The 72,089-nt window shown below is 42.0% G+C and overlaps 1 protein-coding gene across 7 annotated transcripts; it reads right to left on the bottom strand.

Moving 5' to 3' along the window:
- Positions 1 to 18,264: 18,264 nt before the first annotated feature.
- On the bottom strand, positions 18,265 to 46,509 carry LOC129369515 (transducin-like enhancer protein 3-B). Of its 7 annotated transcripts, none has more exons than XM_055044986.1 (21): positions 46,061 to 46,509; positions 45,365 to 45,619; positions 44,857 to 44,957; positions 44,548 to 44,611; positions 42,931 to 42,975; positions 36,281 to 36,343; positions 35,343 to 35,447; positions 30,660 to 30,864; positions 29,797 to 29,813; positions 27,498 to 27,620; positions 26,805 to 26,855; positions 26,238 to 26,393; positions 25,351 to 25,486; positions 24,933 to 25,108; positions 24,284 to 24,360; positions 23,945 to 24,194; positions 22,963 to 23,210; positions 22,063 to 22,210; positions 21,062 to 21,212; positions 19,962 to 20,038; positions 18,265 to 19,609 (listed from the first exon to the last, which is right to left on the bottom strand). In XM_055044986.1, exons 2-21 carry the CDS (start codon positions 45,386 to 45,388, stop codon positions 19,502 to 19,504), a joined length of 2,325 nt encoding a protein of 774 aa, XP_054900961.1. In that variant the 5' UTR covers positions 45,389 to 45,619; positions 46,061 to 46,509; the 3' UTR covers positions 18,265 to 19,501. The 7 variants fall into 7 exon arrangements, with proteins under 7 accessions (XP_054900961.1, XP_054900956.1, XP_054900958.1 ...); XM_055044981.1 differs by having other exon boundaries at positions 29,797 to 29,856; positions 30,661 to 30,864; XM_055044983.1 differs by having other exon boundaries at positions 29,797 to 29,856; positions 30,661 to 30,861.
- Positions 46,510 to 72,089: the final 25,580 nt, after the last annotated feature.

The following is a 72,089-nucleotide window of genomic DNA, read 5'->3' as shown; positions in this document are numbered from 1 at the left end:
ATTTTAATATATTTTTCAAAGATATCAAGCAAAACAGCACTAATAGTAGTTGCCCTGCGTTCTGAATGAGCCCAGGAAGAATTTAAATGTATTTCTAATGAGAATCTAATATTATAAATTTAAAAATGTATGATTTTAGAGATCATATGACAAACAGGCTTTAGTTGTTAAATTTCCCAACAGTTACACAAAGAAACAGCAAAATTATACAGTAAATTATAAAATAAAAGAAAGCACATCACAGTTAAAACAAACATATTATCATTTTAAATGAAGTCTTGTTTTCTGTCAAAGGACTCAAGCGTTTCTGGAATAACTTAGTCATACCATGTCAGCGGTGTAAGGAACGCAATTTGTTAGTTAGAGATCAACAACAAATGTATTTTAAAGGTATTTTAATCAATCAAGAAATTCACTTTTTTATTCTAATATGTCAACCATCTTCCTTCTTTGACTTGGTCCGGCGCTGGCTGTTAAAATAAGTGTGTGCAACAAGAAGATACTGTCGTATTGCAGGTTATCTCATCATCACACTGCTCTTCCTATTATTATATTCATCCCACACATCGACTGCCACCTCAGTGTACCACCTACTCGCAGATTCTTCATCATCCTCAGTTGATGTTCTTCGTTTGATACGTCAGCGCCTCTGCGCTTCTTAAAACTATCTTTACCCGACATTCAAGCCGAATTTGGTGAATCTGTAGAGAGCGTCTTTATAACCCTGCGGTCGGGTAGGAATTCAGTGCTTCTTCCAGCTGTGCGTAATAAAGGGTGTGTCCGTAACGGCGACCCCTCATAAGCGGTGCAGGCATCTGCTGAACATGGCGTTATCTGAGTTCTGCAAATATCGTTTGCGTCCTCCGCTTTTAGTCTGGCAGTTGCAACGGGTTTAACAGTCACTGTCGTATAAACACACACGCACAATTTTACATCTGCACGCGCTTATCCTACTCCACTGATGTGTGCGTGTCTGACTCGAGGCCGGTGGCGGCCCGCGGACCCCTCAGGTACGTCGTGCTCGGTTATGACAGCGCGCCTGTTTGATCACCGACAACCTAAATGCAAACAAAGTCCTTTGAATGCAAGAAACAGAAAAAAAAAAAGAAGAAGAAGAAAAAAGAAGGTGTTGCTGGCTTGCTATTTGCATAGATAGCAGATGACAGACTGGCTTGCTATTTGCTATAAATCACATAAACGGCTACTAAATACAGCGGGATACAGCTGACACTGTTACAGGAACAGAAGGGGAGTATTGCAAATAAACGTTTCACAGCTACATGCCCACACATGAACACAGAAGACACAGCGGGAAGAGCGCAGTCTGAAATTACACTGAAAAGTGCAGAGCATCACTGAGCATGCAGACCACTTAGACCCAAGACTAACATTCATTCATGGCTGCCATTTTTGTCATTGGTTCAGGGTTTGTAACGAAGCGCCGTGAAGGAAGGCGTTCGCATCTTGACCTGTTTGCGTCATTGTAGCACGCTGGTAAAACACGAAAGTCGCACACGCAAATGTTTGCGAAGGTCAATGCTTGGATTTCATTGTCCAATAGTTTGGATGCTCTTGCTGGAGAAATGCTCTGTCACCAAATTGGCTACCTTTGAATAATCAGCTACACACTGGGACACGTGAAAGATTTCTGTTTCGGAAAGGTTCAATTATTGGTCCGAATCGGGGTTCAACAAAAGGAGATTTTAAAACATTTCATATAACAGCTAAAGCAGAAATAGACAGCAATCCATAGTGTTTAGATTCAGATTTGACAGATTTTAGCACCAAATCTATGCATGTAATTTGTTGCTTTTAGACGCCGTGCAGGAACATTTGTTTGTCCGGTGCATCTCTTGGTTGTGTTGTGATGAAAGGAAAGCAGTAAAATAATAGGATAAAATGTTTTTTTTTTGTTCTTTTTTTTTTTTTTTTTTTTTTACTCAAATAACTTCCTCCTGCCTTGTTCATGATCACCTTTCAGAAGTGTTTCTATTTTTGTACTTTGTCAGGACGATGAGCCATTAATCAATATATAGAGGGAATGGCAGGTGAGATGCAGAAAAGCAAAGCCTGTTATTTCAGGAGCTTTCAGTAATAATTCAGAGATTGGCGCTGATTAGTGAGGACTGCTTCTGCTCCACTTCCTGTTTACTGTTTTTTAACATTAGCGTAAGAAAAAAAAACATTAGTTAATTAGTAAATAAAAAGGAAGTGTCTTCTGGTGCTAATCAGAGGTTTTATTCATGATAGGCTTCACTGTTCTGCTTTCAATTGGGCAAATTGAAAACACCTTTAAGGTCTTTGACTGAACAAATAAGTTCAACAGTTTCTTTTTTTTCATTTTTTTTAAAGTGTCTCATGATTCATATCATGCTCTTAGATAATAATTGTATCTATGAATCTAAACCACAGTGCAGCTGTGATTACATTATCCCATTTCAAGAGTAAAAGTTCGCTCTGTATTTCCTCCGCGAGAGACATTTTGCTTGCATGACATCAATTCACGCAAAGCATCATGGGTCACAGTAATCACGATGCAAAGTTCAACGCGGTGCGTCTGTGAACCTGCAGGGGGCTCTGAACTCAAAACTGACGTAGCAGACCTTTATACTTCCAGTTATTTGTTTGTTTAATCTGCCGTTTGAAGCGGAGTCTGATCCGATGGCTACACCCCACCGGTGGCTCTAACCAGTACTTTGTGTGGTGACCCTGCCTTGGCCTCTGGTGTCACTTAGTTTAATCACGGTGCCTGCCTGCGCTGTGTAATTACCAGGACCAGCGTGGTGTCCGCAAGGTGAAAGCCACATGGAGCAGTGGCCGACAGCCAGGCCTGGGATTTGGCCATGGCGCTCTCTCTGTTTCATCCCAAAGTCTTTGTTTATGTAAAAACAGTAGTGAGCCTTTTACCCCCAGATTACTCCACGCTGGGAGGATAAAGATATACACACACAGCCTGGGAACGGGCCTCAGGCCAGGGCCAGCTCAGTCCAGGGATAAAGAGATTGAGGCACAGAGAAGAGGCTCTGCTGCAAAGCATCCACACTTTGTCGCAAGGTCTGCTCTTGTTTGTTTTTAGTTTGAAAACTGCGACAGGGACGTGCAGACGCCGCGAAGCGTTCAGAACCACAAGACGAGTGTCAGAGTGTCACAAAAAAACAAAAGAACATTAGCACATGCAAAATATTGTGAGAATCGTGTCCTTATTAAGAAAACGAATAATTTGCACACTTAGAGTAAAGCCTAAAATTACATTTCTAATCGCAGCTCAGAGGACAGCGCTCGTGTTGACATGTTATCACCATCCACAACAACTTGCTCAAGTTTGTTGAAATGGTCTGAGTTATGGCAGCGTTTCATTTCCCTGTGAAAAAAAACTGTCATTTTTGTATACAGTTTATTTGAATTGACTGTGTGAAACGACATGGATCCTACTCCCACACCATGCGAGTAGAGTGCACATAGATTTAAAACGGTCCACTAAATATCCCAAACGTTAAACAGCTGACTTTCATTTTATTGTATTTTTTCACTGCAGATATCCTGAATTCTTCATATACTTTACTAGCTTCATTAAAAAGAAACATTGTTTTGTAATTTCCGTTTATAGATTGTCCTTATATAATAATTACTGCCCTCCTCTCCCTTTGTCTTCTGCCGCACCACACCCATCTTTAGATGGGGCCGCCTGTTAATTCCCTCCTCTCCTTCTCCTAGCAATCAATTGTTTAATACCTGAGCTGGAGCAGTGAGACTTGACCTGCCCTTACGTCTCTAAGATGACAAAGCAAGTGCATTTGGCCTCCACTTTACCCCTTAATCCACCTCTGTAATTACAAATGCCCCTCTTCTCAGACAGCCTCCAAGAAAACACACTGAAGGTTGTTTATGGGTGGTGGCACACATTAGGATTCCTCTCAGATCATCATTTTTCTCTGTAGGAGACTAAATAGACTGAAAGAATAAATTAAGAGCGCACACACACACACACACACACACACACACAGCAGATAGATTTTGCTTCTCACAGATGCACAGACAAAGAAACAACTAGACACCGATTGAGGAAGTTAAACCAAATGAATGATTCGACACAACGGCACACTGACAGTTTGATAGTTTGATGATGATTGTCAGCGGGGCTGATTGACCGATAAATGAATGCAAATCAAACCCTTTTTCTTTTCTCTTTTTTTTCTCTTCTTCCCGAGTACAATTCAAATCGCTGTTTATCTCTCCCACTGGGACGGAGCGATAGAAGGAGGGCTCCCAGTCAGTCCCCCACCCATCCCCGCTGGCAGCGTCTGCAGGGCGGAGGGAAGGAGAAGGGGAGACTAAAGTAAACAGGGGAGAACAAATGAGCTCTGTGATGGCTCAGCAAGCACTGCTTCCCTCCTTGCCTGTCTGAATGACCATTCTTTGTTGATGGCTGAATAGAGGGCTAAATATCTTTTGATATCAGAGCCAGAACCATCTCTCTCTGGATGCTATATACCCAGGCAAAATCCTTTCATATGCAAATCAAATCTGGGTTATGATTGGTTCTACCCCTGTGGTCGAAGTGCTATAATGGACATCCCATTTGGGATCAGAGGATGAGTAATGGGGGCCGTATTTGGGTTTCTCATCTTCCGTTAGCTTTTGGAGTCTGATTGTTCGTTGGGGTTTTTAGCATTGTGTGCTCATTCATGCTTGTTGACAAGAGCTCTTTTTTTTTTCCTTCGTTTTTTTTTTTTTTTGAGGGAAGAAGACCAGATGGTGTCCCGTGAACTGGTGTTTAGCGTGGCACGCAGAAGGATTTGTGGCGAGGCTAATGCTTAGTTACAATTCACTGATGGATTAGTGTGTGTTTATGGGGACACATCCGAGCGGGTATGCCGTGGCAACCCATTCATCAGGACCTGAATCACAAACTAATGCCCTCTATGTTTCGCTAAAGAGGTTAGGCCCCCGCCGCCCCCCAAAAAAACAAAAAACAAAACAAAGGCACACGATGTAGGTTGATGTTAAAAGCCAGTGAGCACTTAGAGACACCAAGGACATCCACAGGCTCACATGCATCTGCTGGAAAGTGCCGTTACAGAAAGTTAGCTTCCAACACCGTGGTGCAAATACGATGCTTTACAGCTACGGTATCTAAAGCCAGTATTGGCATGACAACGTGGCCTCAGCCGACAATGCGCTTCTAGTTTTGGGTTCGTAAATTGCTCAGAGTGAGAAACTTGAATCGCTGTGAGGTGCAGTCATTTTCATCGTGTCCAACGCATCGATTCTGATGTGAACAATTCCACAAAATGAAAGAAAAATATGTTCTGTCATTAAATAGAAGCAGCCTGTCAATAGTTTTCTCTCTCTCCTCAAAATACGGAAACTCATAATATCCTCAGATTGGTGGTTGTCATGGGAAAAGGAGAGACATACAATTGTCTGCAGCCTTGAAAACTACTTGAGTGACACTTAACAGTTTACATAAGAGCAGTCAGAACATTGGCCTTTGTCTGCTGCAGAAATGAGGGCAATTACCTCTGCCTCTTATAATCCTCTGTCTTCTGTAATCTTGCTGTGGAGAGGCTGAAAAGGGAAATATAAAGGCCGACTCGAGAGCATCGAACGCCCGATCGAGACTTCTCTTGTTTGGGAGGGAGATCTTAGAGGTCAGTCTGGTCTTTCACTGAGGATTTAGGTCTGGTTTCACTCTTTCAGTGATGGTCTGTGAACAGAAACTCACTGCTGGCTGGCCAAGATGTAGATGCACAGATCTGTTGAGTCGAGCAAACTGCAAACCCTGTGTATATACAGATTTACTTGGAGTGTTGGCCTCAAATAATTTTGCTGGAGTAATATTCTTGAAGTGCAGCCAAAGGAAAAACACAAGTTAATGGTGTTTGTAGATTGCGCTCAGTGCTGGCGAAGCAGGACTGTTTAACAAATAACTTAAGTTTGAGTAGCCTGACAACACCAGCGAAGAAGAACAAATGTAAAGTAGTCTGGAATATTATATGTGTGAGATGAGAAAGAAAGAGAATAAGGAGATATTCATACTCCATTGCAAATGTAAAAAAAGTTTGATTGAACCAAGACAATTGCTCTGATAGCATTAAAACTACAATAACGTGAAAGAAGTGTCAACTTTTTAAAATGTATTAATCAATTAACTTTTAATCAATGACTAGACTTTTTTTAATTTCCTTAGCCCCATTCACTTAAGCCCTTGCAAAGAAAATAAATCTCATTCAATTCATGCACACATACTTTCCAGTTAGTCCTACTAATCAATCAATACAACAAGCTGTTAATTTATCAAGCCAGGTTAAAAAGTCGTCTATCTAAGGAAACCCAGGTGGTTGTATAAAGTCATTGACTTGTGGCATTCGCTCTGTAAACCGGAGAGCAGTAGATCAGGTGTGTCAAACTCATTTTCCTTTTGGGCCAAATCAAGATCATGAAGGCTCTTAAAGGGCTGGTGGTGCCAGAATGTGTTGATAAAACCTGTTCACAAACTGTTAATATGTCAATGAATTCTTAAAATTACATAATATCATTGAACATCTTTTCAGTCCCTTCAGGAACTAATAATAAATGTGACTATTTATTTACTCGCTGTATAAATTAAAACTAATCAACTAAATTCTCAAGAAACTGGAGGGATTGATTGATATAAATTGGCAGTAAACAGATGAAAACTGCATTGATATAATTGATAATATAATATTTAATCACACTTAGTGTTTAGTCTACACTGTGGAGGGCCACAAAAAAAGCTACAGCGGGCCGGATTTGGCCCCCGGGCCTTGAGTTTGACACATGTGCAGTAGAGGAAAAACAGCGAGGAGAAGTGGTCAGTTAGTCCTGCAGCAGCAGAGCTACAGAGAAAGCTAATCCCTCAGAATGATGCATGAGAGCGGCAGAGGCGGGGAGAAAACGTGGCCCGATGGATCCGGCCACGTTCGCTAACTGGTGTTTCCGTCTGGAATGACCTCCACATTAATGAGCTTGGAAGGCCTCCTTGTCATCACCCTAATCTTTGGCTCCTGCCTCAGATCCTCCATCAGATTCAGGTTAGAAGAAACATGTCCATGGTCAGATGTAAAAAAAAAAAAGCAGAGCCAATTATTTTGCAGTATTCCTTGGGCTATCGTTGTAAACAACCATGAGCCGGACTCTGTGTCCTCACGCCGAGTCCTTTCCCTTGTTCATGTGATTTTCTACATGGATTGCTGCAACCTGTTCAGATAGTCGTCCTTACAATTGATGAATTTCTGATTAAATATCGTTTTGTATGAATCACATCTGTAGATGCCTTGCAGGAGTTTCAGGGTTTAAGAGGTTTGTCCAGTGATTATTTTTTTTTGCTTCAGTGTGTGCTGAGGGGAAAACGCACACACATGGGCGAACACGCACACACACACACATGCCTCCTATCATCTGACGCACACATAAAACCTCTCTCTAACACTTTGCTTTTCAGTGACACACAGACAAAACCTTTTTTTTTTTTTCCCCCGTCTCTCCACCTGAGGACAATAGCTGTGCAGTGAGGTGAGACCACAAGAGGAAAAGCATTTATCCCAGCGGAGCAGTGCTGATTACCCTCCCTGCTGGCTCCTCTCTTGCCCTCTTTCTCCCTCTGGGCCGACAGAGGATGCTTTTGTGTCGGCTGGATGGAGTCAGGGAGGTGGGCGGCGTTGGAGGCTGGGGGGGGGGTGCAGGGCTAGCGGCGGGCGGACCGCTGTCACACCACACACAGCTTTTTCAAGACACAGGCTGTACTTTTGACATGTGTCTACTGACATTACCCGTGATGCTGCTCCTGCTCCTCCTCCCCGCTGGCTCGGGGTTGTCTGCTCGCCTCACACGGGTAATGGTGTGTGAGACAGGTCGAGAGAGGGAATACGCTGTGACTGTGTTGGTGTCTGTTCGTCTGTGCGTACGTGACGGGGGGGGGGGGCGGAGGAGGACTCAGCCTGAGAAACAGGGCGAACGGAGAGGAAGTCATTTTGCCTGTGTGGTTCTAGAAATTGCCCATTTGTCTGTTTTTCCTGGGGCACTTTTTCCCACTAACAGGGCCAAATATAAAATGCGTTAGAGTTTACAAGTGTCCTGACAAATGCTCTAAAAGCCCTGATGCTTCCAGGAGTCAGGGTGGCTATGGCTGAAGCTGTTTACTTATTGAGTTTTTCATTTATCACTGCAACGTCTTTGTTTGGTGAAACTTTAACGGTCAGACCTTCGAGAAGGAATGACCTGCTCAATGAGTTAAAGTTAAGCCTTTACTTTCTGAACTATGCTGAACTTTCCTGACAAGGTCGGTGTTTTTCTGCCTGTAGTTCTGTTTCATTGATTGCCGAAGTCACTCTGGTCGGTCAGGTTGAGGGACTGCTGTGAAGCAGTTTCAGCAGATTTGAGCCAACCTGAAATTACTGTAAATGGTCTCAGTATTCGTTTGAGAACAATCACACGACCTGACCTGCAGTGCCTTGACGAGGTCAAGCACGACAACTGGTTCTTACACCAGTTGCCTGGTGAAAGAAGAGTTTAATAAAGATGAAAAAAAAAGTGTATCTTGAGATCATTTCTGTTGTGTGTTGGCACTGTAGAAATTACTCGAACATAATTGAGTTCAGAATGGCATTTCAAATTGCAGGTGTTTATAATCAAAATTCATTTCAGGGTGCAAACGAGAAACAGGTGAAATGCAAACAAATTTAACCTTAAAGGAGTCCATCAATCACCATTAGCCCCAATCACTGAAGCCCGTGCAAAGAAAATAAATCTCATTCAATTCATGCACACATTCAAACCAAGGCCCAAACCTTAAGTTTTAAAACCAGTTACGTTCAATTCAATGAAAACCTTCAGATTTAAATCGCTTTTCTTTGAAAACATGTTGCAAAAACTTGTAGCCATGTTGCTTGAACCTAAATGTGTTTGCGTACTTACGGTGTGTCCATGAATGTGACGTTCAAGCGTCATCTGCAAACAGCAGTGATGAATGACGAAGCTGCTTCTCTTGGCCCACTGGGGGTTGATTTGCCTCCAGAAATGATCTAACGGGACGCTTGAAAAGACTTTTGTTTTGCTGAAGTCGTGCTAAAAGGGGTTGGACCATCATGGAATCTATTCAAACCTGGAAAAAGCTTCTCAGTGCAAAACATGTAGCGGCAGCACAAACATCCCCAATGCTAATGCTAACACGATATGATCTCATACGTCTATTAATTAGCAGCAAATGGGATTTTTGAATTGAGAATATTGCTTATTTTCTCAATAAATGGTTTTTGATTTTAAAAAACGAGTCCAACCATGTATTTAGATTTCTCTTCTTATATTCTCTATTTAACCACATAAAGAAAAATATATTTAGTTTGAGAATCGCTATATTAACTCTAGTGGGATTTTAGCATTTTAGTAACAGTCCAATCCAACCAAACAATCATAAATCTAGCAATTAAGAGAAATTAGGAATGAAGACTTTCTTCATTATATTGTCCTGGAAGTTTATTTCAGCTGAATATAAAGCGACTCAATCTCAGATGAGCGGGAGACGGATGCCTGCCAAAGCCGTTTTCCGAGTGCGTTTTGTTTTGTTTTCATAAAAAGCTGCGCTGGCACATGATAGCTGTTTTAACTACACCCGGCATCTGGAGAATTTGTGCTCTGTGTTCGGATCATTAACCAAATCAGCCTCCATAAGAACAATAAACCGACAAATGAGACATAGTCACACCACTTGACATTCATCCATCTTTATCCTCAGAGCTTCAGTGTGTGTCTGATGATTTTCTTTCCTCTGGTTCGGTTTTTACTCCCAGCTAAACCATCTGGAGTTTTGCAGCATTTGGGGGGTTGTGTGTAATCGAAGCAATTTGTCGACGGATGTTTTTTTCCGAATGTTCCAGGAGAGCTCTTTAAAAAAACAGTGAAACACGCAACACGTTCCGGCCTCGTCCTCTTTGCAAACCGTGGTGTCGATTTTTGCTACCATTTGTTAATTTGCTACTCAGCACTGACACCCTCTACCTCTACACTCTGCTGCCACATTGAGATCCTACGCTGAATTAGCAGTTTCCCCTTTTGCTGCTCACTTTGCATAAAGCCTGTCAAAATTTCAGGAACAAGCTCGCACTCATTTGCCTGTCACATTAACTCGTTTCCCTCGGGGCTTTTTACCACACTGACCCACCCAAACAAATGACCTGTTCATGGAGCACAAAGCCCGTCTCCTTCCCTGTCAGGCTTCCGGCCTCACTTCACCTCTTCTCTAACCTCCCATGACCTTTCCTTCCTCCCCTTCTCCCTTTGCTTTTATATATATATATATATATATATATATATATATATATATATATATATATATATATATATATATCTTTCAAACAACTTATTAGTGTGATAAAATATTGGACAGTCTTTTTACCAGTAACAAATATTTAACATAGCATCATTTTTTTAAATATGTAGTTATGTAGAAACATTTCTGCAAAAAATGTAAATGATTTTATTACTTTACATCATTAGCCATATGTGTGTTTTGGTTTTACTTCCAAGCTCAATGCAAGCAAAAGCTGCAAAGTCGTTAACGTGGAAGAGTGGTTGACTGTCTTAGACTGTGTTTAAAAAAAACCCAGACTTTTCTAACAATATATTTTGGAAGTTTGCGCGGAAGACTATTTGGTATATGTTGTACATTACTAACCAGTACAATCCTGTCTGTTTGGTATGCGTGTTTACCAAAGAAATACAGCGATGATTCATAGCTGAACACGTGCAAAGTGTGTATTTGTAGTTACACTAAAGCAAAATAGAGGAATCCCAGCAGATAAACTCTGGTATTTGGGAACATTAAGGCAGCCAGATTATGTGTGTTACTTTGTGGGAATGTGAAAAGATTATGCGAGAAATATAATTTTTTATTTGCTTATTTTGCAAATAAAAAATATTATATTGAGCAAACATGGAAAAGTTTTGTTACAATGTGACATGGCGTGGAGAGCTATTTCCATAATTTTCTGAAGACACGCCATTCTGTATTGATTGTGGTTCTGAATCCCCCGGTGGAGCCGTCGACTCCTCAGATTATGAAAAATTACGACTTGTGATCAAATTCCAAATAACTCATCTGAGCAGGATTTTCTAAACCACATAACCACGTTCGTTCACAGAGGGCCACGACGAGCAAATAATCTAAAATGACTTTGAATAATTAGTATGAGATGTTTACTGGAAACCTTGGGATGAAACAAAACTGCAAAAGCACAAAATGATAACATGTTTATAAAAAAAGAAGAGCGTCATTAGTGTCTGTGATTGATTGCTGTAAGTAAAGTTATTCCCCTTACAGGCCCAATCTGTTTAGTCGGACCAGGAAATATGGAATCAATCAATGGAGGATATTCAGCCAGTTGTTGTTTTTTTTTTTTTTTTTTTTGCAAATAAAAAACACAATCAAACAGAAACTCAGATTTGACAAATTATGTCATTAAGGGAAAAACGTGATTAGTTTACTGACAGTCCAGATGGAGATGTGAGATTTTGCAGCTGTCTAGACCTTATGTTCACACATTGATAAAAAAAAAATGTCAACAACAATAAATATAAATATACATGAACACGTTTTGTAAACAAAAGCCTGAACATTGTCAAAGAGTTAGCCGACGTTAGCAGCAAAAACGCCACTGAATGTCTTTGCTCCTCAAGGGAAACAATATTTAGCTGTTATGTAATAATTCTATTCAAAATACACAGACTGGTCACGAGCGATCACACAGAGCTCACATACGCACGAGGCAACGACATCGACACACAATAAATTCACGTCTAAAATAAGGTTTTAGCATGTCAGGGTTGTTTACAGCTTGCTGTGTCTGTTTGGTTTCGCAGACAGAAGGAACTGACACCTCCGTCATTCTTTAGGTCATTTTATTGCTAGCACAGGAGCACTGTTTACAAAGACACATCAAATTTAACCAGGCACTTCGTACAAGTTATGGCGCTTAGGAACGGTGGGTTAATAGACTCAACAACTGAGCAAACATTCGACATTTTGACACTAGCAATCTTGGGCTCCCTGAACTTGGACGACAAATTGACTGTGAGAAATAAAAAAATGGTGGATTCGCAAAACTGGTCATGAACTGATGCAAATACTGTGACATTATTTTTCAGGAAACATGATGAGGCTCAGAATAAACCAAACTGACTGAACGATACGACTCAAACAGAACATAAAGACATGTACGCAGCACTGGGAAAGACTAAATTCAACTTCTTTTGAAGCTGCTCGAGATTCCAACAAAATGTATTTAAGGGCTAAAAAAGTGAATCTTGCACGATATGTCTCCTTTACCGGGCATGAACTGGTTTGCTTTAGTTATAACGACCTAAAGCAAGTAATGAACACAGACTGATGAAAGTTCATTAGCAGTCACAATGCACCCAGGTACAGTCAGTATTTTATTTATTTATTTATTTTTGGACATCAGAAGATATTCTGAGCTTCTCATGCACACGGCGTCCTGCTAAAGACCTACGATTCAATTATCAGGGGAGTTCTCTGCAGCTTTTCCACCTGACCCGGTGTAACGCCATCGAGGGTTAATTAAAAGGCGCAGACTGAGAAACTGTGCAGACGATCAACTCTTGTTGTTGGAGCATTTACGCCGCCTGACTGCAGAGAGCGGAGAACCCTGGGGGTCCCTCCCTGGAGCCACTTTTTGCCCCGTGATCCTAATTATCGGCGAGGCCCTCGTCGTTGCGGCTTCAGCTGGCGGAGGTGGAAGGAAGGAAGTTTATAATCATGTTCAATTAGTTCTCCTTCACATTTTATCGGAGGCTTTCCACTGTGCTAATGACTTATTTGTACCAATTATTTGCCTTGCTGAGCTCGTTAACCCACGTGTTCACCCCAGCAGTGCTGGTAGAAGTGTTTCACACTTCCTCTTTTGCTTGTAACACAAAATGGAGATCTGATTTTCTGTTGTTGGTGTCTGACTGCGAGACGCGATTCTGCTGCGCGTCGCCAAGTACTCGTGTCGAGACGACATCCGCGTTTACTTCCCGTTTGTTTTCCTGTTTGTTCAGTTATTTGTTGTGTATAAATATACATGCATCTGCAGATTTGCTCAGTCACTGTTGTGTGAGGCTGAAGAAACACAAGAGTTTAGATACAAGAAAATCTTCATGTGATTGGACATCCCTTGCACCTCTGTCCTTATCACCTCACTTCTCCTTTCATTTTCTCTTCTCTCCTGACTTCTCCTTTTCTCTGATCTTCTCCTTTCTTATTGAGCAGTCTGGATGTCCTAAAACAGGGATCTGTTTTATTGTCCAACATTACTGAAACAACATTTGAAGTTGATAGGTTATAATGCAGGTTCATTATTTGAACTGTTGTGCTGCAGTTTATTCTGTGTTTTTGTTTTTGATGACTTTATGGATTAAAAACATTGAGAAGATCATACATTTGTACGATCTGAATGTCTTTTTTGGGGGTACATTTTACCTTCTCTGAATAAGTAATGGTTATTAACTGATTTTAATTAACTTTGATTTGTAATTATCAGGTATTACCTACTAGCAACAAGACATAGTTTTACCTAATTTAACTAAGTAGCTGTTGAATATATACATAAATATGAGGTAAATTTTACCCAATTTCTTTAAGTATTTCATATATATTTTTTGTTCAGTTATTTTATACTCAATATATGGAATTGAATTTACCCCAAAGGACTCAATACAAATTGTTACCTCAGATGTATTAGGTAAATTCTATAGATTAGTTTTTACAGTGTACGTGGACAACTCCAGTTCGAGTATCGCTCTCGATGGTCTGCGCGACCGGAGATCAAGGCAGCGGCTTTTATGGGAGTAAAAGTATTGAATTATACATAACAATATGAAACGCGCACACGGAGACCTCCTCCAATTTGTGACGCCGGTCCTGAGTGGGCTCTTGTGTCCCGCGGCGTCTGATGAAAGCTTCTCATCTCGAGGACAGGTCAGATGCAGCGAGGCCTGAATGCTTTCAAAGACGCCCAAATGACCTCTGGGAGCTAAAGCGCCAGAGCTCTCTGCCTCCACACAACCTCCCTTTAATCTTCTCCTGCTCTCTGTGAGCACTTGGTTATTCCGCGGCTGAAGGAGGAGAGGCGGAGGTGGAGCAGGCAGCCTCGTGCCTTATGTTTTCTTCATGCTTTCTCGGCTCTCGTTCATAGGAAGCTCCTATCTCAGACGCACAAATGCGAAAGAAGCTGGAAGTGCTGAGAGGATGACATGAGGAAGAGAAGCAAATGAAATACAAAAACATTCAAGTCCTGCCTCTGTGAGGAGGAGGAGTGGTGGGGGTAAAAAACAAAACAACCCTTCGTTTTGTTCTCCATGGCTTCTCGCGGTTTCTTTAAAAGAGAGATGAAATCCCACGGCTGTCAGTTAAGGGGAGTAAAACTTTGGCCTCCTGCTGCAGCGGCGCGAGGAGAGAAAGGAGAGTGACCTGCATCGCTTCTCCTCCACACGAAAAAAGCTCTGCTCAGTCAGGGAGATGAAAGCAAGTTTCTCCACAGGCGCGGCCTTTCAGAGCGGCTGCGTTTCCTTACGGGAGCGTCGGAAGCGTTCAGGAAGAAACTCGTGGATAGACGCAGAAGCTGCTTCCGGGAATCTGTACAACCAGTGCAATAGATTACCGGTTTAAAATAAACCTGGGGAAACTGCTTTTAAAACAACTAATATTTTAAGAGAAGCGTGTTCCTGATCTCTGTCAGCTCTTATGTTTCCAGTTCAGTCTTCTGGAAGTTGTGGTGAACACAAATCCTCACTCGCTCGTCTTCCGGTCAAGTCGAAATCACCTGTGACCAATCCGCCGTTCGTGTTGGAGATTTTTAGACGCGTTCTTCCAGCTTTACATCAGAATATCTAGTAACTGACCTCTCACTGTACATATCAATATGTGGTTCATGCCTCGTGAACTGCTGGACAATTGTGGTGCAGTTTTCAATCTGGTGGAAAGCTGAAAGCTGAAAACATTTCCATCTGACAAGTTTGATTCAGTTGGCTTACTTTCTTCTCCTTTTTTTTCTTTTTTTTCTCCTGCTAGTGAATGTGCTGAAGGTACTTGAGCAAAATATGTCCCTGTCTGCATTGGTAGCTCAGCCATATGTGCAGCGCCTCCATCCCACACGCTCGGCTAAAATCACCCCACATTACACTCTAACCCCACCCTGAACCTCCTCCACACCATCACCCTCCACCCCCCTTCTCTCACAGGCACAGTCAGAAATCACAGCCTTGCAGCCAGCACCCCCACAAAAGTGAAAATGAATGTACTCACCTCCTGCAGTGGCAGCAGAGCGAGAGTGTGGGAGAAGGAAAGACATGGCAACCGTTCAGGGCGCTGAGTGGGTTCGGCACGACTCGCAGACGATCATCAGCAGACGCCGCCATCGCTCGATGCAATGGATCCCCCGAGAAGTAGTGACCTCCCAGTCGCGGGAGTCGGTTGCCATTTGCGTGTTTCTGATTTAGGGAGACTTTTTTTTATTGTTGTTTGAACCCGTACATCACGTCGCAGGATCGCCTCTGAAATCAGCGCGTGGCCGCACATTCCCAAAGCGGCGCGTCCTCTCCTGAGGTGCGTGGGAGCGCGTGAAGCGGGAGCGTGACCGAATGCGTTTCTGCCTCTCGTGTGATTCGAGCGAGGCAAAGAGTGATCGGTCACCGAGTCTCTTTGTGATTGTGGTTTGGCCGACCACACTGAAACTGTATCAGAAGTGCATCAACAGTTCAGGCCTTGTTGATATTGGGAATATGTTCTCGATACTGGCTCTCACCCAGCCTTCCTGAGTCTTTGTCAACCACATCCATCCATCGGGGATCCGGTTTTGGCCGATGTTTTCATCTGTGTGATGCATGAGGTCATGAAGCTCAGAGGTCATGACCTCAACGTACCCAATATCCATATCGTCTTGAATGTGACTCCGTTGGCCGGTTCGCTTGCACTCCAGCTGGTGAGCTGCATCCTGGGAGTTTCAGTGGACAAATCTGCTGTAAATGTGATTCTGTTTGGACCAAAATCAGAGACGAATGTTCCTGAATGTTCTGTGATTGACGTGAAGAATTGAAACAGGTCAAAATGTGGTCCAGCAGCCGATGGTGCTGGTACTCTCCAAGAGCTTGAAACGTTTGCCTAATAAAGTGGTCGGTGAGTTTAGCGGTTCTTGTAAAGTTCTGTGTGAAGTATTTCCTGCATTTTGATTTCTCCTCTGGTGCTCGATTTGACGGTGACATTTTTGATTTCGGTTTTTTAAATGTCGGGTAAAAAGGTAGAAGTCTGGGTTTTAGGTGATGTAACATCGCCTGCTGTTTTCCGCTGTCAGCTGAGAAACAAATCAACATGCGTGATCAGAGTTCTGCTAGACGGAATATCTACACGTATATCCACAAAGATAACCGGGATTTTCTTCTTTTGAAATTCTGAACTAAAAGCAATGTTTGTATGACCGTTTTAAATCAGCTCCTGTTGTTTAAATGTTTTCATTTGCTGTTGTCTGCTGTGTGCTCACAATAATATTGGGCCCAAAAACTACTTTCCAGTATGTATGTCTTCAGTAATAACTTGAAATAATTACCATACCATTGTGATAATCAATGAAACGTCTAGAAATGAAAATATTTATATTTCCATTTTAATTAAATATCTGAATGTCTTCTCATATTGAAATAGTCCAGCCAGTCGCTATTCCATGTTGGGGTTGATAATAAAAAATGGGAGAAAGTTTTTAAAATGTAATGCCAGCTGTTTCATGGTGTTTCCTGATCTTTTTACTGCAAAAGCCTTTTGTTCCCATTGTCATTGAGTCTTGGTTTGTCATATTTACAGTTCGCACGTTTAGCAAAACCGTCTATGGTGATTTCGCATTGAGCTTTTGTGTTTAGAAAAAAACAAAAGCTGAAAAAATGAAAGTGTAGAAACAGGTGAAGATGTTTATCTGTGACCAGTTCAGGTGGCAGAACTGAAACTCGTGTTTCAAATCCGTCTGTGTTCTTGACCAATGAACTAACGTTCTCAATCTTTTTTTTTTTTTTTAATCAAAGCTGCACAGAGCCAAACAAAGCCCATGTTGTGGGCTCCATGGAAACGGTGCGCTGGGTCTGCAGGAGTTGGGTCGTCACAGTGAGGCGAGCCAAAACAATCGCGCTTTACTTTCCTTCTGCTGAACTTCGCCTTGGCCCACCAGGCACCATGTCAGCGACGTTCAAACTGAGAACTGATTCCTGCCAGGACAGCTGTGTGCTAAAGAATAACGTCTCAAACCAGACCCATCCGGTTTTGGCAGAAATTACGTGGCGAATAATTTCCTAATAGTTGTAGGTAGTTAATCAAAACCCATCAGTCGTGACATGCACACTGCTGATTCTGTGCAGCTGGAATTATAAATTGGAGTCAAACATTCGGGCCTTATTGACAGACAAGGCAGCACATGCTGTACATGATGCGCTCCACCCTGAAAATCTGGGTAGAACAGGTTGTTCAGAACAGGGTGCCTTGATAATTAGAGAACGGGAAATGTATAAACAGGCTTAGAAAGTGCTCAACTAAAATAATTTGAAGTGCAGGAAGAAGTATTTGGAGGAAAAGTTAAGGCTCATCTTTGGGAAAGCTGAATAGCCAATGATTAAGTCCAGGTCTTGCGCCAACAGTGATTCCTGCACCAATTAGGAAATGGTGACGTAAAGCCAAGCTCTCACCAAAACACTACTGAAGTTCTGTCTGTGAGAAAATGACCTGATGGTGAATATTTTTGCCAAAGCTATGAATTCAAGCCACAGTTACGAAAAAGCAGATCGCCTGCTGTGGATCTTTCTCTCTATATATATCTATATCTATCTATAGAGATCCGTATATATATATATATATATATATATATATATATATATATATATATATATATATATATATATATATATAATGTGCGTTAGTTTAAATAATTGAATAAGTGATGATGGTAACAAACATGACAGTAACCGAGCAGCATTGCGCTCCGCTCAGTGAATGCTAGGAAATGTAAATCTGTTCATGTTTTGATTTTGGATAGATATCTTTCAACCACTAGTTTGAGCAGAACTGTAGAAAAAAAAAAAAAACAAGGCGAGTTTTAATCAGAACTTCATCTCTTGGTCTGAGCCTCGAAACCTGTTGAGTCGGACACAGTCGGCTCAAAGCAAGTTACCTTCTTCGGTAATCCCGTCTCTAAGCCACAAAGAGGCAAGCCCTTCTAGAAAAAACAGTTTTATTGAGTCATTAACAACTGTACATTTATTTTCAGTGCCGACAGCAGTTGCTACATACTTTGGTGTGAATCAGAGGTGCAGTTCGCCCCTTTAGTTGTAAATGCCAGCAGGATGAGAAGCACAGTAAAACAAACTAGAAGTATTTACCCTCAGCTTCGTTTGCTAACTACCGCATATGTTTACATGTAAGTGTGCTTCCCTCTGTCCTTGACAGCATTTACAGGCACTGAACATGTCTGTGAAGACAGACCGACTCTGCCTTCCTCTCCATCACAGCCAAACACACATATTCCAGGAATATCGGTGGGATGCAAAGGGCACCGGAATCCCAGCAGCACGGACTGGACTGCTGGAGTTTAGTTTGAATAGAAATCAGTGGAGCAGCGAGAGATCAGTATCATGTCAAGTTAGAGAGAGAAAGAAAAAAAAAAAAAGAGTGCACAGTCATTCAGTTTGTGGCTTCTGCTGCCAACTGAGGTCCAAGGGTTAGACTGAGCTTTAACGTCCCCCATCTGCCACAGGCGAGCAACAAAAACAGGGAAAGCACACAGACCAGCACATTAGGACACGTGTAGTTCTTTATACAGGAAGGAAATTTACATCCATCTCTTCTCCTGAATCAACGTCCCACTTGTTCCTGTGGAGGGTCCGCCTGAATCCGACCACGCTTTGTCCTTCAAGAGCGTTGTGACGTAAGGCCGGTTTGAAAAAAAAAATACAATAAATCTCCATGAAATGTTCAACATTGCGAGATTCGGGCTCCTCTGTTTGATTCCTGGGAAGATCAGTCTGCAGAATGTGCTTTAGAAAACGATCAGGGTGAAATAGCTGAAAAAGTTTCAGTCCGTGTTCTGGTTTCTCTCAGACGAAAGTGACCAAAACAATGTTCACAAGTACACCCAGGACATGAAAATATATATATATATATATATATATATATATGTATATATATACTTTAATATATAAAATGTCATTTAATCCAGTATGTACACAATGTACATGTTTAGAGGAATTCATTTCTCAGAGATGAAGCTCCGCTTCATCCCATCACATCCAAAAAAAAAAAGATGCACAACCCTAAAACAAGGGATCTCAAAAAAAAAATCCTTCCAGTATGAGTTTCCACAGGCCAACAGCACAGCTGATTTCCAAAATAAGTCACAGAAAAATGTAGTTTGCTTCAATCTGTTGCAGCCCATGTCAAACCAGGACAATGATCTCAGTAGATGACCTCATAGACTGTCGCCTTCTTGTCACCAGATCCTGTCACGATGTATTTGTCATCTGCAGAAATGTCACAGCTCAGGACGGACGACGACTCCTTCGACTGGAAGTAAACACAAACAGTCAAAACGTTTAGTTTGCCCATCGTGGTCGTGACGTATCGTCAAGGTTGAACTGGTTTGCCAAGCAAACGCTAAACTCCAGTGCAAGTGACTCCTGTTCACAGTTGGCTCCACACATTTTTACTGACTTCATTTTCAGTCGTCACTAAAACGTCACAAACAGACCGTCCTGAACCGAGAAACCTTTGACCCCATTGATCTCTGTCTGAAATAGCTGCGGTACTGTTTTCTTTATTTGGGGATAACAACATGCAACTGAGCCACTAACGTTTTCCACGTGATCGTATTGATTTAGCAGCGTTTGGTCAAATATTACAGAGCTGTGATAATCACCTGGAAAATGCTGGCACCGTAAGGAGTCCTCCACGCGTTCAGCAGGTTGTCCTTCCCCGTGCTCACAAACCATTTACCTGCAGGCACAGATGAGACACCTTTAACACACTGCAGGTGAGGGTCCTCGCAGACATAACAGAGCAAGTGGAACCGTTTTAAATATGCTACTTTAATTACCTCATCAACAATCATAAAACACATAATGAAGGAGACTTGCAGCTCTAACCCAGTTAATTATTCAAATGACCCTCTGATTAATTAACCAACTCGCTAGCTGGCTGCTGATTTAATCAGTGACACTAAGAGCTCTGGTCTCATTTGAATGAATCAGTTCGCTAGTGGAGGAGAGGAGGCTCTGCTCATTGATTTTTGAGAATAAATTAATGTGAACGAACATTTTCGAAGCGCTTGATTTGCTGTTAAATGATCGTTGTTTGAAATTTTTAACCACTCGCCCTACACACATCAGGGAAGTGACACTTAAACCACCATCAGCCCACTGGTGTCTGAAAACCGGTGTAATTTACAGCTCATTAAAAGTAAAATTGTGCAGAATCATCTCCTTTTGTCATTAGAGGTTTTGAAGTCTTCCGTGTGCTGCCAAATAATTTAGAGACTATTAAAACTCTGCTCACATAAAATTATCTTCAAATTCAGGTATTCAGTGTTCTCCCCCCCCAATCTTCCACCCAGCTACAGTCTGCTGCAGGCATGGGAAAATAAAATGTGTTGTTGCTGTAACCTGATAAATTCAGTCTAAGAATTTGTCTGACTTGACAGTGACACTAAGAGCTCCAGTCTCAGAAATTGAAGCCTTCATTTTGTAGAGATTCCTTAAATAGTTAAATATTTCATGCTTGTATTTTACCTAGTGTTTGGTCTTAAAGATGTATTCTTAAATTATTTTATTTTTTTTTTTTTGCTCAACAGTGGTGCCATAATCCCTGTTGCTGGTGCATATTTTTCTTCCACTAAACTTTGTATGAATAAGCATGCAACCTTTTGAACAACCAGATATAGTGGTGCAACAGTTTGCTTCTGGATATTTAAAGATTGTCCTTCACCATAGGACTTTCTCCAGCTCTGTGCAGGTCACTTACCACAGTAGGCAAACTTGAGTGAGAGGACGCAACTTTCATGTAGATGCAGCTGGTACTTGTCTGGCTTGGTGTGGTGGAGTACTTCCACATTGCTGCTCTCCATCCCCACAGCCAGCCATTCTCCAGTGGGACAGTAGCCCAATGAGAAGATCTGCAACAAAAACATAAAGGGACCTTGGAGCATGTCTACTTCACTACCAATAAGTGTCACTGTGTGTTTAATTAGTGCTGCAAGGCTCAAATTTAAGCTAAAATTATTTTGACTGCACTTTATAAAAATCTACTAAATTTAGTCAATGTTAGAAAACATGCTAGTGATGGTCAGCATTGACTGCATTTCATTTAACATTAGCTTTTTAGCTAACGTCTCAGACATTGCTGTTATCACACTTGATGGAACAATTTAATGTTGGGAAACATGGTAGTGACCCACAACCATTAGAATAATCTATAATATGCTTTAGCTAATTTCAGCATACAAGCTGCTCTGCAGTAATGAGCTAAAAATTATTTTTCTTGCAGTCAATATCCAACATATGAAAATCAAAACGCCTTGCAATCTTCTATCAAAGCAGACTGTTTTATTTTGTAATGTTTCTGTTAACCTTACCCTACCGTATAATATAATTAACATTTAATGGTAGAGCAAAATGCTTGTCCTAACTTGTGGACAATCGATAGTGTTTTGGCTAGCTTTAGCCTTATGCCTCATGTTAGCTCCTAACATGACCTTATAGTTTAGCTTTGTAAACAGTGTTCTGTATGAACTTATTACACTCTGGGTGGAATTTTTGCATTTACAGAAAGTTTTCACTCTTCAACAGTTTATCTATAGAAGAGCTTCTATTGGCAGAAGCCTGTTGCAGACTTTTACCTACTTCCTACATTTCTGCAAGTCTTCTGCGATTGATTTTAAATGCTTCTGCAATTTCCAGTAAACTATTCAGCTGACAGCATTCACACTGAATTTTTGCAGAAAAGGCAGATTGTTCAGGTTGTACCTGTGAGGTAAAGTCGTGTTGCTGAAGCTGCCGGCCCTCCCTCAAATCCCAGGAGCGGACTGTGTTGTCAAGCCCACCGGTCCACAGTTTGGTTCCGTCGTGGGAAATATCGATACAGCTGGCTCCGTCTGTGTGGCCCTGGAACTGCCTGAAATGCACAAAACACATGAAGACAAGTGAGACATGTCTTTTTTCACGGCCTGAAAAGAAGACATAAATGTGTCAGGAGCTGCAACTAACAATTATTTTAGTAATTGCTTATTCAAATTAAAAAGATTTTTCATTTTACCATTTCAACCTAATTTACTTAAAATGCAAATAAACCTTTTATTGCCTAAAATAAAGTGGCATAGAATTCCTTTAGTGAACGCTTCATAATTTGTAGCAAAGGATGAGTCTGCAGCTAAGAAAATACTTCTAATAAGTGAAAAGCTCAACCCCTTCCTGCTGGACTTTGCATCAATACAGTGTAGGATGAGCCTGTTGATCTGAAGGATTGGAAAAGGTGCTTCATAAGAGATTGTTTTTTTCACAAAGCTTCAACCAGGTGAAGCTAAACTATGCTACTCTGGTAGAATATAATTATGAAAAAAGTTTTTTTTTTTGTTTTGTTTTGTCTGTATAGTACAATTAATCGATTACAAAATGAAAAGATTATTTTGATTCATCGCAATTAATTGTTTCAACATTAGATGCATCAAATTCAACACAAATTAGCATAATTTTATGTTTTTTTTAACAGAAAAAAATACACACACACACACACATATATATATAAAACCATTTAAACAAACATTTCTTGTTCTTTTTTGACTCTTCACAATAAAAAAAAAACGGTGCAAAGTTTTGTTTTCCCTCAGGCTTGTGTCCAAAACACAGCCGTTTAAGCGAAGTACCTACCTGACCAGGGTCTGGTTATGGAGGTCCCACACGGCGATGTTTCCATCGGAGCAGCAGGAGAAGCAGACCTTGGCATCAGGGCTGATGGCCAGAGCATAGCAGGCCGGAGCAGAGGAAGTAAGCTCAGCCTTGATGCGGGGCGTCTGCGAGGCCAGGTCCCAGATGGTCAGAGTGCTCGCCTCGCCGCCGACGATTAGGGTGCGGCCGTCGGGCAACAGCTTGCAGGAGCGGATGTAATTGTCTCTGTTCTGGAAAAGATAAAAAAATGAAAATGGTTGGAATAAATTTGTATACATGGTGCAAATTCCAGATGAGAAAAGAATAAATGAAGCAGAGAAACCGACATTACATTACAACAGTACATCCACTTTTAAGACCTTTTCTTTTACCAGGTGAAGCAGCTGACTTCATCTAGTGAAGATGTGAATGTCAACTTTAACGAGAGACAGTTGGGCTGCCGGCTCCACGAGAGCAGAAAGACAAATCAACAGTGCCGTGAAAGCTATTGGTCAAATTAAAATGGCACCCGGATGGCTTTATAAAACCAAACTGCACTCTGGACACACCTTAAGGGCGTAGGAGGCCATATGAGCTGAACAGCATGAAGACACAGAGTCAAAATGAGAAACGGGAGGCAGTTGGGAGAAAGTAATGAGCTGCGTAATGGCAGACAGGGTTGGCCAATCAGAACATCATTACTCAGCAGGGTTTTTTTTTTTTCCCCTTCACCAAGGATAATTTCAGCACAGCAGTGAGACATTTTACTGAATTATTCACATCTCTATCTGTTGGAATCTGTGGACAGCTGTAGCGGGATGGAGAGTCAGGCTACATTTAATGCTCAAGAAAAGCCTTAATGTGTTACTTTGAGTCCTCATTAGCACACTGGGATCCCCTTATGGCTGAACATCCTGAAATAAATGTAGAGTAAGGCAAACTTGACTCAGTTTCTCCATTTTAAAAAGTGAAAACATCTGATTACCAGACAGTCAAGTTGGGACACAGGACTCTTGCTGCCTGGCTGACTGATGTCCCAGATCTTGACGCAACCCTTTCCACCAGTGTAGACGTGACGCGTGGGGTTGCTGATGGTGACGGCGCACACTACTTCGCCGTGGCTCAACGTGTTGATCTGACGAGCGTGGCGCGGGATGCCCGGGCCTATGAGAGCGTCTGGAGGGAAGGGCACGGGCTGCATCTGTCCGTCTGCACTCACGTGGAAAGAGTAAGCTCTGGAAATGACAACGGAGATGGAAGAGAGTCAAGTTCTGGGGATAAATTCTACGGTAGTTCAAGAGTGAAAGCAAAAATGTAAACGTACGGTTTTCCTCCTGAAATGGAGGTGAGACTGGCTGGCAGGCCTGGAGCTCGCATGTGAGGATGGGGGTCAAACCCTGCCTGCACAAAGAGAAAAATAAATCAAATAAGCTTATTTTCAAGTAGAAATAAATCTAGATTTGTTTCTATCAGCATATTTCAAGGAATTTTCCTGGAAATTATAGCTTAAGTCTGACAAACAAGTAGAACACTGCAACCAGAAAAGCTTCATCTTGGACAGAGCATAGCAGAGGCAAATATGACACGTGAAATGCAAATAATGAGCTAGCATTTCAAAGTGCTTTACATGAATTAGAAGGTCATATAAACAAAACAACAAAACCTGAAGAAAGACAAAAAGGTAAAAGTAACAACAAAAAAAGGCAAAAGTTCTGCACAATTTAAACTAACAGAAGTTTCTATATCTAAATAAATACTCCACAGTCTATAAACAAGTAAGAGTTTCTCTGGATCTGAAGTTTGTTCTGAATTAGTGAGGTATAAAATTAAATATTGCTTCTCCCTGTTCACTCAAATATTTTAACCTACTGCAATGATGGTGGTGCAGGTGTTTGGAGGAGGATCTTTGTTGCATCTCTCTTTCTACATCTTGGTTCAGGTGTAGATTTCAGCATAAAATCTGTAGGACTTACGATTGGTGACCGTCCGTATGCGGCGGCGGCTGCAGCAGCGCTCATCTGGGGTGAGATGAGACCCGGATAGACACCGGGGCTGGTCAGCGATCCGTTCATTTCATGATGACCCATCATGGCAAATGGAGAGGCATAAGAACCAGCGATCGACAGGGGAGTACGGAGAGCTGGGGCAGCTGATGGTGAGAAGGAAATGCCCTTTAACTGATTACTAAACTCTTCCTTGGCTTTAGTTTTATGGGTGTTAGTGCAGTAAAACTGTTGTAGCAGTAAAAGGAAAGGTCACAGGAGCCACATAGTGAGACTGTGGTAAAAATTTTTTCCAAGCATTAACAGTGAAACTTGTGTGTACTTGCTTGTTAAAAAGGGTGCTTTGTTAGTGAATAACGAGGAGAGTAACCGATTTGTCAGTAATTACCTAGCGCCTCCATGCCGGGCGGTTTTCCCATCGATAAAGGCCGCAGTCCGGGCGTCGTGCTGGTCCCTGGTGTGGGGGCCTCGTTCCTCGGAGTAGGCGTGTTGGACTTTAGGCTTGGTGTTGACGACTTGTCGTTCTGGAACAGAAAAATGATTTAGTCCGTCTCCAAAGTTTGAGTCGAAAACGCCCCACAGGCAGGAGCGACAATCTGAGCGGACGGCTCGAGTTAATCCAACCTAACATGGCCGCTCGTCACAGTCATGGTTGTGAGTATGTGATAGTGTGTCAGAATGAGGTTATAAACTTTTACTTAGAGGCTAAGCAAATCAGGACTTATCCAAGATGTTGGCGCAAATAATTATTTATTTATCCCTTGTCAGTTAATATTAATAAGGGAATGAAAGAAACTGGGTTTTATAATGATGGTAAGAGGAAGTAGTAAGATGGTCACTGTGTTATCTTTACCAATATTCAGTAAAATGGTTTATGTAGTGAAAAATTTCAAGTCAGGTTAAATGTCGGTTTTTCATAAAGATGGAAGAGGAGCAGATTATGGACATGGCGAACAAAAACCAGACAGCACATGTCCCTCTGCAGAGATTCTAGGTTATTTACAGCCTCAGAGCAATGGAGAAATGACCGTTTACTGGGTAAGCCATAAAGGAGATTGATAGGACTGAGCCATAGAGTTTGATTTCCTGAGAAGACATCCACCCCTTTGCTCCCTCAAATCCTGCACAGCAGCCAACTCCTAAGCCTCCGTATTACTCTTTCATACAGCCACCCACTTCATTTGACAAATGCTCCTTTAGTCTGTCAGTTCAGGCTTCATCACCTCCACCATAACCCTCCCTTCTCCCCTCACTTCACCATCCTGATACACTCACATGGGTGTGGTCTTTTGCCTTAGATGACGGCGTGCTGCCCGAAGATGCAACGGAGGCGGGGCTGTTGGGGGCGGCGTCTTTCTTCAGCACCCGGGATTTATCCAGGCCGTTTTCCGGAGGGGAATGGGCAGGGCTCACACGAGGGGTGGTTGGGTCCTGCGGAGTTAAACGAGACGGACAGAGTGCAAGACTGAGCAAACAGGCCGGAGGAAAGCCACTGGCATTTACATCTAGGTCAAACAAGCTGGGGCCTCATGTGCAAACACAGATAAATATCCCGATGTATGCTCATGCCCCCCTCCGCCCCCCACCTCACACATACGCATGCACTTCTCATTCACCTGTCACACCCTTTTCTCTTTGTGTTCTTTGTCTTATATTCTGCATAAATGCAGAGGGAAATTCACCAAGTAAACAGTCTCAAAGCACACAACCAATATTATGTCAGACGTTTTGGCAACACAGTGAAAGGTGCTGAGACTTGGACAGACAAAAGAGGGCTGTGTTTGGGTTCTTTGCAGCCTTCCTGTCTAAGAATGTGGCTGAGCAGCCAAGTGCCCGTCTTACCTCGTTGGACACGTCCACCACCAGGTCGTCGCTTTTCTCTCCGTCACTGTCCTGAAATAAAGGAGCAACATCAGTGGGAAGGGATTTATTTGCCCAAAAACACAAAAACGCATAACTATTTAAATGGTGATTTATGGCTGGACAATAAATCAGTAACTATATATATTGCAATACACATGTGATCAGTACCAGCAGATAATACGTCTGATTGAATGTTCAATAATTTCACTGAACTTTGATCCAGAATCGCAAATAATTCTGGATCCAGAATCGCAGGGGATTCTGGGGGATGTAGGCAGAGGAAAGGCTCAACCTCTCACGCCCAGGTAAGCAAGGTTGGTGACATCAACACACTCGTTCACTCTTTAGTCACCTAGCGGCAACCTGTTGAATAACTTGTGCAGCCGCAGTTTAATGCGTCGCGTCATAACAGCTTAAAAATACAAAAGTATGTGGAATAAAACTGTGGATAGAACAGGACAAAGCATGTACCAGTTTGGATGTCTTTCAGAGATTTAAACCAAAAAAACAAACTAATCAATAACTATTGAATGTATTGAAGACAATATGTTCTTCAGTCATATTGTCAACCTTTGTACATATTAATCCAATCTGTAATTTTTGTCTTCTGAAATGCGAATATTTCATAAAAGAGCCTGAATAGACAGTCAGTCTTTAAAAAAACACACTCACATATCCTCTGTTGCTGTCTTTGTCGTCCACTTTGCGTTTCTTTGAGTCCAGGCCGTAGTCTGAAGAGCTGCGGTGCTTTTCGCTCGCTACCCGCAGGCTGTCTGATGGTGACACCGAGTTGTTCTGCCACAAACACACCAACAACAACCGCATGAGACCCGAGTTCTCATCTAGTTACCTTTGCATGCTCTATTCGTTTTAAATCGGTATCCACTGGTACACTGTGTGTACAGTTTAGAGTTACAACCTCAGCAAATATTCAACTGAGAATCCTCTTGGAAAACAAATGTGGATAAAGTGTCAACATTTCTCCATAGATGTTGGACTCTAAGCTGCTAATGCAGAGCAAAACTGGAGCCGCTGTGTTACGCATGTCAGCTGTTAATGTTTAAGACACAAATGCAGCTCATGACCAATCATAAAAGGAAGATAGTGTTTTTCTTTGTAGGGTCAGCGATAATATTGACTGATTTGGACTGATTTGGAATAAAAAAAGGAGGGGGTTGAAGAGGATTCTTGGAAAGCTCAGCCCTGTTGCTGCTGCCAAAGCACTGGAGCACAGAGGAAACAGACGAGGCAGCTGAGCAAAACCACAAAGCTACAAAAACACTAAGTGGCAAGGTGACTCGTGACGAGTCAAACTGGAGGGAAAACGTGAACTCTAAATAAAACCTGACAATTTTATGGACTGCCACTGCGGCCAGGGCAAAAGCCAGTAGAAAACTAGATGAACTTTTTATAATCAAACTTACTCTGGATTCCCAGCACATGTTTACAAAACATCTAAAAATCAAAGCAACTGACATGAAAATGACCCAGATAAAGAAAAGGGGAAAGAAAGAGACCACTGAGGAATCCAGGACGGGTTCAATGTGGCGAGACAAAGTGTGCCGCCTGCAGAGAAGGGTCCTGACAGGGGCAGAGTGAGAAAATTAGTGGGGGTTGGAAAAAAGAAGGATGAGACAAGAGACTAAAAACAGGAAAGGAACTTGGCAAGCAACACCAGCCTAGCAATAAAGCCATGAGTTCTCCCCCACTAGTGGGAACGTTCAGACACGTTGGCTCTTTCTCAAAAGCTGCAAACTGGGTTTTTGTTGTCTGAGATGGTGGAGCGGCTCAGTCAGGCAGACTGAAAGTCAACAAGTAGGCAGGTGGGGTGAGCACCTCTAGAGGTCAATTCTTGTTGTGAACTGACTTGATAAATCGAAACAATTATCAGAAAGATGGGGAACCCAAGATAAATTTAATAATTGGATTCTGTAAAGGAGTAGAGCTTTCCCAAATGAGTTGGGCCAATTTTCCGCCTCCTCCTCAGGTCAAAACAGGCCGATGTGTTCAGCTCCTGCTGCCAAAACAAAGCCTCCAGTCTAGATTGGCAAGATGCTGTCTCCTACAGTATTACTGCCCGTCTGGATCTGAGCCGGAGGCCTTTCAAAGATTGCTTAGTCTCAGTAACCCTGCACTTCCCTTTAACTGTGGTATCAGATGACCTGAGACAACAGAACAGGAAGACTCTGTGTGTGTGTGTGTGTGTGTGTGTGTGCGTGTGTGTGTGTGCGTGCGCATGTGCGTGAGTACAAAAAGAGAGAGGAGAGGCTGGCTGAGAGAGCAGGTAAGGTGGCTCTGCAGCCGCTTGTCACCAAATGAGAAGGTGGAGGGGGGGTTAGGGTTTCCTTCTGACATGAGTGAGCCTATTCAGGATGGCCAGTCAATGGGAACTTAATCTGTTTGAGCAGATCCAACAGAGCGTTACACTCCGGCTAACTGAGAGCTTTAAGCCAGTCTGATAAAACAAGAACTTTAACATGAGAAGAGATGGAGAGATGGGGACGACACAAGACGAAGGAAGAGAGGACAAAGTGATAAGATACCAAACACCAGAGAAATACAATGTTTACTGAATGAGGAATAACAACAATGAGCTATCACAAGGACTCTTGTAATGGTAAATCCTCTAAAGTAGAAACGGAAGGCGATTCAAAGTCACTTTTAATTGTGCTGAAATTAAAGGAGGTAGCAGACTACTAATCCTCGTCCAGTGATTGGAGTCATTTTCCACCTGGATTAGAAGGCAGTGGCTTATTTAGCCAGAATTCATTTGGATTCAGGCACCGTACACCGCCCCCAAGTACGAAAATGTGTGTGTTCTTCCACAGACAGCACGAATGTCTGTTGAACAGTGAGCTCAGGTCTACGTTAAGTACACCTAATGACCAAACATGATGAGCTAGGAACAGAGTGAGTCGGGGGAGAGAAAGACAGACACACAGGAGGACGGAGAGCCGTAGAGTCAACATACCGTGCTGGACTCGCGTTCTTTCAGAGGAATGGCCAGAGGCGAGTGAAAAGATGAGGGGCCAAGAGGGAGGAAAGCAAAAGACAAATTAGTATGGGAGGGCAACAAAGACTGCAATCAAATGCACGGTGTAGCCCGACAGGTTAGCTACAACGCCATCAACAGGAAATGCTTTCAGAGAGAATTTAACCGCCAAAAATGTACTTTTTGATGTTATAGAGACCAAATGAAGCAGCATTTAAAAGTAGCATCCTATAACATTTTATATATATTATAATAGTTTTTATTTTGCTACTTTTTAATTAACCTTTTTTCACATCAAATCAAAACATTAAGGTTTAAGGGGGGGCGATGTAGACCTTAAATTTTATCATAATAGTTTGTTGTACAGTTGTGACAATGATAAATATGACAATAAGAACTATTTATTACTTATTATTTTAGATAACTGTATAGCTTGATTGTATAACATAGACCCAAAAACAAATACTTGAAAAGCATTAGTTTTTCTATGTTGTACACATAAAGAAGTATGATCTGGGACACTGAACTGCACTAAACTGAACATGCACTTAATCATATTTTTGAATGTTTTGATGCTCTCATTGAACAAACAGTGGAGAAAATAGCAAAAATAATCTCAACAACACAATTTGAGGTATTTTTAAATATTTAAAATCACCACCCCTACATTAAAAAGAAAGATATCTCCTAAAACACAACATTTTTCCTCACAGTAGCTCCATCTACAGTTCGGCCTTGAAAACAATGTTTATTAGATGGAATATATTGAAGCCGGTAGAAAGCGTCCTGTCAACAACAGTGAAGTGCTGTAGGCTGTTTGTGTGGCAGGCTGTGCTCCTCACCTCGGTGCTCTAGGTCGTGGTGGTTCTTCTCATCCTTCACAGGCAGGTGGGTCTGGCTGCCAAGAGCGCCCAGAGCCAGCAAACCGGATCCAGCACCTGTCACCGGGGGGAGGCCGGGCGGCTGCAGGCCTGAGGGGTGAGGGGGCAGCTGGACCGGGGGGCCGTGGGCAGCATGAGAGAGGTGCTGGGCCTGAAGCTGCTGCTGCTGTAAACAAACACAGAGAGACAGGAGACGAAACAAAGGACAAGTGGGTCAGTTGGGAAATGACTTCTCTATGAGTGACCGTGCTCTGCCCAGGCTGGCTTTGGAGACATTTTTGCTCAAAGCCAAACAATCTGGATTTAACCATGCAGTGGTGGCTTACTGCTGATGACCTGCTGTATGAGGGACAAAACCGTTTTCATGTGTTCAATGAATCATTTGGCTCAATAGAGTAGAACACATTCACTCCAAAACCTCTGCTATACTTTCCAGTTCTGCAGCATGGCAGCTGAAATATGACAGCAGGAGGAAGCAGTGCTATTCATGTTCCCATATTAAAATAAGTTCATATTTACTTGATAGCTAAGGGTAAACTAATACAATTAAAAGCCAAAGACTTAGATTAACCAAAAAAAGAACCAAAGGTATTTATGTAACTAAAAAGATATCAAAAACAAATTGTATACCAAGTTAATTTAAACCTGCAGCATAAAATACAAAATTAATAATATACCAACATCAAACCGCAGAAACTAAAAACAGAATAGTTTATTTTTGGACATCTGCAGCATTTGTTTTTAACTTTTGAAAAGTTTACGTTCGTCAATGTGACAGTTAGCAAGTTTGAACTCGTGTAATGATGACATTTTAGCCCACATCCCCCTGAGATCCAAAACGTTTTTTCTAAAAAACCTTAAGTTGTTTAATAATCTGATCAATGTTTCATCATTTTCTGCTTTTTGGATAGTTTTTTTTTTTCCTGACTCACCTTTTCCATTATGAAAAAGACCATGAGGCTTTTTATTCTCGCTTTGTCAAAAAAATGATTAAGCTATTTTCTAAACTCCACACCCACTCTGCTGGACGGGAATGTAGTTATGTGACTCCAATAAATCACAGCAACCAGCAGGAGACGAAGGAGAGTTATTTTGGTTTCATCAGCAGTCAGTCAATCATAATTTATACTGCCCCAAACAGCTGTTACAACCAGAATGTAAGGAAGCAAGGTGCCATATGAATCCTTTAAAAAAATAGCCAACTAGACCAAATCATTTGAGTTTTTTGTCCAAAAATACTGGAGCTACCAAGAGAAAAGCAGATAAACAATGGCTGTATGGTTTGTTTAGAGATATGAAATATTTCAGTTCAGCGCCACACTAAATTAGACTGAATATCTTTGTTTTTGGGTTTTCATCCACATGAACAATGATGACTTCTTGACTTGGTTTACTGTAGAGGACCGGTTTTTCTTTACATCCTCTCCTCACATACCAGCGACTTTTATGTTTGTCCAATTTTCTCCTGTGATGGTGCATGACCTTCAATCAGCTACGTTTTGATTGAACATCACATTACCTCTGGCCACCAGATATGGTACCAAACAGCTATGCTCAGGCCCAAACTGCTTCAATCATAACTGAGACAAAAAAGAAAAAGAAGAAGAAGAAAAAAAATCAATAGGTCTGCTCATGAAAGCCTCAAATCCTTTCAACACTCTGGAAAACCAAGCCAGCATGCCCCGCCTCAGCAAAATACCACAAAGCAGAAGACAGTGGAGAACACACACATCTCCCAAGAGGCCATGAATGTCTGTGAGAGGCAGTCAGAGCCAAGAGAGTAGATAGACAGGAGTTAAATAGCCACTCAGGCAAGAGGGAAGCAAGTGCTTTAAAACAAGGTTAAATAACACTTAGCACATCCATCAACTGGCTCTTCAAAAAAACGAGGGAAAAAAAAAAAACGATTGCCTCTTTGCTTGCAAGATAGAACTCCAATAACTTGATCCATACATTCATTATACAAAATGGAGAAAATAGACCAAAGTACATAGGGTGGGTTACCACATTCAAAAGTCTATTTAACAGCTGGCCATTATTCAGGCGGCCCATTATGTCACGCTAGACCTGGAACCGTCAGATGGATGCAAGCAAATAAGGGCCAGTGTTCTTAATCGATTTTTGCACCGGTGAGCAGAGCCGCCTTTCCGTTTTCTCGTGAAAACGGAAAGGCGGGCAGAAGAAAAAAAGAAAAGGACGAAAACGAGAAAGGGAAGGGCAGCCAGAACAAGACAAGGAAGGAGAGGCAGAATCACAAAAATAACAAGAGAATAAAAGAGAGAGTGGGCGAGGGACTGAGGCAGGGACGTCCCTATTGAGTGTGCCTAATGAGGAAAAGCGTGCAGGGATCATTATCAAGAAGCCTCATTAGCGTGCTATGACTGAGGAGAAGAGAGGCGAGGGAGGGAAGTCATGAGGGGCGAGAAAGAGAGAGGGAGAAAAAAAGTGGAAAAGGAGGGGGGGATTTTCAGAAAATAAATTGCTTCCAATTCAATATTCATGGATAAAGAGCTAGCTCTCTTTCACACGTATCTTTTTTCATTATGTGTAAATGCTGCTGCAGCTCTGGCAACTTCCACAGGAAACAGGCAATTAAAGTTAACTAGGCGAAGCTGGCTCCCTGCAGAACAGTACTGTCAGGTGGAACAAGCATCAACAGAACCCAGCACAAACCAGCTGGCAGACTGGCTTAATAAGTCTGGCAATGATCGCCGCATTACCCACTGTGGCTTACAACAGGTTCTGCAGCTCATCAGCATTTCTTCTTTCATCGAAAGAAAACAAAATTAGACCGCAAGATATTTAAAAAAATAACAAATGGGACAGAGAGAAAGGACAAAGAGATTTCAGCCTGGCAGCGAAGGTTCTGGAGAATCCATGGCATCCATATTGGCCGGATGAAAAGGAAGAAACAGAAACAATCCAAGTTAAATTTTACTTTCCCTTTAAAGGGATCACGGAAACAAATAACCCTACAAATCCGACCGCACACCAACAAAGCAGACACTATGAGTTTGACAGGAGAATTTAATAAACCTGTTGGTTCCTTCATCAGATTCTCAGTTGTTTTTCTGTATTTTTAAAAAAAGTGTTCACTTATTTTGATTGTTAAACAGTCAAAAAACTCATCCAACTTGTTACACCTTAAAGATAAAACTCTAGTACAGCTTTCAAACACTTTTAAAAGAGTAAAAAAAAAAAGACTACCATAAATATATCCAAACAAAACAAAGAAGAGGCCATTGTGGTAAGCAAATGAGCCGTAGTGATATTAAAAGCAGCCAGGTGTAGAGGTTTGTGCCGTCTCCCACCGATTAGTATTTACATGACATGTGAAGAGCAGCACACCACCTGTAGCTGCCGCGTCAACCAGTATCCAGCTACGATCTTGTTTAATGTAGGACTTATGGAAATGAAGGTAGGAGCATGCAAATGACACAGCACCTCTGATACATGTCAAATAGGATTCAATCATGTGTTGCCTCTGGCTAGAAAACGATGCAAAACGGAGGAGAAAGAAGGCAGAACAATTCCTCTGTCAGCTTTGTCATCTGCAGGCCGCGCTGCAGCCGCTCAGATTTCAAACTTCAAATAAAACCATAGCTAATCTAAAGTCTACTTGTCTGAAAGTGACCATCATTGAATAGAAACTAAGGGTCAGTAATTGTTTTAGTCTCATTTGGTTAAAGGTTTTTGATAATAAAATCCAGTCCTATGGAAAGCCAGATATTTTCCTGTATTGTAAATAGAGTGAGAAATGCTACAACCAATGACATTTTAGATAAAAAGTTTGACGTTGTCTGATTAAAAACGTAAAATCAAAAGACTGGATTTACTTCACAGGTCAGTTAAGCCATCATTGTAAACCTGGAATGGAAGAAACATTAAATCTTGTGAATGTTAGACCCACAGCTGTACAAACTACCAAGTAAATTGCGATTTCTCACAGGTGCGGCCAACAGGAGACGTTCCCGCTCTCCACACTGGGCCATTCTGCGTAACCTAAACTTTAATCCCATCTATTTTACAGATGTTCAACGCCTGCACAGTCCCCGTTATCTCGGCTGCAATCCCAAACCTAGTCCTGACCTGAACACTTTAATTCTCTGGTCCAGAGGTAAAGGTAATCCAGTTGGCTGAAAACCTTCATGTAATTAAAGAGCAAGCAAAGTGAAATGTGAGAAACTGTATAATCTGATGCCAGCTGGAGACCGCTTCAGACCAGAGGCTCGCTGTGGAGCGGCTCCCTGTGAGCTGAAAATGGCAACAATCAGAGAAATTACAGTGGTGAACACCACATTGACAGATCATGGCAAACATTTTGTGTTCTAAAATTAATAAACCACTCAAGACTGGGACAAGTCTGCACAAGTGAAAGGAGCATGGCACAGCTTAAAAATAAACAGAAACAGCAACATTGCTGCAGATTTTTATCAATTATTCCAATTTTTCTACCAGATTAGACCTCCTTTTCAGAATTTCTCTTAAATGTAGCCCTACAGAAAGGGTTTAAATGAATCCAAAAGCATAATGTAGCACCCTTTAGTGGTCGATAAATGTATGAGAAGTGCCGCTCCTCCTCTGTGAATGCAGTTTTGTCCTTGCTTCTGGGTTAAATGAAAGAAGAAGAGGGGGTATACACACAGTCAGAGGCAGATTGGGAAGTCCACGTACCCCGATGATAGCATTCAGCTCAGTCATTGTCACCTGCTTAGCCCTCTCAACAGCTTGAGCCACCTGCTGTTGATGCTGCAGGACACAAACACAAAAGATCAGACACAAGACAGAGAAGAGCGCAGGTAAAAAGAAGACATTCAGACATTTGCTGCTTCTCGAAGTAGAAAATAGACCCTTCACTCCACCTTAATACCAGGGAGAAAGTCTATAATATGTGCTTAAATCTAAAGGATATGCGCAAAAGTAAACCCAGGTGGGAATAAAATGAGGTCCGAACAGTAAAAAAGTTGTTTACTTTAAGTTAATTAACTTTATGGGGGAAAAAATTTACTTTTACAAGTATTTTTATTACACTGTACTACAGGACGGGGCACTTATCGCATTGTTTATCACTTATTATAATACATTGATAAGATTTTGATTTGATCGTTATCATGATCAATGAACAATGTTTATTTGAAGCTAATTTGGATTTTTTTTTTCTTTTGTCTGGTTTTGTTATTTTGTAATTAATTATTTTCATTTTGACCTTGATAACTTTATACTTTGGTCTATATGTTGATATAATCTTAAAATACTATATGATGGCTATTTTAATCAGTTACTCTGTATTTGGGTTTAATTTTCTACCAAATACTTTTCTGCTCTTACTTGAGTAATTTCTTGGGCAGCTACTTTTTACTTTCACTTGAGTAACAACATGCTGAAGTTGTGCTTCTGATACTTGAGTACGATTTTTGGGTTCTCTACCCATCTCTGTCAAAACGTAATCAGTTGGAAGATGCTACAACAAGCAACCAATCAGCTATTGAGCAACAGCCTCTATTTTAATATTTTTAGTTCTTCAAGCATGGCAAAATCTAGCTTATTTCCTTTAAGGTGCAGCTTACTCTCCTAAAACTCACCTCTTGTGACAAGAACGGCATGATCTGAGCCAGAATTGCATTGAGGCGTTTGGCAATTTCCGTCTGCAGGAGAGAAGAAATAAAATATTAGAAGAACACACTTACGATGCGTTGCATGCACCAACAGACTGCAGTTTAATTACCTATAAAACCAAACTGTTTGCAGCGTCCATCTGGGTAAAACGTGCACTTTCTAACCAAATTGTATTTCTAACTAAATTGGGACCGCCCAAGAACAAATTTACTCCCCCCCTCCTCTCCGATGCTTCCATTAAGCTCAAGTCTTTATTTCATTAGGAGGCTGAAATATGCTAATACCATCTGGCTGGAGAGAGCCTAATGAGGTCCATACTTCATAATTACGGCCTATAAAGAGAGAGGGGGAGAAGGAGAGGGCACGCTGAAGCAGACAGGTTTACTCTCCAGCCCTATCTATCAGAGCCATCTTTGGTATCGACCACATAATATTAGCCGGCAGAGTAAGCTGATACTGCAGGGGCTCAATGTACATAATGCACTTTACAGCGCCGCATTTGGGCAAATGGATACGCTGTGCTGCCCGTCTTACTGCACTCGGAGGTCCCATGACATTTTGCCCGAGCCAATTTCCCTTTTTAAATTCTGCACTTTCCGCAGAGTCGAGGAGCACAAGAGGAACACAAAAGTGGGAAGCGGAGTGAAAGGAGGTGGAAGTGGTGATGAATGGAGGAGAGAAATCCTCTGATTTGACACTAAGGTAATGCGGTTTGACTGAACCAGGGGAGGTGAACTAATTGATTCTGAGAGATTAGGGGTGGAGGCCCAGCAGGTGTGTGTGGGTCGAAGAGGTCCTTCCCGCCATTTTGGACGCCCCTGCATTCCGCTCATTTACTCCTTAACCTTGTTTGAATGTGAAAAGGGGGAGAGACAGGAGGTGCCAGTAGCTTTCTGAAAAACCTCTGTCACCCTTTTCACTTTCAGGGGGAGCAGGAGACGAAGAGGGGAGGAAGGAGAGGGGGCAGACCTTTGCTGTCTTGTCAGGATTTATCTCACAACCCCTGTTTGACCTCAAACGGACGGCGCTTTCTTCCTCCCAAAGCTTCTTCACACCCCTTTCATGCTAATTCTACTCCTCTCTTCTATACCCTTCCTCTTCCTTTCTCCTCCTCTCGTCCTCCCCTCTTCTGTTGCCGGGGCAACGCTATCTGGCACGGCTTATCGTTATGTAAATTGGGCTGAGGGGCTCTGACCAGAACAGCCTGTAAAATCATATTAGGAGCAGCACAGAGGCAGGTCATTAAATTGAATTTTCGGCCTGTCGATCTGATCGGCACGGGAAATTAATGAGGGATAACTGGGAATGCGGAGGCGGCAGAGGAGAAGGTGTGGGGGGCGGGCGGATGGCGAGCTGACATGGAGGAAGGGTGGGGGACTCTTTGGAGACTCATAAAGCATCATCATTACTGGGGGGTTGGGGGGGGGCGTACACAATGACACTGGCAGGGTGAATGTGTTTCAGTGTTACGCCACTTGCCTGGAAATGGCTGCAGGGGGAGCAGCACAGGGCTTGTAGAAACAGCTGTATGCTGATGCACTCGGCTATTAACGCAACTGCATTACGCACAAAGGCATCCATTTGCTCGCAGCCAATCGCCACTTCAGGGCCACCGTTTGAGGCCAGAAAAATCTGTGGCATTCAGGCGCTGCACTCCGTGGTTTATGGTTGAATTTATTATCGGGTGGTGTGGCACAGTAAAGAGCTGGAGTAACGTGGAAAAAAAAAAAAACTGCTTCTTTGTAGTTAGATGTTCTGAAAACTTTTGACCCCCATTGTTGACTTCAGCCCAAAACTCATCTGGGGATCAGAGTGGTAAGAATTTTGACTCATCAATAAGATTTCACTCACTGATGGTAAAAACAAAAGCAAGCCGGCAGTATAATAGGAAATGTCATATTTGTTATTTTGTCCATTGTTTGTTCTGTATCAGTATATATCAATGACTTTGAAATTATGATAAAATGCAGTTACTGTGAAAAGTTTAGTGATACAAATCACACTTTAAGTGGACAAGTGGAAAAGCCTACTTCAAATGGGAATATTTTTCAGGAATAATATTTGTTTGTGGCACTATGATTGCTGTCCCATGCAGTCACAAACATACAGTTACTCAAAAATATATATATTTTTTTTATTGTAATCTTCAAGATGACCATAGTAGTTCAATAAAATATCATAACAAGATCCCAAGTCCATTATGCCCACCTCTATATGTGGCTTTAAAGTAAAAATAAATAGAAATGCACTTAGTTGAACTATTTTCTCCGTCCTTTCCCGATTTCATTCCTCTGTTCACCCACCCAGTGAGGGTAATGAGGACAAGTGTGTTTGAACAGAGTCCTGACAGCTAAACATGAACATGCAGAAAACACCCGCTGTGGGCTTACAGAAGCCAAAACAGGACCACTTCATTTTTTTCTTTTTGAAGTAACCATTTTTCCACAGAGCTTTCAGCAGCAGAGACAGGTTTATAGTCACTTTAAGCCGCTGGAAACAGAGGCCTTTGAGCCAGCTGAAGCTTTTCTCTGCAGCTCCACAATTACAGGTACTCAGCGTTGTCTAGGAGCACCAGAGCTTGGAGAGGCCCGCTCTCTCCACCGCATCCCTCTGTCAATTGCGCGTTGAAAGCCGTTTGGCTGTTTGTCGCTCCAGGCATTAGCCCCCAGAGTCGAGAGCCGAGTCTCTGACGAGGATTCAATTGGCGAGGAAAACAAGTGGCATATGATGAGGAGGCAGAGATGGCTGTTTGGGAATTATCTTCTCAGCCAGGGCAAGAGGAAGAAAGAGCCACTTAGAGGTACCTTGTTCATTTCGAATGCATGAGGAACATTTTGAATGTGCGTGACAATTTAGTTAGAGCCAATATGCAGAGAAAGAAACAACATTTCTGCAGGGAAACCTATGGAAGCAGAGCATCTGTGACAGATAACATTCCTCTGTTTGAATCCTAACTCCAGCCAGTTCGGAAACATACACCCCAAACAATAATAGTGCAACACTCCTTCACCAACTTCTTCAGCCTTCCTATCAAAATAAAGCACGTCTCACAGCCTCGAGTAACCTCATCAAACTCCCCTGAGCGTGGGTGTGTGTGTGTTCTCCTACTCAGTTTGTTTTGGCTTTGAGACAGATCGACCATCATCACCTTGGCAAACAATTCCAGGAATCCCCTATAAATTATTCATTTGCACAAGCTCCGTTTCTCCTTCCTCCCCGTTCCTCCTTTCTCCAGGAAACAGACCCGATAACACTTTCTCCCACCCCCACCACCACCACCTCAGATCGTTCAACAAGTGACGAATCGGATAATCGGTATATCTATAAAAATGCTATAAGTTCACTTTGAATCCCTATGATTCCATTTAATCCTAGCTCTAATTGGAATGAACAGGCAAAAAGCTAAGCTTAAAACATAAGGAGGCATGAAAGAGATAAACATCCAGCCAGACAGAGAGCTGAGGGAGTTGAAAACAAAGCAACCCCCGACACCCCTCCACCCCACTCACACACACACCTCCACCACAGTCAGCAGGGCATGTTGCTGAGGCAGCCTAATGAGCTGCGCTAATTAAAATCACTTATTGACAGCAAGCAAGGGTGATTACCTCCACCCTGCACTTTTTGCCATCATAAGAGACACTGTCAAAACAAATTACCTCCCGGCAGCCGCAGCCACACACACACACGCACACACACCTTCCCTTTCATGACAACCGCTCTGCTCAGCAGCAGCATAGAGGGGAAACAGTGTGCTGGAACCTCAATTACTGTATGTTTGTGTAAGTAGACACAAACAGTGTTTCTATGTTGGGATATTTATAGATATGTGTGTGTCTGTGTTAATGCATGAGTTCCTTTTCAGTCCAGAATTGTTGGGGTAACAACAAAGTGAATTTATAATGTGTGTTTGTTTTTTTTTCACACTACAATAAATCTTCAACGCAAGCAAAGTAACACGCCCGCCTGCTTCCAATAATCCAGCCTGCAGCCGTTCGTATGAACAACGGCGACGGCGAGGGGCCGTCTGTTTACCTCTCGCTGATGTCATCACAAACACTTGTTCAGCAGGGAAGGGAGAAAGAAAAGGGAAGGAGGGTGGCAGGAGCAATAAATTATTCAGAGAGCTCTCCGCTGGGCTTATTGACAAACAAAGGAGATGCACAGGACAAGTCGATTAACCCATTTACCCCGGAACGCCTAGGCTCCAGATTACATCCACGCTTTCTTCCCACTCGTTTGGGCCGCGTATCACTCCTACCTGCTTTACCGCTGATAAAAAGCCCAGAAAGGGGCAGGGGCTGGCAGGCTTGGCTGCCTTGATGATCAAAAAACGCATCTAGTTAGCATAGCGCGCGCCAACTAACGTGCATGAACGAAGCAGCATGCTGCTCCTCCAACCGGGCTCCCCTCCCGCCGATGCCATTAACCTTCTGGATCTCACGGCCACGAGGCCTCCACCCCACCATTCTTCATCTCGCCCCCCGCCTCTCTCATGTACTGCCACTCTCGTACATCATATTGTGTGGCTAATGACACGGGGGCCATCTTTCACGTCCCCTTGCTGCGGTGGTGGGAGAGGCGGTGGAAAAAAATACGACGGTACAAACGGGGAGACAAAAAAAAATAATGGATCTGAGGAAGCAATAAAAAGTTTAAAAAGGGGAAGTAGTATGTGTTTTCCAGGCACATTTTGTAGCACAATGAAGAACCTATAAGTCTTTAGCTTTTACATGTCATCTTCTCACATTCTCTAGGTGAGAAACCTTTATTTTTGGTGCCAACAGGAGAGATGAGGTTGATAATCCTCACAAACTCACAAGTTCATCTATTCCACTACATCCAACATACTTTTGTTTGTTTATACTTTTAATCTCATCCTCAACAACAGCCATGAACTGAGTTTTAAATCCCCTGTTTACATCTTCCATTGACATAACACACCACTTGAGCCTTAAATGCTTCACTTCTACGAGTTGGACGACACAACGCCACCGTCTGTTGTAGATGCTTAAACTAAAAAAATATATATAAGGTTGAGTAAGGAGGTCTTCAACTCCAGTCCTCCAGAAATACTGTCCTTAAACTTTTAGATGCATCCCTGCTTCAACACATCTGAATCAATTGGTTGAATTTACCTCTTCAACATGTCATGAAGTCGTTTGTTACTGGAGTGATATCTGTATGTCTGTTTTAAGTTATGAGGTACAGAATGATTATGTCACTACTGATCTTTTTTTACTCTTTTTTTTTCTTACATCTTATGACCACTGGGCAGAGAAAAACCACTGGTATTACTGATTATGTTGCCTTAATATAAGCTGATTACTCACTGCTATCATGAAAACATCTACTACAATAAGTATTCAGTATTCAGTATTCGCAAACCGAATGCTTGGAAAACAGCGAGTATGTGGGCACATTTATGTGAATGAATGCATGAGGGGGCAGTGTGGGAAAGATAAACATATGATGCAATTTTTTGCTTGTCCACAGTTTCCACAGGGCTGTAACCCAAATAATTTAAGCCAAGGCTTACAAAAATAAAAATTCACCAGAAGCCAGGCAAAGCTAACTTCATGTTGACACATTAATCACTTTACATAAAAAGTCCAAAAGTCAAACCAAGTCACCATCTATCAAGCTTCTCATTTCTCTAAGGTATTCCTGCAGAAAGAAAAAGTCCATTCAGCGGTTCATTTGATTCTTTTTCCAGGGTCTTTCAAGTATCTTGGCATTTCCTTCATAAGAGTTGACTCAGGTCTCTTCACATGATGAGCCTTTGTATTATTTATGGCACAAATTTGTTTTTTTTGTCCTCTTTTGACAAACTCTTACAATCCTTAACTTGAATCAACAACTGTCTCTGATCCATTTGTTGGAGCCTGATGCTGGCATTACATGCTAAACATTTCTGGTGAGACATCACTGAGCTATAAACCAAAGTCGTTGAGTGTGGTGCCTCAACTCCTGGGAGCTCCAGGGCAGTTTCAGGTAGAGGATTGTGAATAATGAATTTCAGCAAGCCATCCAAATGAGTTACCATTACATTCTATTGTTCACGCATTTCTGTAAAGCACCACTGAAGTTACTGCTGCTTCCTTCGACGTGTGAAACACGACAGAAACAAACTAACAAGATGGTTGTGAAACACAGAAACGACTTTTCTTCTACCGAAAAGACTCCTTAGGTGGTGTGAAACAAACTGGATATTCTTCCAGTACATCTATGGGGCGATAGCAGCGTGTCCGCTGAGTAGATGAGCTTTTAAATTCCTTAGCCATGGAAATTCAAACATCTGCTGGTAGAAAAAAAACCCCAGTAGCTCAAGACAAACCACTCAAAAGCATACATCGCCAGTTTGTCTGCCAGATACTTTAATCTCATCAACCGCCTCATCAGAGAGCGTGCCCTTAATGTTGTTTAACCTGTCAGCATTTCTACAACAGGAAGCCTGTATGGGTACGCCTCTGAAAAGCATTTAGGGATGAGGGCAGGAACTAAGGTCAGATATGCATGCATGCACATGTTTATACTCTTCAAACACTAGGGGAGGAAAAAACAAAAACACAAGTGTTTTGGATGTACATAGACCATATCTGATGTGGCCACATACCTGTTTGTGCATCTCAATGTTGAGTCCGTAGGACATCTCATAGTACTGAAAAATAAAGAGACAAAACATTAAACTTCAAACTTTTCACTTCAAAAATACAGACTCAAAGGCAGGCATTTATCCTCAAATACCCTTGTGTTAAACCCTAGCAGGTTTAACACAAGTGATTCTAGGTCATTTGTTTTGACCCCGTAATGAGAAAATGAAAGACTAAGGTATTTTTATTTTAACTGTTCACTCAGTAATGGAAAGGAGTGAAAAAAGCAGAACAACTTTGACCAAAACAGTCAACAATATTTGTGTACTTTTCACTGCAGCAGTAACACAGGACTGGTTTCGTCTGAGTGACAGGTTGTCTCTAAACACAACCCCAACCTATGACCTCAAAGACCTGACCAGAAAACAAAAACACACTTTCTGTGATGGTCAAAAGCCAAACTAACCAGATTCAAACTAAAGTGTAGTTGTTTACCAAAGATTTATAGCTGATGATAACACCTTATCATAACAAAAAGGAGATTCAAGAAAGTGAAATCGACACCTTGTCTGTCATTAGTTCTTTAACACAAACAATAATTTTATTTGGATACACCAGAAGGGAGACTGATTGCTCTGTGGACGCTCAATGAAGCTTGTGTTGGCAAGAACCTTTGAGTTGGGTCATGTTTACAAAACCATCTGTTTTTGTCCCGATTTGATGAACTCTGAACTGAGTGTAGTACAAACTATCTGAGTGTACTTTTACATTAAATCTGGTCTTAAAAGCAGTTGCAAGCATTTATGATTTGAAATACTAATAATCTTTTAACACAGGCAGTAATATCCCACCATGTTTCGTTCACTGTTTTACACTGAACAGCAGGAAAACGTCTAATTAAACTGAATCCTGGACAAATTGCAGCTAATATTATTAGGCCCAGCTGTTGACCAACTTAAAATTTTCCTAAATCGATCTGAGAGACTATGCATGAAAAACAATTCTTGGGTTAGAAATTTTTATGAAAATGAATGTTCTTTGGGAGTTTCACCAGAGGGGGGGTAACAAAAGCCGATCAAAGGTGCTCACTTGGGGCACTTGTTGTTCTAACACATGTACTTAGAGCTGTCCACTTGACATCTGATCAAACAGGAAGCATGTTGGCAGCAAGTCTGAGCAGACTCACACTCTTCCCCTGTCTGAGAAAGCTGTGGTTGTGACACTTGTTTCACTCTGAGGAGGTTACTAAAATAAAACAATAAGACACACACAGGAAACCCACTGATTCATGCACAAAGCCAGCAGAGGAGCCATTAACTTCCTTTGGATTCTGTTAGGTGTGTTAGGGTGAAGTGGGAGGGGGGGGGACTGGAGGCCCTCAAAGAGGAAACCAGAGACACAGATGGGACGGGGTCATCACACCCTAAGATCAATAGCTGGACATTTGACCCTGTCTAGAATTTCAACGGGCCCTTAACCCCCATCCTGCTCCTCCTCGTCCAATGAAAACAAGCGTGAGTCAACAATCTAGCAAGATCTTGGAAAAACAACTAGGTTGCACCACCTGTGACTTTTCACCTGAGGCAAATGGGAGGGTACGGCATTAAATCAGATTCATGGCTTACAATTATTGCACTTACCATGACATAGTGGCGCTGCATTTCAGTCTTTTCGTTGGCAAGTTTATCGTACTCCACTTTGAGACTTGCAGGAAGAAAGGAAAACAAAAGGAGAGAAGGTGTTTACTGAACATGATCCGAACAGAGAGCCATCAGAAAAGCAAACACCGACAACTGTTTACAGTAAACGCGAGAAAGCAGTTTAGATTTTATACGCCGTGTGTGTCGGCCTGGGGTGCATGAGGCTACAATAAAGGAGCGACCAGTAGCAGCTTCCTCTTCCTATTGTTTCCAGGAAGCCAAAGCTGTTTACAGTCAGTTAGTCATTACCTGTGGTACTGGGCCTGCAGGAACTGAAATTCGTCTTTGATCCTATCGCAGGACTCTGCCACCGTGAACTTGAAGCCAGGCTGCCCTGGTTGGTGAGGTGCCTGAAAGAGTGGAAACACCGCAGGTGTGAACATCATCAGCAGATAACTTTCCTGCCACCACCTCCTGCTTTTTCTCGCTGAACCCAGTTCTTTATCTCTTCGTGGCTTTTTACACGTCTGCTGAGCCTCAAGAAGCAGAACAGAAAGAAGGCTGCCGTCATCCCTGATCTACCAATAAGTCACCAACTTAGTCCATCCACAAAGAACTACCTACTGAATAAATGGCTTTTTGTCGTTTTTTTTTGCCATTGCACAACTATTTAAACCATACACAAGGTGCAGCACACCTTGGCACCAACTCAAGTCATAAATAGCAACAGCTCAATTCTCAGGTAATTAAGCTATTCGTTTTTAAAGGGTGCTTTATCTGCATCATTGCACAAACAGTGACAAAGACAGCTACTCACCGGATGCCGGCCTTGTGGATACATGTCGAGCCTTTTACACAAGGGAATCGATGTGTTTTTCTCCCCCCCACCTTCTTTTTTTTTTGGTCGTAAATCCCAGAGAAGGTGCGGTAAATCACCGCCACCCCCTCCCCTGTAAACGCAGGATGGCGGCGGACAAAGCAAAGCCTTTTTTTTCTTCTTTTTTTTTCGGGGCTGCCAGGCGCACTTTCAGCCCGGTGGATGTGTCACCTCCTCCTCAGCCTGGCTTCGGACCTGAGCAAACAGAAAAACGGGCCTGAATGGATCACGCAAACAAAACACAACACAAAGCGACACCAATTTCACCTGAGTGACCCAACCGCGGAGTCGGTTACGTAAAAATAACAACAACAATGGAAATAAAGTCGCTCCTTCGGGGGCGATTTGGAAAACATTGCCCGAGATCTGACAGATTCTTTACCAGCGCGTTGAGTGTGCAAAAAAAAAAAAATGGGACGAATTCCCCAAGCGTAAGAATAAATCCCAAAGTTTTAGTTTTGAATTCGCCCGCAGGGACACGATGCTTCGCTTTTCTTATAAATGCACTGAGTTCTCCTTCACAATCAGAGAGAGAATCTACGGTGTTCCGGCTGTCCGAGGTGATCAGAAAACAAGAAGTCCGCACCGCCACTCGCCTCGTTAGCGTCTCTCTCCGTGAAGCCCTTTTTTTTTTACCTTTGTCTCGACTGATTCCTCCCTCCTCTGCACAGGTAAGAAATAGTATCCACACGCTGCGGAATAGCGTCGACGTCCCACCGCCACTGACGACTTGAAGAGCAAAACACGTCGTCCCCGTGTTCGTTGGGCTTCGTCTCGCTCGGCCCGTTGAGAGTCCGTTAAAGCCCGGCGATTCCGAGGCGGAGACAGACCGTCCGTCCGTCCGCCCGGTCTGTCGGTCGGTCGCTGGACGAGTCCTCGACCGCAGACAACTTCAAAAACAGACTAAGTTAGATCCCGCAGCAGTCCTCCGCTTCTCCGGTAGCTCCTGATAGTATGAACTGTCGACTGAACCGGTTATTTTGTGTTAAAATATCGAGCGTTGTGAAATTCACCGCCAGCCAGCCGTTGGGTACCCAGTTCCTCCGCCGCGCGCTGTACCACACACAGACTGTGCACTGACACGAGGACCTCACTGCTGAGAGAGAGCCGCGCGCCGACCAATCAGGCTCCTCGACGGAGCTCAGCGCGAGCAACGAATCACTGAGCGGCGTCCCCACGTGGGGATGGACGAAAACAGAGGTCCTCATTGGACGAACGCGGTGACCTCACCGCGGTCGCCATTTTGGATGTGAAGTGACATTCTGAGCGTTCAACAACTTGTTCAAAACAAAGGTAATAATTTATATGTTCGTCCATTTCAGCGAAGCAGAGCAAATGCCGTCTACATCTATTAAACTCTGGTCACCCAAGGACGTCTGTGGTGTGAACGTCACCCCAAGAGGTGTGCTTATTTAAGCAAATTAAATGGCAGGTGAACATGTATAAATTAAAGCAACGTCACCCTAAAATAAATATTAGTATTGCAACGTGAAGGTGACACTTTTACAAGAAAGAGACAGATATGCAAAGAAAAACAAAACACGCTCGCTTGGCTATCAAACCAAAAGCAACAATAAAGCACACGCATGTATTAAAACATTAAATTCGGAGAATATAAAAAAATAAAGACGCTCTATCTACAGCAGAGCGCCCTTTGAGTGACTTGAATTGATCGACTTATTTCTAACGAGACCTTAAGCGTGTACAAGCTTTCCTATCACCATCAATAGGAAGACTACAACACCTCCGTGCCTCCGCCTATCACGCGCCGCTCACTCTGCAACACCCCACGTGGGGGCCTCCGACGCCGCCTTGCCGCGCTCTCTGTCCAATGGGGACCCAGCTGTCTTCCTGCGCCGCTCACGATTGGCTGAGTGCTGGAGGCGCTGTCAGTCATGAGTCCCCGTTGTCAATTAAACCCACGTTGGGTACCGCGCTGACAAATGCCTGTGCTACTCTCCCTCCTGCCTGCGAACAGTGCCTGGAATGGCTGCTTAATTAGCTTCGAATGGCTTTTCCTTTCAGCTCAAACAATCTGTCACTACCATGTGGTAAAAAGAGCCCTGCATAAAACAAAAGCAGGAAAAAAAAAAAAGCTAGTAGGGGCTTAAATATCAGTTTGATTCCCCCCCCCATATCTCCCCACCACTCTTCAATCCCCCCTCCTCATCCCCACCCCCCATGAAAACATTTGCTGCAAAACAAAGCTTTTACCTCACTCAAACATTGGCTCCTTTCGCTCATCTGTTTCTGCCCTCAATTTCCTTTAAAACTACATTTGTTTGTTTGTCTAGGAGTCCATTTAGGCCCCTCATATTTTGATTTAAGCACTGGATTTCTGTTCGCCTTCACGACATTTGTGGTTTCCACTGGTTCATAAAGGCTGTTGCTAAATGTTGGAAGTTAATCTGGTGGAAGACGCGTTGATTGTTCTATCTGACACGAATGCACACCTCTTAAGAATATGTTTTGCAAGTGAAACATCGCCTCCACTCAAGCTACAGATTAGAGGATTGTGCAAAATAACTCAAATATCATACAGCGAAAATCAAGATGCTAATAAAAATAAATAAATAAATAAAACAACGCAATTGGATTCACTTTGGAACATTTTGTTCTCCCCAGACCAAAACACCGCTTTGTGATACTTCATCATTTTTATGAAGCACAATGAAGTGCACAAAGTGCTGCATTTGAGCTGCAGCTAGCACGCTGCGTGCTTCGGCTGCTGCCTAGCAACAAATGGATCCCTCCTGCAGATGTGGCGACACCAGTTGGGGTAATAACTCATGCACTGAGGGCATGTCGCAGGGTGACACACTGGCTGGGAGACTTTAAGGAAGGGCTTCACATAAAACTTCTGCAAGTGATTAATTGTTCCAGTAGCAGTCGTAATCACAGAGTGTAAGAGGCAACAGACACTTGGAGGAGATAAAACTCAAGTCTGCTTTTGAACACGCAAGTTTCCTCGGAGGACATGATGTCTGAATGAAAATGTCAGAATCAGTGCAATTTTGTTGTGTTATTCTGTGTTATGGGTGTATTTGGCAATACATGGCAGGACTAGGTGAGGCTACAGCACTCAGCTTGTTAACAAGGTTCCACTAATCACATTTCCTGCTGTAATTTAGTCAACGGTTTCAATTTCTCCGTCGATTAAAAGATATCCACCTGCTTCATAGGCTCTTTTTTCTCTACTAGCACCCTTAAAGTGATTAACTAGCCAAGTGTGACTGTGTGCGCTAAAGGAGTTAATGGTGTTAGACCGCAGTTTTTTTTTTTTCTTCTTCTTCTTTCCAGTTCCTGAAATGAGCAGTGGCACTAAAATCCAATATAACCGCATTGCTCAACGTTTTTTCCCAACCATTTGCACAATTTCAACTTTTCAGCTCACTTCTCTTGCAAAATGACGGCGAGATGGTTTGAGGAAGCCTGTGTCATGCTCAGAACCCACTTCTCAGATGAGCTTATTCTTTTGTATTTGCTGACGGTTTCCGTTGTCACTTTTGCAAGGACGAATCATTTCGCTTTAATTTGAAAGTAAACTGAATCTCGTCGTACATTTGAGCTCGTCCCATTGGTGGATCCAAATGGGATTTTAGTTTGGGGTGCGCATGCAAATCTTCACAACTATGTGCAAGACATAGCATGCAAAAAAAGACAAAAAACAAAAGAGAGTTAAGTCCAGTTTTCAAAAACGAGGCTGCAGATTGGAGTCCCACTAATGAATAAAAGGGTGCAGGAGGTTTACTTCTCCTTTACTTTTACACTACTCTCTATTTCAACAGAATCAGCGTGAAAGGCATTATTGCACGCACCACTCAAGAGGAGCATTAACACACAAACACGGGACACATATTCATAAGATCGGTTCCTCGGTGGGCAGAGGAAGGAGAGCCGCTCCATTTCCAACATCATCGTCCATTCATCATATCTGTAGTCAAGTGGGCTTGTAGTGTTGATTCAAGTGGAGCTGTTGGTCAGTGGCGCAGATATTTGACAGTTTGCTCCGCGCTGAGCTTCCTGGGATCGGTATGTGTAGGCCCTGTGTAAGGATGTGGGTTATCTGGGAACTGGCAAACACAGCGACGGTCTCCACAGGCCCGAGCCTCTGATTCAAGAACCGCATACAAACAGACATTATCGCACGGCTTCATCTGACACGTCGCCGGTCATGGATGCGTCACACGCACACACAAACACACGCATGTATTCACTCGAATGCAAACACACACACACACACACACACACACAAAGATTCACTTTTCATCCCACTCAATAGAGAGTGGCCTAGATTAAGCAACAACAAAGAAGTGGGCTTCACCGCTGGGAGAAGTGGGGCCGCTCCGCCCTGCTAGACCTCTGCACTGTTTATTTGCACTGGAAACCCAGACGCTGTGAAACTCCCACTCCGAGGCGCTGCACAAATATTGAGGCTATTTGCAGAGGTGCTTTTAATTCTTTACAGAGCAATGATTGGTTCTTTGCACTCTCATCTCTGCAGAAGCTTCGTCAGTGGATTCCTTTGGCCTCCACTGCCTGCTCCCCTCATCCCCCCCAACAACAACTTAAAGCAGCCATTAAATAAATATGATTGATGTATATTTTTAATAGGGTTAGTGGCCTCTAAAGAGTAAAATCACATTTAATCTGCTTATGATATCACTTTCTCTGTGCAAATAAATAATCCAAACCACAGTTTCGGTTGGTTATACTTTCTTCTTCTCATTTTGTACAAGAAATAGGGGCCAAAAAACTCAGCCTAGGATTGCCACTCGATGGACGGACGGACGGACGGACGGACGGACGGACGGACCGACGTATAATATCAAAAATAGGTAGATGGATGGCTAATGTCAAAAGCAGACAAACTGATGAGCGAACGAACGAATGGCTAAAAACAAATGTGGATGGATGTCTCATGGAGACATCGAACATGTTTAAATCAGACCCAGACTTTCCCAGTGTTTCCAGGCGGGGTAGGAATCCTTAACAAAGTCACTCTGATGGAGGACTCGAGTGTAAAAAAAAAAAACGAATTGTCTCTGCACTGCTAAAAAAAAAGTCCAGCCTGAAGACCCCGTTATGGACGTTGTGGGCTGTAAGCAAGGGGTGAAATTGATTAATGCTGTTTTTTTCTCTTCCTTTGAGAGTGACATCACCTTTGTGAGGCTGTTTATATTCCAGCATCCATGAGATTAATTACTTCATCCATTCAACTGCCGCCACTTCCAGCCATCCCAGTTGCTTTGAATTAGAGGAGTGCAGCGCTGGGGGCTGGATTTCCACTGCGGTGTGTTCAGTTGGACGGCGGCTGTGGCGTTCTAAAGCGCCCACTGACTCGGGATTATTGACATGCTTTCACAGGCGAGTTCAGGCCTTGAAAGGAGACATTCCTGGCCACAATGGGCCCAGTGTGTGTCGCAGGGGCAGCAGACATGAATAGAGCCCTTAAGTATCACTGTGACTCATCAGCCTCTAATCAATGCAAACAAGATGAAAGGACCTTATCAAAAGAGACAAACACAGACATGAGCAGTGCCTGATCAAAAAAGGTGAAGGCCTTTTTTGTGTAATCTCTACATTAGCATGTGCTGTTGGCTGGTGTGTGGGTCAAAGCTGAAAAGATACACTGTGAAAACAAAATGAAAAAGGACATGTTTTTAACAGATCCAGTTCTTTTGGTTTAAGTTTGGTCCTTAAATGCAAAATAATCATGTAGTTTAATACCTCGATATGAAACATAATTAGAATACTTTCACAGCAGCGTTTTGTAAATGGTGCTCAGATGAAGTGTTATTGTGCTCCATGGCGCTGGAATGTGACATGAGGCGCTCATGAGGTGTCAGTGTTTGCCGTCCGCCCTTGTTGATGCCGAATGATTGAGTCCGCTCCACAGACCCGTAATGAATTCAGATCGGCTTTGCTTCTTGTGCCGTTTGTGATTAATAAGCTCATTTAGAGAGCTCTCATTGTGACCAGGTCTCCAGGCCGGCTCAGGCTAACGCTCTTTAGGGGGCTGGTGTTATTTTTTGTGATTACCATCCAAGTGGCTGCCGCTGGAAAAGAAGGTCAACGGAGTGACCTGATCCTGTCCATCAGCCAGAGAGCGAAAGAGGACCTCATGACGATTGGAGAGACCTTCTCTGGCTTTTAACAGAGAGTGAGTGTTTTACACACACACACACACACACACACACACACCCACACACACACACACACACGCATACAGCCAATACGGGAGCCTTTTCCACAGCTGTGGTTGGAGCCGGTGTCTAACTGAGAACCAATCCTTTCTGTTTTGACCAGAGAAACCCTGGCTCCGGGCCACACCGACTCTTTCGATTTCCAGAGAATCGAGTTGCTTACATCCGGGCGCTAAGGTGGTTTTATGGTGAATAACTCGAGGCTTAACCATGCTTTGTGGTGGCGCACTTCTACGTGCATCTTGCCAGTCAGTGGCGACCTCGGGAGTAAGTGGAACAATCTGGCAATTGCTGCTGGTTTTTGTGTGGTGACGCTGCTATGGGCACAATGAGAGATGCTGGTCAATTGGCCGCCACATACGTTTGCTGTTTTCGCCTGAAAACATCGGTGCATTTGATTCTGACCACGAATCACTTCGCATCTTCGAGGAGACATTTCACGCGCAACATAACCACTGATGACAGAGCGCAATTTTCCCATCAATGTTGTTTATAGTCTGCTGTAGGAAGATGTGGTCCAGCAAATCATACCTTCAAAAAAGAGGGTGCTTATGGGTGATAATCTACTGTATCTAAATAAATAAATAGAAGTTGACTGCCCCAACTCGGGATCAGAACCACAGTGCAAGATAAAAATCTGTAGAAAACATACAACATACCATAAATGTGACATTTCAGCACTTATATGAATATTTATGCTTGTAATGCAGTGAAATATTTAACCGGATTTGCAATAACGCAGTACATGTATGCTAAATGGTTTGTTAATGAGTGCAAATTGGGCAGACTAACTGGTGAAAAGGCAAACTGACTCTTGGCCCACTATGAATTACAATGAACAAAGTGGTGGTTTGGTGGTGAAGTAAAAAGAATGTAAAGCTCTTTTACTGCCGTTTCTTGTCTGTGTTTCATTTGCTTTTTGGTTTTCTCATGCTAAATCCAGTCACTAAACAACAACAAGCACCAGAGGCTCTGTTGTGGCGGCTCTTTTGTGACTCTCCAACGCTATAATAACAGGGAACTTTTAGTCTGGGAAGGATGAAATCAAGATGGATGGCTACCTCCAAACCAGAAAATGCCAGGTTTAAGGTTTCGCAGTCAAACAAGACCCGGTGCGTACGGCTCGGTCTTTGGAGAATTTCTGTAATGCAATCTTGAAATTCTGATGAGTTTATATGAAGCTGCCTCGGGTGGAGACTGATAATACTTCATCTTTTTCTCACTAACTGTCAGACTGATTTAACGGCAGAGCAAGAGGAGGCAAAAGTTAACCTCCAAAGGAAGCACGGGTACATAAACCTTTCTGGCAGACCACAGCCAATAAAATTACAACCTTCACTCTATTCCCAACTGGGACAGTGGCCACGATGTGGGTGGGCTGCTGAAAGCACAGATTAATAAATTTAGAACTATGTGGCTAAAGAAAGGAGCCTCACTGACATGTAGTATTTATACTCCAGGGATCATGGATTACTAATTAGAAGTTCAACTTAAAAAAAAAATAAAAATCTAGAGTAGAAATAATCCTTATTGTCCCTCAGTGGGGTAATTCAGGTGTTCCATCAGCACAGTGTTGGAAAGTCAGGGTAATAATATGAAAAACGTACCGAATAGGAGATTTGAAAATATATATATATATATACCGTACAGTTATTCAATATAAAGCCTACTTTGATTCACAGAAATGAGCCTCTGAGTGGAAATGTAAGAAAATGTATATATGCATGAATATTTGCATATAAAAACCTCAACACATAATTTACAACATTCTTACTGCTCAGCGGAAATAAGGCAATTCTGAGTTTGCAGGGAGGAAGGATCTATGATAATGTTCAATTGTGCACCAAGGATGCAGCAGTCTGTCGGTGGAGACTGCTGCAGCTCTCCAGTTCTGCAACAATTTCACTTGCAGGTCAGGAGGCATTGTCCAACAGTAAAGAGCATATTTTGAGAAAGATACTTCAGTCTTGTTTATTTAAAATAGATTTTTAAGGGTACAAATACAGCAGACCACTTAAACCTGCCTATTTTAATCGGCAGTTTTAGGGGAAAATATATTTATTAATGCAGAGAGTGGAACATTTCTTGGCACTACCACAGAAGCTAATGTGAAAGGGCTTCCTTATTTCTGCTCTTAGGGTGCAGCCAATCAGCACCAAGGAAAATAATTGCGGTTCTGTCAATATCAACCAGCTTTGCGCTACTTCCAGCTTCCCAAGCTGCATTTTCTTTCTAATAGTTTAGATATGCATTACAAAGTTAACCACAAATAGGCAGATTTCCTGCAAACAGGTTGGAGAGAGATTCCACAGAAAAATCAGCAAATAGATGAATTCACAAATTAAATAATATTGTTCTTGAGCCCCTAGAAATTCTGTTGAAAATAATTATTTCTGTACATGTATTTCTCCCCAACTAAATGAATATTCTACATTTAAAGCCTGGGCTCTTCTAAATTTCTCAGTGTAAGATTATGTTACTGCAATGAAAAATGTGTGTTTACTTTAAGGTTGTTTTTTTTGTTGTTTTTTTTTTTACTCATCTTTACCGGGGGGAGAACCGGCTGCAACTTTAAGATGATAAAACAAAGGTTAGACTGCAGCCCTGCAAATTGCAGGTTTATAAGTAGGCTACCAGTGGTTTGCAGAGAAGTGCTGCCTTGTTATTACAATGTAAACTGTCTATTAAAAAGAGGAAGACGGATGTACAGAGTAGGTGAGAGCAGCCTGACATCTCACTGACATTTTAAATGTCTCCTCCACGTAATGATCTTTTTTCTTTCTTTCATCAGCTGCTCAGCAGGAAACTAAAGAGCCGAGTTCATTATGGACCAGAGCAAAATGTGGTTTCCAAGGGAACAAGCACCTACATGCAGGCCTGAAGACGAGATGAGGTTTTTGTATTTGTGTACACCGCAGAGGGAACTGTGCAGAGTTCGTGCATGCCTATATCGAGTGTAGTGCGCGGTGCACGGCGCCGTGTGCTGTTTTCGTTCGTGCAAACCCACTCGGTTCTGAACTAAATCGAATGATGTAAATCACCTGGGAGACTGTAGCCACGCCATTGATTTTATGGGTCATCAGATAACACCAGGGCTTGCTGAGCGCCTGCCCTTCAGCACTAAGAAGGCTATCATTTAGTCAAATCGATAGCTCTAATTACCTCACTCCACCCGCTGCAATAAATTCAGAACAGCACGCAGTCTTCCAGAGGATCTGGAATGCGATCAAACCACATCCGTGTTCCAGAGATCCGGAATAAACTTTAAGCGTCTCCACATGAACACCGGCTGGCTATTTCAGTCAAAGGTTTGCTGCATCTGATCCCTTCTTCCACATTTCTGACTGTTCTATAAGTCCACAAAGGTTATGTGAAACGGCCTTTCAAGAAAAGCTATTGACAATGAGTGACGTGCTTCAGAAATTGAGAAAAGCTTCAAAAGTGCCCGTTAGCTGCTGTCAGAATGAGAGCGAAAAGCTAAACTCAGCACCACAGGATGTTTCTGAAGGCGGCCAATCAAAGCAGAGCGTGGTTTCCAAGATGTTGCATGACTTGAAACTTGTAACAGAAACTCACTGTGAGATAAAAAAAAAAAAAAAAAAACTGCCGCAGTCGCAAACGTGGTTTGTGCTTTCTGAGACAGTTAGAAACAAAGAAGGCCAGAGCGCAAACGGAAGCCTGGGACTCGCCTTTGGGAGTTTCACCTTGACTTACAATCGCCTAGTTAAATTTTCTCTCAGCACCACTTCTGCTTCATGTATCATTAACGCTGCACACGGCCAAACAGTGTCTCGCCTTAATATCTTCAAGCTGTCCACTTAGAAGTAATGCTGTTGTCAGTGTTTTGCCCTTGCTGCCTCAGTGTCTCACCTCTAACATGCTGAGTGCTGCCGGCCCCACTATCTGGTTTCTCCACACTCATAGCACTGCAGCGGACCACTTATCACCGACGCTGGCAAACCGCCCACTGCCCATCACTTTCTGGCTTTCGCACAGTCTCTCATTCAGTGGGAGGAAACAGCTCAAGTGTGCAAATTCTCAAGCTGAGCAATGTGGCGAAAAAAAAAAAAACCCACAACAAAACACATCTTTGATAGATCACTTGACACAATCATGTTTAATTGTGTCAAGTGATGTTTTCATGCAACTCTGAAGGGGAATTAGTAACTAAGGAAGACTGACATGCAGGACGGTTTAACGTGAGGTGCAAAAAGGTTTTCGTGCCCTTCCAGACTGCTTCAGTTTTTGCTTTATTGTTTCAGATCAACAAATTTAAGATCAGACAAGTTTTTGAATGATGATTTTTAATTATTGTGGAATCCATCCATGGTTGCAATACAAATCGTGAAAGGTTGCGCCGCCACAGCAGAAGCTGCATTGTGGCCCATAGGAGAAAGAATGACTAGATGCCACATTGAGTGTCTCAGCAAGGCAAGGCAAGGCAACTTTATTTATATAGCACCTTTCAGTCAAAGACAACTCAAAGTGCTTGTACAAGAAAAATAAGTAAAACATACTGTTAGAATAAAAAAAATAATAATAAAATAAAAAAATAAAGAAAATATAGACAAAGTAAACATTAAAATTGTAATTATAGTAAATGAGTGGGATTAAAAATGTAAGAATAGACAACTTCAAATAAGAAGGTTTTTAACCTTGTTTTAAATAAACTCAAGGTAGGCGCAGACTTACAATGAGCAGGAAGTTTATTCCATAGTGTTGGAGCATAAAAACTAAAGGCTGCTTCTCCGTGTTTACTTCTGACTCTCGGTATAGTCAATAGGTTTGAGTCTGATGATCTTAATGTTCTGAGTGGTACATAGGGTTGCAGAAGAGCGGAAATGTAGTTTGGATTTCTATTATGAAGTGCTTTATAAACTATTAAGGAAATTTTAAAGTCAATTCTTTGAGCAACAGGCAGCCAGCGCAGAGATCTGAGAACTGGACTGATGTGCTGATCTCTTTTTGTGTTTGTAAGGACTCTTGCGGCAGCATTCTGGAGGCAGCAGCGACACGTCGACATGTCCGCCATATTGGGAAGGGCGACCGGTAAAGCGAACGCTCAAGTGAGCAAAGAAGATTATTTTTGTTTTTGTAGAAGAAGCAGTTGGCGGGTTACAGAGAAATGCTGAAACATGTAGTTAGAGTAGCTATCATGTCTTTTTCGTCTGTTATTATATTGAAGCTTGTTTGGCACATAGGAAGCATCTCATGTATACGATGGGATTCGTGGCCAGTGTGGCTAATGATACGATATGCTATTATTGTGCATTATGTTTTATCCAGCTGATTTAATTGTCCTAAGCTGATAAATGAAACATTGAAAAGCCTCAGCGTGGATGGTGTCAACCTCGGTGAGGTGAAGTGGACGAGCAGGTTTGAGTTTTGTTTTTAAACCATTTTGTCTGAAAATATTGACTGACTACAACATTTCTGTTTTCTTTAATTCGATTATTGTTCCAGTGCTGCAAGAAATAAGCAAACAGTCAACAGACATTGGCGAGAAAATAGAAAATTTAGTTAGAAAAAAAACAAAAAACAAAACTGCCAATGAAAACAAAAATATAAGATAAAGAAAGAATCACTCCAATAAAAGTCGATGATGTGTTTTTTAATTGAAATAGTAATGTGACTCAAAGCTACATCGTGTCTGCTTATTCTCATGACTGTTGGCAGCAGAATAATAAGAGTTTGTCAACAGATTATAAATGTTAATTTTACTGTCACTTCATGACACAAAAAAGGTAATAAATATCTAGAGATTTCTGACCAAACCTCCCTTACTAGGGATGAAGAATGAATTAAAAAAGAGGAAATTAAACATTCTTTTTCTACAAACATTAGGTAAAAAGGTAAATCTATTATTTTCTAAATTCCACAGCTTTGTGTGTTTTGTCATTATACAGTCAAATCTCATAAATGTTTGAAACAGAACAAATTTAGGGAAACACAGTTGGACACTTTAACTCATTTTTAAATAGAAAGAGCTTAAGATCTAGTACCGTGCTACTTATAGTAGCAAATAATACTCCTGTACACGTAGCAAAGTGCTGTATTTCTATTTTGACCAGTTCACAAGTCAGCTATTGCATGAACAACTGCCCCGACTAATTATGACAAGAGCAAACCTTGAACCACTGAAGCAGGAATCTTCTTCTGGCCAAAGACACCAAAGACAAATACATTTCTAAGTGTTTTTACGGGACGTCTGAGTCCATTTGCAAAGGGTCTGACAAACTGTGCTGCCCTCATGCTGGCAGGCCCCCGCAATTCAGGCATGCATCCAAACCCATCTAAACATGGCCAGCAGCTGGCCCCGGGGCCGGTGTAACTGTTTAGCTCATAATAGTCACTGATTAGAATACCAGTGGCGAGAAGTGAACCCAAAGCAGTTGTTGACAAGGGATATTAAGCAAAGTGGGGAGTCCAGCCACAGGGATTTGATGATGCCACCAGGGAAACATGTGCTGGCCCACACAGAGGCACTCTTTAACACCATGGCATCCAAACAGCTGATAACTCAATCCGAGAGACGAGTAGAGGGTCATAACGCTTCACCAGACACGAGAGAATCCGAGAGGAGGCCAGGCCCGGCGGCATCGGGGGGCATCGGGGGGCATCAGCCGCCCTCAGAGAGGCTGATCGTTAAGCTCCATAGCTAAACGGCAGAGAGTGGACTTATGGTACCATTCTTCCACGATGCTAATATCTCTCTTTGTAAGTAAAGTTTTTGGCTGATCCATTTTTTTCGGTTGTTTTTTTTTTTCTTTTCCCTTCACTGCTGCTTCCACCTCAACCACAGCTCTGGGAACGTGACCTTTCCGGATGCAAGTGCCCAACCAAAACCTCAAATATTATTTTGTCTTAGTGGCTGCTTATTTCCACTTCATCTGATCTGACTAATCATGCTTCGCTGAGCGAGGAAACTCCTCAAAACCACATTTATTAGTCTGTTTTCACCCTCTAGGTAGCTGTATTTCAAGTTTAATGACGTGGGATTTTTTTTTTTCTTCTTTTTATTTCCCTAAAACTAAAACTGGAAGAAAGAAGATGAAAAAGTACAGTAGTGTTGAACTGAGATTGGCTATATTTATTGAAGTAATGATAAAAATGACAAAGTGTTACAAATTCTTGGAAACAGACCCATACTCCCAAAATCACAATCCTTTTTCTGAAAATAAAACTTGAGATCAAGCATGCTGCTTCAGTGCAGCTGTTATTTTAAGCCATGCTTTTTTTTTATCAATGAACAGCACATTTGATCATATCTTTCAGTATATTGAGAAAACAAGTATAAATTAGAGTTTATTGTCACCATAGCTAATCTTATGATTGATGGATTTTATCCAATAAGAATAAACGATAGGATAGCCGTCCAGTCAATCCATATTATTCCAATATGGACTTTAGTAAACATTGCTTATATATTTGTAACCGGGTGGTATATTAGTTGGAGGCTGTCTATATGAAGTTGTAAATTCCCACCCAGTTGGATCGTGGCAGGACGGGTGCTGGCGCCGCGCTCTTCGGTCCAGGGTTTGGATTATGGATAAGGGAGCATTTGAGCAGTTCACTGAAGCATCTGAATGTATTCTGTGTGAGGATTTAGATTGCCGCTGTTGTATTTTATGCTCTCACCTACGTGCACATTCTTAGAGGCTCGTTAAATAACTAATAGGTTGTCCCAAAGAGCTGGACAGAACCGGAACGATTGGTTTTATTTTAGATCAGCTGATTGGGCACCGAGTCATAAGGCGGGGCCGACGCAACTTGGGATTTCTTTTTCTTGTGCGTTTATTTTTTTGTTTTTTGTTAATTAACACATTAGTCCGTGTTAATTTGCATGATTATTAACTTGGGTTGCAGTTATTTTTGTTTAAATCTCAGATTGCTTCTGTCCTGTGTTTTGTGCGCTATCAGGTTTTAGAATAATAAAGTATATTTTTAATATTGTAAAAGAATGAATAAATAAAAATTTTTGTATACTACTTCCGTTGCATCATTTTAAGCCAGACTTACTTGAGTATTTTTAATTGGGAAACCCCAGACCATTTAGTATTTGAGAGGTCTACCAGTTGGGTTTCCCCCGTGTTACATATTCTTCTATGGAAAATTAGATTTAACTTAAAAAGGGGGAAAAAATGACCTCATTTTATTCACCAATACACAGTGCAGCACAGTGTCATAGTTATGGCTTCTGACAGATGATGTAACATAAAATAAAGTGAATGTTTTTATGGAATTGAAATACAACTCGGATATTTCAAGACAAAATCAGGGCTTAAATTTTCCATTGGTTTTAATAAGTACACACACCTGAAAACCGCTTTGCTCTTCACGCCCAGCTATTAACGTAGGGGCAAGAACATCGTTTAAAGACACGTTTGGTTCTTCCTCTGTTCTGTTCTGAGTTTTATCTCAGCGTCACCGCGAGACGCAGGCAACGCTGTTTACAATCCTAGCCTGTGCTTTCCATCTCTTATCACTTCTGAGCAGCGCTCCAAACTGAGGTTACACAAACATTTCAAACGGGATTGATCAAAGCTAACAAACGTCAGCACTTGCAGATAAATAGCTGCTGTGAACCCAGCTCTGCATCAAGTATCGATTCACGAACCTGTAGCTTTATGCTGCCGTATTACAGCGAATGGAATATTAGGGATGGGGCTGTTTGTGATCTTCAAATGCAAACCTCACTTTTGATAAATGTCGAAGCGGTTACTCACAAAACTGAGGCGATTTTTAAACGTGACTTTATTTTCTATCTGAATATCTTCAGTGCACGTAAAAAAAAAACTGAAAGCAGAACATCCTGAACAATAAAGAACTCTGGAGGATAACATGGACACCAGCTGTTCAAAGAAACAAACATAAATTGTCCGCTGGCACTGATTGAGGGCAAAAGATTTTTGCACACTCTAGAAAAACGTTTTGGTTGATGGCGTGCGATCAGAGAAAACCGACATGATCACGTCGTCAAAACGGTGCAAATCATCCAAATGGTTGGATTTCAGGGGTGAAGCTGGAACAAGAAGCTGTTTAAAAGCTAAACTGAAAGCTGAAAATAATACACCATGTGACTCGTTGGCAAAATGTTTACGTCTGAAAACAAACCCCAAAAAACTTCTCCTGCTGCCAGATCGAGATCTGAATTCATTTTCATTTAGCCAAGAAGTTTGCAAGGTAATCAGGAAATAAGGCAGCTATTGATTTACATTAAAGCAATGTAAAGTAGGCCTACCTGTTTATTTAAAAGAATCCATTTTTATTGACATATTGAAAAACAAAAAAAAAAGGTTGAAAATTATTGATGCCCTTCTTAATAATCAGTAACGAGTCCTTTGATTAGATCAAAGCTATTTCATTCATTTTTAAGTCTTGAGGTTGGAAGGCCTCTCGCCACCGCCCTCATTTTTAGCCCTTTCCACAGATTCTCAGTCAGATCCAGTCAGAAATCGGGCCGGCTCACTTTAAACCTACGTCTCCCTGGGGTATGAATAATTACGGCCTCAACAGTACTTGCACATCATGCCTTTTCTACACCAGTTTATCTTTATTATGTTTTTCAAACAATTTAAATTACTGAACCAAGCAGAGTGGAAAGACCGGAGACAAAAAAACCCAAAAAAATCCTATTTCTTCAGACATTAAAGTATTAACAAGGTTTTTGTTCTTTGGGGAAATTGAATGCGACTCGTTTCGTCGTTGACAGAGTTATTAGCACCTTTCCACACGTCCCGGGAGATGTCCCACCCTCCCCCCTCCATGTCTGATTGTGGTTTGCTACAAACTACCAGTGTAATGAGTTGTTCATAATTTGTCACCATTCTGTTTCTTTTGGCACTACAGCCTCCTCCTGCTCTGCTTTGTTGTCCACTCCGCTGCGCTCTTCTCCCCCACACCCCCGCCAAACAAAAGCTTTTAGAGACATTAGAGAGGAGAAGCAACTCCGAGCGTGTGGAAAAGACGCACAGAGGACGACATGTCTTTTACTTGCATTATTCATGCAGAAAAATGCACTTACTTTGAGCCTTTTCAATGCTAATATTATGTTAATGAAAGGAACTGGGCAAGATACAGTGCTCCTCATTAAAGGAGGAACACGCTGTTAATGCACCTTACAGCCGTTTCACGTCAGTTTGATGGTAATGGTTCATCTGGGCTGGTCTAAGGTCAGGGATGCTCCACGAAGGCATACACTTTATTGTTTCTTGTCTACATTTTTCACAATGACAACGTTACGGCTAACGTGCAGAAGCAACAGAGCAACCAAACAAGCCAGCTTCAAGTGCAACCAAAAGGTTCTCGAGTATCTGAACCGTGATGCCCAAGCCGACAGCTTCAGTGCTACAACCCTGCCACTTAAACACAAAGATTAGTATGGACTGTGTTTCTAGTGGAGGAGCGCCCACAACTCCAAATTGCACATTGACCGGTTGCTGAGACACTTAGTTATTCAGGAAAAACCGTGCTGCTTTTTGGTCAGTACTAGAGGCAGAAAAGTATTATGGTTCCATTAATGGTGGAATAAGGTAATCAAATGCTTGGGGGTTTGTAGAAATCTCCTGTGAGACTGTCTGGTCGTGGCTACCAAAATGTTAGACAGTACGCATCCAGTGCAAGGTGGAGGTCACCTGTGTGCAGGGAAGTTTCTAACCAGTCTGCAGCCAAACACAAAAAAAATAGTCTTCTTCCAAAGGGTGGAGAGCTGCCAACCACAGACTGAAGGCAAACAAACATGAAGTGACATCAGGAAGCAGGTCATCCTGGGATATTTGGGGGAGTCACGTATAACCTCATGCACCTTGCTGTTTTACTGGCTGAAAACTGACAAACACTTTGGTGTTAATGTTATTAATGAAGAAGTAGCTGGAAGCAGCTAGCAGCAGCTCCCCTGTTTGCTGATCTGCATGAATCTAATTCCCAGACTAACATTCCCAGTATGCCAGTCGCTGACCTTCATTTCTATGTTTACCTGTTTTGCACTTTTACATTCAACTGAAATGCATAAACTCATTGGTAGTCTCAATCGGCTCAATAAGCCTGCCTAGTGGCTTCATTACTGTGCCATGTCATAGTGGTTATCCCCAAATAACCTGATTTAAAGTTAACAATGTGTCTGAAATATTGCAACAATTGCAATAGGCAGTAATATTTGTTCCTGTCTGTCTTTTCACTTACAGCCTCAGATACTTCCAGCAGAAAGCAGAGAAAATGATAGAATCAACATAGACTTTCTAAAGAGGATTGTTTCACTCTTAGTTTTTATGTGGTACTTTGTAAAATTTTGCACTGTAATTTTTGCATTTCCTGTTTTTGGGAGGATTTAAAGAATGTCATTTAAAGATCATCACCAATTTGTTGAGTTTCAATCCCTGATGATGTTTGTGTGCTAATGAAATATTGGTTGATTTTGGCTGATTTATAATGCAAAATCTTTTTTTTAATTTTTGCATTTTAAACCTTTATTTACATTTTAAGTGATTTTATTTCAAATCTTTTTTACGATATTTGTTTTTTATTGCATTTTACAAGTCAGTTTGTGCAAAACGTAACAATTTTATCCCTGAATTAAAAAAAAAAAAACTTTAGGTAGAAAGTATTTTCCTTAAAGAGACTCTAAACTTGCACTCCTTTGCATCTTCTCAGTCAGTCTGCTACATTAGCTTGAGTCGTGCAGACGTGCTATGATACTGGTGAATAGGACTGAGTTGAAACATGCATCATTTTAATGCAACTTATAGCATAAGAGTCGATCAAAGGTGATATATTTACCCCGAAAATAGTTGAAAGAATTAAATATTGTCATGCATTATATATTAAACAATTAGCTGGTCAGAACTAATTAAAAAACAAGAGCGTCTACTGAACTTAAATTTTAAGTATTTAAAAATTCTCTGGTCGTTTCCTGATGACAAAATTCATGTTCCAGAGAATTTGCCCAATCATAGCTAGTTTATTGCCCTCTCTAAGCAGGTCTAAATGATTTCTGCTTTGCTTTGAGAAGAACTCACTGTTGTACAAGCGTTAAAATACTTAAAAGCTGTATTTACACTGCCATAGGCCCGCCATGAGTACATGAATCATTAAAGTCATTCTATGAAGTTTAATACAGTAGCTGATTTATGTATTCCATGTAAACAGACTTAAACCCTCTTTATGCAGGAAGTGTAATTACTCATTCACATCTCCTGTTCAGAAGCAAACAGCTGGAAGCACAGCCTTGTGCAACAAGAGTTCCTGCCTGTGGAACAAGCTCCATCCCAAACATCAGCAGATTTGTCTTTGAAGTGGTTAAATAAAGATCAAGGCTCTTTCTATTCTCAGGAATTATCATTTTAAGCCCTCTTTTAAAGAGTCTTCCATTTCCATACACACAGAGTGAATTCAGAGCCAAATATCTGATTTGACTTCATTGCATGTGGGGAGGACGACGGATGGATTTTGTTTTCGTAAGATTCTCCGCATAATAATTGTTACCGGTTATTTCGAATAGGTTTACTTTTATCACAGATGTTCGAAATGTGTCAGAACAATGTAATTAGAATGTGAGAGATATTATCACACATCAACAAAGATCTCTTTGTTTAGCCACCATTTAGTTAAGATGAACTAAGACGGCCAAGTTACAAACTTTAGTTGCAAAGTATTGAAAGAGGTTTGCTGCATTGTGTTGTAGTGATTCATTTTTTTTAAATTAATTGGGATCATTTATGAATTCCTTCTTGAAACTTTTAGAGATTCTTTACTTTGCATTATGCAGCTTTGGTCTTATTGCTCTTATAAAATAATCAGAAATTAAAATGTTCTGTTTCTCCGCTTGAATTATAAAAGAGGTTATGCTGGAAAACAGTCTGGAAAAGGCCACGAACAATGTTTGATTCTATTTCTGATACCAGGAAACAATCAGAATTATAAAACAGGGTGAGCGTTCCTGCTGTGGGGTTAGATGACTCTTTGCTTTCTCCAGGGCAACTTGGGTTTCTGCTCCGGTTCTGTCAGATCTCTGTTCTCTGCTTCTCAGCCAGATGTACCGGTGCTTGGCAGGCTTAGCTTCATACGCCATTCTCTGTCTGTCTGTCTTTCTGTCTGTGTCCTCGGACTCCGCTGAGACGGGGACGTTGTTGGCTGTGTGGGACAGTCTGAGTTTTCTCATTGTTGGTCTTTGTGTATCCTGCTGTGTGGTTAAGTTATCGAGACTAAAATCAATCTTGAAGATTTTGATTGGTTTCTCTACTTGAATCTGTCTTTCTGAGTTGATCAGCTCTACTCTCTCTCAAACTCTGCAGTGAATGGATGGAAGAACTTATATCCGTGCAGATTTCCTCAAATACCCACATTTCTATCATCGGAGTTTGGAAATGCTCGAGTGAGGCTTCGAAATTCTGTCGGTCACTGCCTGATCTGGATTCAGCGTGCTTTGGCCTCAAGTCTTGTGTTTACTTCATGCCTAATCATGTGCAGCTGTGCTGCAGCTCACTCCAGCCAATAAAGCTCATCATGTTCACCTGTTCTTGCCTCTGCTTCAGCTCGCCGCGTCCTCACAGTCTCTGCCAGAATGACTCCATTTTCCTCTGCAGTCCAGACTTTGTGTTCGGGTTGACGTCTTTGACCATGCCTCTGATTCAGTTCCTCGCCCGTCTTGGCAGCGATTTTGACCTCATCCCAGTTTAAGGACAATTAACACAAACGTTACGTGTGCAACTTGAATCACTACTAACTTGCTGTTAGTAGTGATTCTAAGTTTCCCCTCTGAGTTTCATCATCCTGTGTTTCTACAAAGTAAAGGGGTATCAGTCTAAGTAAGCTCACCTTCACAGTTGGCAGATTTTTGCTCCCACTTTGTGACCATAAGCCCCATGACTACCAACCTCACTGACCTCCTCAAATATCCTCCAGCCTCTGCCTCTAAGAAACTGAAGACATCAGAGCAAATACCAGTGGCGAGCCGTGCTCCTCACAGATTAGCATCCTCTACCCGGCCGATACCCAAAACTCAACTGGCTTGTGTCTAACTTAATACCTTGAATGTTTTCATGAATCAACGCCTACTGTTCATGTTTACGTATAAACTTGTAGTAGAGTTAGAGATTAAACCCAATCGACACATTTTGTAGATGGGTAAGACATCAAAATTGTTTGTAACCGTTTTTGTTGTTCCGAGTGCCTTGTGGGTCCAGATTCTAGCTATTGAGCTCTACCAAGGTAATCTTAATTTAAAGTTTATTCACTATCACAGCCAATAAGTGATTGCTTCAAGACATGAATCAATTCTTAGACCTTAACAAGTGCTTGAGCGACTCTAAGTTCAGGAAGCAGTAACTTGTGGTTTTCCCCAGACCGAGGGTCTTGAAAAGTCCTCATAGGCCAGTGCTGCAACATATAGATGTGTCTCTGCTTCAACTTTCCTGAGTTCAATAATGAGGTCATTAGCAGCACTCTGGTGACCTCGACTGCATGCTGAGGAGGTGATTCAGCCATTTGATTGAGGAGTGTTGGACCAGGGACACATCAAAATTGCAGGAAGCCGAACCTCAAGGCCTAGAGTTGAAGACCCCTGTTCTAAATGCTGCTCATTAAAGTATATTGCTACTTTTTGTGTATAAGAATTTTATGTTGGAAATTACATATCAAGCTTTGAGGAACCACCTGTTAGCACTTATCACTAGAATACCAGGAGTCTAGTAAATTTTACAAACACTTACCAAGATTTATGCCCAGACATATTTCACAGTACTCATTAATACATTCACCTCACAACAACCGTGACTGGCTGCAGGTTCACCCAGCAGCAAATTATCTTTGACAGAGCAGAAGACCCGGGAGGCAGGGTTCATGGAGAAAAACAGAACTATTGAAAACCGTCTTCGTATCGCTTCATTCTTCACATTTACCTGGATTCGTAGGCTGAGTGGGAACACGCTCAGGGAAGCAGAGGCTCTTATCAGAGTGCACACACGCTTGCTGTGAATGAATATTAACAGGTAACTATGTGGGTTGTACTTGTAAAAACACAACGGTGAATCCTCCGGAAGTCTCTTCTGCAGCCATGACAGCATTCTCCATGACTCCATGACAGCCTGTTTGGATAGGTTCATGGTTAGCATTCATTGCATCTGTGCACAATGAAAACATGTCGGGTAAAAGCATGTTGGCTCTTTGCCTGCAAACAGAAAACTTAAAGGCCTTCAGTAGAAATATGTTCTGCCACTGCACTGTTTTGTTGCTCCTAAATGAATATGCAAAGGAGGTCGTTCAGTTAAATCAGGAGCACAGAGCTGTCAAGTAGAGGAGATTGTTGCTAGAGGGGCCTCACTAAAATTACAATTAAGCTGTCACAGCCAGAGTCAAGAACACCCTCTTCAAGCTATTCTCTCATTAATTGGGATTTGGGGAGTACCTGGGTCTCCTTGGCAGCCAGGTTCAAGTGGTTGTTAGTGGATGACAGAGTTACTACTTGAGCCATTGCATCTCCCAGGCCCGCGAAGATGGGATTGTTACGAAACGTGATCAACAGCCTCTCAGGGGTCACAAAGCAGAGCTTTGGCATCTTCAGGAGTGTGTACTCCAGTTCATGCTTTTTGTAGCTTCGCTCTCAAATATGTTTTAAAAACTGACTAAAGTGCCTCTTCAATAGCAAGACAGGCTCTCTCAATCAAAAAGCAACACACACAGAGCCACGCCTCACCCAGGGTCAGGCTGCGTTTAAGTGGCTCTTCCAGCTGAGGCCTTCAAAAAGTACAAAGCTTCTCTTAGGTTTACATTTGAGCACTGGAAGTGCTGACTTGATGTATTTGCACCTAAGAATTAGATATGGCAGCATCCTCACAATGAAAAATGTTAGCATAAAGATGTTTGTCTGCACCATGTTTCCCCATATAAGATCATTTGACCTGCTTAACCTCAATGCAGATGGTGATTTTAGCTGATTTCTCTTTAGGTGACGTATTAAAACAGCACTGAAATCGCTTTTTCTAGCCTTTGCTCTATGAGACGTCATGAGAAAGTTGTCTGCAAAACAGGACAGTATCAAACAAAGACAAATAGGCTGTATTGGTTTCTCACATGATTGACTGGGTCTATTAACAGTGATCTTCCTGTGTATTCTGATAAGCCTACGCGTTATCTTATTAAAAGCAGTGCTCTCTCTCACCGACTGTATGAACTGCTGAACATATTTCCTTTTAGGTAGCTTCCTACATCCTTGCTTCCTCTGACTTTATTTTAAATATCTCACTGCTGCCGAAAAGGCTACTCTCTGTCTGCTTCAACTCCAAATAGCCTGTTCACCACACGGCGCTCAGATACGAATCCGTCAACGATCAGAAAGAGACTGAATATTTTAATTTCCAGTCAACGAACAGGTAGAGCCAATCAGACTGAAAATTGGAGCATGAAGGTCGTGAGGCGATTACTTCTGTATGCATCTGATGTATTTTGTTTAGCGTTAAATCAATTCTTGTTGCTTGAAGTGCATCAGCTTTCTGGCGCTTTGGGAGAGAAAAAATCAAACAAACAAACTAAAAAAACAAAAAAACACAACCAAGTTCGTACTTTGGTCCAAGCCCATGTTAAAGATTTTCAAAAAAAAAGGATAAAAGGGCATAGCAAAGCTCAGATAGATCGATTTGAATTTAAGCGCTGTAACGACACACACCAAAGGGCACAGTTTAATTTTCAGTGAGGAGAGAGCAATTGAAGAACGACTTTCTGTTTCTGCCAGGAAGAGACAGCGGCTACAAAAGCCGAGGGTGAGAGAGGTCACTACCATTCGATCTGCCTTAAAGCCCATCATCTGCCTTAAGTCATTTAGATGCGCTCCCAAAGATAGCAGTTAATGAGATTAAAGCAGTGGGACTGAGCTGAGGGGAGCCATCTGAAGTGGGCGGATAAAACCGGGGGCTTTGCTGTATCATATCTGAGGGAGAACAGAATCCACTGCCGGCGTAGAGCCCCGCTGTGATCCAGGAACATTTAAGAGTTCAACGTCATGAGGAAATGGGGGTGAAAACATAATGTTAGAATTAGGCGTAGTACACGAGGATAAAGATATCCCCAGGTGCGCTGCTACGTGTCTGGTCTCCAACCCTGGTATTGGTTGGAGATATAAATCTCAAGGACTACTGAGACTAGGGTTTTAGATGCATCCCGGCTCCAACACACCTGCAGGAAAACATTTCTGGAATTTGGAAAGTAGCAGCTGAGTCCCAAATTAACTCTGCAAATAAATAATTATGGGTTTAGCGGGATCTTCTGTGAAGGACCCTTAAAATGCAGTAATCTAAATGAGTTGCATGCAAAATGTTTATCACTCAGTGGCAAACTCTAAGCACTTCAACTACTTGGATGAACATGTCATTGAAAACAGACTAAGAGTTACTCATTGTTTAGTTAAATCATTTAAAATGACCCTTATGTTGCTCAGTGACAAAGTTGACGGTTTTATACCAAAATTCATTTTGTATTTGGTTGATAACGAAAACACATCGACTCTGATCAGAAACTTTTAGTGAGAAACATTTGGACTTCAGACCTTCACAAGACAGAGCCAATCTGTGAAGTCAGAACAACAACCTGAGCTCACTGGGTCGGATCAGGTCAGCAGATTCTGCTGCCGAGGATCTCGTTGTTTGGACTCAAAACGACGTGGAGAGCGAAAAAAAAAAAAAAAAAAACGACAACTGTGAAACTTTCGACTCATGCAGCATGAAAACATCAAAACACGGGAAGGACAATAACGATAATGACAAAAATAAGTACAAATTACTGAACATTTCACCTCATTAAACAAATTAAGTGTTAGAGCATCAGCAACCAGCGAAGTGGCTTCACTACGGCGCTGCCGTCGTTTCAGACACCAGACTCTAAATGCCATTCTGACGACCTGTAACAGTAATATTTATCAGATGAACTTAGAGCAGTGGCTATTATATCAGAGCTCCCATTGAGCTTTCGTCTTGGGACCCAAAGCTCCTTGTAGCAACAGCGACACGGTTCTTCTCTACTGTACGATGTCGGGGGAAGAAAACAAAGCAGATGTGTCTCTGGAGGCATTTCTCTGACACACATCTCTGAGCTTCGGCTCTTCAACCTCGCTTAAAAAAGAAAAAGAAAAAATCTCTTTCTGACTACTTGACTGTTCCTCTGCTTGTTTTTGCCACACAGAGCTGCAACCCCGGCGCCCTCTGGGCACAAGACTTCACACAAACACCCTCAGCGCCTGGCAGCTGACACAGGGCTCGCGATAGAAACGCTCGGGCTGCTTTACCAGCGTGAAGTTTGGAAAGAGCCTCTTGTTCCCGCTGCTGCACAGTCAATGAAGTGGAAGGAACAAAATGATTAATGATAAATAAATAATAAGTTAGCATTACATGGACCAAATCATTTCTTGATAAGATTAACATTCCTTGTCCAAATTTCATGGCCTTTCAGGAAGTAAAAAAATATTTTAATTTCCTTTTCACATATGGACTGCCAACGCCACTTTTAGCCCGTTACTCCCTTACTGTGCGTGAAGTGATCACTCCGCATTGCAGCCGCAAATGTTTTCTTTTGTTTGTTTTGTTTTGTTTGCTTGTTTTGTGGCCGAGCAAAGTAGTGCATAATTGCAAAGCGGAAGAAAATTTGTCTATTTGTGTTTTTTTTTATGTAGCACAACTGAAATTCTGGAAAGTGTGGCATTTCTATACATTTAGCTCACAAAGTCAAAATTGTATTAAGGCAGCTTTATTTGCCATGATGTCACCATCGGTTTCCACATCTAACAGATTAGATTTTTTATCCATTCTTCTCCCCAGAACAGCTCTACCTAAATTAGAGTGTCTGAACTCAGAAGGGCTCAAATCCTGCAACAGGAGCAGCACAGAAACGAGGCTGAATACATGCTACTCCATTCGAGTGTTTAATTGTATTATTTTTCTTTCACTTCCTAGTAAACTTTGGTCTGTCACCAATAAAATACGTGGAACTTTGTGGTTTTAAAGTGACAGAATGCCAAAAAGGTGCAAGGGCTGTGAATATTGTTGCAAATTAACACAGGTGCCTCGGGAGTATTACAGGATTATAAACTTGTACAAGTTCAAGGCGAGACAGTGAAAGAGAGAAAAGCCAATCAGCATGAATGAGTTTAACTTGGTGAGAGTCGTTTCTTCTGCTTTGTTTGTCTTAACGAGGACACAAAGTTCAGATCCCTCCAGAGCTTAAACTATGTGTTTCCACCCATAGATTTGCTCATAAACAACTTGCCGATGGTGGCATTCGCCAAGCAAACAAGATCATGTGGGAACCAAAGAAGGCTGGAAATAATCTTCATGACTGAGGAGATTCATTTACTTTCTATTAAGACATCACGCCGCGTTGCTCTTGTTGAATTTATTCACTGAAACGTCTCGTTTTTCAATCAATCTTCTGGATGTTCTCAGCGTACAAAACTCGCGGCTTCGAGAAAACACTGGCCATCTGTGCTCCACATTTTCTGCACAGGCTGTAAAAGCATCAACAGTATCGAGGAGATTTCCCTCAAGCGCCTGAAGCAGCTACGTTATGAAAGGATCGGTTCGAGAAGCACAGGCTCACTCTGGATGCAATTCAGAAGACAGTTTGACTAAAAGCAGCAGCTGACGAGGCGGACAAGCCAAGTTTCCACGCTGGCTCCGTTAACTGCGGTCCTACTTTTTCACAGCGCGACTGACTCAACGAGAGCGAGCATAGTTGGACGAGGAGCTGATTACATTTACAGCTGAGTGACAATGCACCAGGAGAGGAAATGAAGTCATGAAAGTTTACCCTCCGCAATTTTATAAATCATTACTCTGAAACGCAACGAGGGTCAGATTTGCTGGCGGGGAGCTGAGCAGGCCAGGCCGAACATCGCATTTTGGGAAACTAAAAGCACGTTTGTGTTACCAGGGATTGAAATGAGCAATGCAGCTGAATTTCCTTAAATGGCGGTTCATTTAATAGGCGACACAGAATGATGAACTTTCGTTATAAATACAGAGTTTCTACGCACATCCAATGTCAAAATTACAGTAGGCTTTAGAATGAAACTTTAAAACAATAAAACATCTAAGGTATCAATACAAAATTTCACAATGAACGTATGGCTCATTTTTCAACACTGTCCAGACTTCATATGTGCAACCGGTAAAGATGGAGGGATTGAATACATTCGGACATCTTAGACTCTTTTCTTTCTATAACTCGTCTAACCCCGTTTTAACCAGACTCAGACTGGAGCGTCTGCTTCAGAACTCACAGCAAAAAATACACAATTTTTGTCCTTGCAGAAAAAAAAAACTACAGCTTGGTTTTTATAACAACATATCTTATAGTTATCAGATACTCAAATAATGTGTTGCAAAATAGCCTACAGAAAAGTTCAGTGTGTACATTAATGTTTTTAAATTGAAAGGGGACAGATTGGATAAAAGCTTTATTCTTTAAATGCGTAGCAGACC

The sequence above is a fragment of the Poeciliopsis prolifica genome, unplaced genomic scaffold (assembly GCF_027474105.1).
Source record: "Poeciliopsis prolifica strain line A6 unplaced genomic scaffold, Auburn_PproV2 SCAFFOLD021, whole genome shotgun sequence".
Lineage (NCBI taxonomy): Eukaryota > Metazoa > Chordata > Actinopteri > Cyprinodontiformes > Poeciliidae > Poeciliopsis > Poeciliopsis prolifica.
This window is presented reverse-complemented; position numbering and strand designations above follow the sequence as displayed.

Coding starts and splice junctions, on each gene's coding strand:
- LOC129369515 (XM_055044981.1), bottom strand. CDS start 45,388: ATGTATCCACAAGGCCGGCATCCG. Junction 26,856..27,497: donor AAGACAGCAACAGAGGATAT/GTGAGTGTGTTT, acceptor CCTTTATTTCAG/GACAGTGACGGAGAGAAAAG. Junction 25,109..25,350: donor GCCCGGCATGGAGGCGCTAG/GTAATTACTGAC, acceptor TCTCACCATCAG/CTGCCCCAGCTCTCCGTACT.